The sequence below is a fragment of the Cololabis saira genome, chromosome 14 (assembly GCF_033807715.1).
Source record: "Cololabis saira isolate AMF1-May2022 chromosome 14, fColSai1.1, whole genome shotgun sequence".
NCBI classification, from domain to species: domain Eukaryota; kingdom Metazoa; phylum Chordata; class Actinopteri; order Beloniformes; family Belonidae; genus Cololabis; species Cololabis saira.
The window spans coordinates 40,362,810-40,434,898 of NC_084600.1; the positions used below are offsets into that span (position 1 = coordinate 40,362,810).

The following is a 72,089-nucleotide window of genomic DNA, read 5'->3' on the forward strand; positions in this document are numbered from 1 at the left end:
GTTATTTTCACTTGGTTCTGTCCCATTATAATCAGCAAATTTGCTGCCGTGTTAAAAGACACTGTTAGGAAAGATCTATTTAGGTACAAACATGTACATCATTTACAGTTCAAAATCCTTCTGTACACGTAGTAAATATCTAATCTAACATAAATATCTGCAGCTTTTTTATTCAGCTGCGGCTTATAGTCCAGAAAATACGGTAATAACCCCTTTCTTTTAAAAATACAACCCGTAGGTGTACAGGACTGTCAGAAAATCAGAGTATTGTCATTTTCTGTAATGCAATTACAAAAACGTCATACATACTGGATTCATTACAAATCAACTGAAATATTGCAAGCCTTTTATTATTTTAATATTGCTGATCATGGCTTACAGTTTAAGAAAACTCAAATATCCTATCTCAAAAAATTAGAATATTCTGGGAACCTTAATCTTAAACCATAATCAGCAATATTAAAATAAAAGGCTTGCAATATTTCAGTTGATTTGTAATGAATCCCGAATGTATGACTTTTTTTTTTTTTTTTTAAATTGCATTACAGAAAATGAACTTTATCTCAATATTCTAATTTTCTGAGACAGTCCTGTATTTCTATTTCACCAGAATGAGGTTCAACTCTTCTACCGCCGTTGCTCTTCAATCTACCCCTCATTAAAGGACTGGTCAAACTAAATATCCTTTGCAGAAATCTACGAGAAACTACAGGACGACTGGTATCAAATAAACTCTTGTAATCAGGCTGGATTAGGACCGGGAAGCATCCACGTGGATGAGGTTCGGAGCCGGAGGGGTTGGGAGTAAATGATCTGCTACATCAACCCGGTGTGACCATTAGAACTGAAAGACATTTTTTACTTAACATTACTGCGATTACAAAAACTGTATGCATTTCACAAAGTTGTATTTTCACTTAACACACCACTGGACACTTCTGGGAGGCCTGGGGTGGTCCAAATCTGTTACACACATGTAGCAAATTGAGCCCTGAGTCGACCTATCAGTATGTATGGATTAATTTACCAGAATAATAATAATGAAAAAAAAGGTTGTTTTTTTTTACCAACTTCTGCATAATACTGCTCGTCTTTGTCAAGAAAGTAAGACATTTGAATATGAACCCAATAGATTAAATCAAATATTTCAGCAACATTTACAGGTATTACATTGGATGGCAAAGAAATAAAAAGCGGATTAATTTAAATTTACCAGTTTCAAAGGCTCATTGAGATTTCAAAACACTGACCGATTGCTGATGCAAAAGTTAATTTGCAGCAGAAAGGACCATTAGTTTTCCATCATAATGAGCTTACAATAGTGCACATTAGACTTGTGTGAAAGTGAGCGACGGGTCGTTGGTTGAGATTTGACCCAGTTAGTCTCAAACACATGTAGTTTAACAAGTATAACAAAAGCATGCTAGCATTTTTTTTAATGTTCGGCAGCCCATCCGATTTTCATTTCATCAGTGCTAACTTTTACATCCTTGATACAGGACAAAGTGATGGTATCAGGGGGGATGTGGGGGCTAAACTGTGCGAACTGTCCAGTTTAAGTCACACTCTGGGGACCAAAAAAAAAAAAATTATATATTACTGAAAACTGGTTTTTTTATTTGTCAAAAAAAGCTCCTTTACAGCGCCACAATTTTCAACCTGTAAAGCCAGCAGACATGTAAAATACAACCCTTACAATACATTAGAATCAAAACAGGTACCAAAAAGTACAGTAAAAATTACACTTCCTGTGGAAATGTGGAAGGAAAAAAAAGGGGGGCACGAAACTTAAAACAAAAATCATAGAATTGAAAAAAAAGAAAAAATAAGGGGGCGGCAAGGGAGGGGAAAAAACAAAACAAAAAAACAAAAAGAAGACACGGAAAAGTTACATTTCTGGTGTTTTCTGTACAAATGGTCTGTCATAAAAGAGGTCGAGCGGGGCCCAGTGTGTCCGTCCAGCCATCGATCTCACCGGATCCCTGGTTTCCTGAGAAGGAAAAAAGCAAGTTAAAAGTGAGAAAATGCATAAAAGATGGAATTCAAATTTTTAATAAGATGCAATTCATGTATTATCCGCTAGGGGGCGCAGTGTTTTGATCAGAGTAGAAAACAGCGGTATCAATGCGCCATCTGCTTCTTTATAAAATCTCATTTAATCTAAAGGTGCATTACTATATTTTTCAATACCAATTACTTGTTAAAGTTTTGTGCCTTTGCAATGCATATATGATAAAAGTAAATTGCACATTTGTCTAAGGAAATATGTATGGAGGATCTTTTGTGCCAAAATTAAATAAATACATCATTAATTAATTAAAATGGGAATGAAATATATCATTAATTAAATGTGTCATTAATTAATTACAATTAAATACGTCAGTAATTAATCAAAATACAATTCATTTTAAGTAAATAAAAATGTATCATTTCAGCTTTTAATTTATTAATGACACATTTAATTAATGATTTTGTTTGATGAGTGAAACTGACAGTTTTACATTTCATGATTCACACACACCAACACGAAATCATTAATTAAATGTCATTAAATTAAATGCTGAAATAAATATATATATTTTTTTTTTTACTTAAAATGAATTGTATTTTAATTAATAGTATATTTCATTCTAATTTTAATTAATGATGTATTTAGGCACAAAAAATCCTCCATAAATATGAGGTGTTCCATGAAATGTTTTGTAAAAAGGAATTTCAACATTTTCCTAATGTTCTTGTGCTTTTTTTACACCAAAACAAAGGAAAGACATATTATTTTGAGTGTGACTTCCATACATGCTATAATATAGCTATAATAATATAGCATGTATGGTATAATTTTAATGGTCCGGCCCACTTGACATCTACCGAGGCCGGATGTGGCCCCCGATGTGAAATGAGTTTGACACCCCTGCTTTAAAACAATAACTTCTCAGACAAAGCTTTGAGGTCGTACCGTACCAGGTGATCAGTATGGCTTGTAGTTGGCCTGGTGCGCCCCTCGTCTTGGGGTTTTCCCATAGTTGGCGTTGCCCTGGTCTGTGGAGCAAACAAATCAAAACATTTACATACCATAATTTTTCAGTTTGCTCAGTCTATTAACAGCACGACTCCTCACTCAGGTTGAGTGTCCACATCTAAGGATGCATATTCAACTTCACGCAATGCAAAAAGGTTGAAAATAACATGCCAATTTGAGTGTTACAATTACAAATTGGCCTTTTTTTTTTAAATAAGAGCTCATATACATCATTTACATTTCTTCTATGGAGTTTTAGTTAATTAATAAGTGAGCATGTCTGCACTTACTGTAATCATATCCAGTGCCGTATCCATAGTAACCAGAGGTGTAGTCGTAGTTGCCGTAGCCGCTGTATCCCCCGTATCCACCGTAGCCTTGGTTACCGTAGCCCTGGTTCCAGTAGTTTCCATAACCCTGGTTCCAGTTCTGGCTTTGTCCTGAAAACACAAGGCAGAGGTTCATGCTGATGTCTTCTGGCACAGACATCTAACCTGCATACGTGTTCTCGGAAATTTAACTCAATACAGAAGCATTTCCCAACTATTCTAGACAAAAAAAAAACAAATAAACCACCAAACATGCTCGATTTCTAATTGGCCATCACTCTGGGAAGAGAGCACCGTATTTTCCGGACTATAAGTCGCAACAGCCATAAAATGCATAATAAAGAAGGAAAAAACATGTGGCACTGGAGTATACGTCGCATTTTTGGTGGAAATGTATTTTGTAAAATCCAACACCAAGAACAGACATCTTGAAAGGCAATATTAAATAAAAACACAGGCAACAGGCTGAATAATTGTACGGTTTGCTTACGTTACATGACAACCGAGAACGTGCCTGGTGTGTTAACATATCAAGAGTTACTCAGATAACTATAGCATAAATAACATGTTAAGAAGTTTACCAAACCCTCCGTGTCACTCCAAATAACTAAAATCCAAGGAAATCATCCTCAGTGTCACTTTTAAACAACTCTGCTAACTCTGGAGGTAAAAGATGCGGCGCTTCCTCTTCTACGTCACTTACGTTTTAAAGTTACCGCCAATGTTGAAATTATCAACACAGGCCTACAGCGCCCCCTCATGGTTTAATGTGAAAACATGTGAAATGATATACCGGTAATGTGTAATTTCACACATAAGTCGCCCCAGAGTAAAAAAAACACAACATGTAGCCTGGAAAACACGATAATTTAACCATCAATGTGCAGATTGTTGGTCCTCACCTCCACGGCCCCGGCCTCCACGTCCTCCTCCTCCGTAGCCGCCGCCACGTCCACCGCCGTACTGCTGCTGCTGGTAAACCTCTTTGGGCTGGGCGATCTTCAGCTCACACTGAAACACACAAGAGCAAGACCTTTTAGATACATACACCATGAAGCTCAACATCGCCAGGCTCCCTTTACTCCCGATAACTACAATCTTTTTGGGATTTTGGCTCAGTGCAAAAAATGGAATGATGCACATCAGTCCATCAAAAATTAAAACAGTCTAAATTACATTTACTGCAGTCCAGATAAGTGAATGCTTGGTATAGGAGGGCTAAAATAATATACAATAAATCAGACCATAAGATGCTGCCATCAGACTTAATACAAACGCTTAGTCAATCAGACTGATTTAAACAGGAAATATTTATCTACATATAGATTTGTCTCTTTAATTTGCTTTGTTTATGTTTTTTCGGTATATACATTTTATGTATTCTGATTTTTTTTTTTGTTTTAACCTGTTTGAATAAATAATTAAATGAAAAAAAAAAAAATGAAACGTCAATTTGTTCAACAATAATCTCAATATAGAAGCTTTTCAAAATGTCTCCACGTTAATTTAAACAATTTTGAAAATGGATTTCTCATATTTAGAGTAATACTATAAATCAATACAATACATATTCCAAAAGTATGTAGCTGCTGTGGCTCCACAGTATTTTGTTTATGCATTTAATGCTTTAAAACAAAAATCAGAACGCCACAACCCCCACCAATTTAAATGAAATACAGAGCATGCTCCAGTTGGCAGCATAACCATAACGAAGTATATATATATATTAAAAGAGGAAAAAGAAAAAAGCCAGCCGGCTTTGCGCCACTGGAAAGCCCGACTTTACACTCAGACCTCATTAACTTGCGCCTCCAGGATCAAGACACTCTGGCGTTTTAAACAGTTATGTAATAATGCACTCATCAAACTCAGTACTTTAATATTCAAGACAATAGTCAGTTTTTTTAGAGACACATCATGTACATACTCTGCCTCCCTGGATGGTGTGGTACTTCTTCTCCAGACACTTCTTCACACTGGCTTCGTCTTTGTATGTGATGAAAATGAAACCCCTCCTTTTCTTCGATTTGGGATCAATGGGGAGTTCAATAGTTTCAATCTGAAAAATCAAAAACAAAACCAGAATAAATGTGATATATATATTTTTTAAATAAATACAAAACAATGCGGTTTGATGCGGTTAATTAAAGAGTGGCTAGCCTACTTTGTTCAGTGTCTAAATCATTTTTAAGAGAGAAAAAAGTGTCGTCTTTGAAACTGACCTCGCCAAATTCACCAAAATATTCCCTGATCATGTCCTCGGTCGTCTCGGGATTCAAACCCCCCACAAAGATCTTCTTGACGGCCTCCTTCTTCATGGCCATTGCCCTCTTGGGGTCGATCTGACGACCGTCGAGCCGGTGTTCCTTCTGCTCCAGCACCTGAACACAAACGCGTTTTAAATCAAAAACATGAATTAACCACAGTTGCTGGCTCTGACGGTGGCACAGCCCATTGTTTTATTTCGCTGATGTTCGGGATTAATGCTTCACCTTATCAACGCTGGGCGCTTCTTTAAATAGAACAAAGCCAAAACCTCTGGATCGACCAGTGTTTGAGTCCATCTTGATGGTGCAGTCTGACACCTCCCCAAACTTACTGAAGTAATCCTTCAGGTCTTTTTTACTCGTGTCCCAGCTGAGGCCGCCAACAAACATTTTACTGCCGACACAACAAACACAAAACACCACAAAAACCATTTGAAAACCACGTCCACGGCTCAGAAGCCCAAAGTAAACCCACCTTTTAGGGGTAAAAACGATAAATCGTGTCTATACTAAGCTTTACATTGGTCCTTAAACGTCAGATTTGTTTGTATACTCTCGATGCAACTCACCCGGCATCCTCCTCTTCTTTGCTGGCATCAATCTTGCCTCCATCTGTGTCCTGGCCGTCGTCGCCGACCATCAGCTCGAGCTCCTGCTCTTGCTCCTGTTCTTGTTCCTGCTCCGCTCCATTCTGGTCCTCTTCCCCCTCGTTGCCGTTCTGCTCCGATGTCTCCATTAGCAGAGTCTCAGCGTCCGCCATTCTGACTGTGTGTCTCTTCAAGGGACTGAGATGGGACAAGGATTAAAATTAGACTTGAAATTAACATCACAAGCTCCAAGAAACTATTGCTTTGTGACATCCTGCTACAAGACTGCATGGAGGAGCCACTAATATACACATAAATGAGACAGAATTGTGGAATCACTAAATGTGCAAAACTTTCTACCACACATGTGGAAAGACCACCTTCTTTCCTTTCATCAATGTATTTAAATAAGGCTGTGCAACAGTAAACCAGAAGAGGAAGAGCTTTGGTTCTACAAGATTGAACCAAACCACAAGATTAGTAACTCTTGCAAAAATATCCAAGTTGGGAAGTTATTTGATCGAGGAGTTATGTTAAGGAAATAGTGTTTGTTAGCTGGTTAGGTGCAAAGGCTCAACCAATGGGAAAATCTGTAGCCTAATAGGTAAATTAGCAGTCATTTATTATTAATATGTATGTTTATTTTATAATAGAGGTAACAAAGGGGCAGGGTTAAATACGTTTTACTTCTACCTGCTCCTCTTTGGACAGTTTTTTCTTTCTTTCCCTGTTTGTATTACGTTTTTGTGTTTTTTTTCCTGTATGTTCTTTGAAACAAAGAATTTGTTTTAAAATGTTATAATTTTTCCTTATGTGTTCGAAATAATGTTGCGTAAAGGCTGAAATGTATACACAAACACTAATAAATTGGTATTTAAAGGGTTAAATCTCATTACAATTGTTTGCTGGCTTTGAGTTAACTGGAAGATGGGGGGGGGGGGGGGGGGGGTTACAAAACACGGTATTTATCAGTAATATATTTAAGTTTTCAATAACCTACAACATTTACTGCAAACAGACGTGATACGACGGCTGGGGCAGAAACGGAGCGAAATAACGTGATTATCGTCAACAAGCCAAATATACAGGAATTTAACCGGTTAAATTCCTCTTGGCTCGTTTTTAACTACTAAATTAAAAAAAGAAACTCAGAAAATCAGTACAATTGTACGTCCCAGTGAGTTAAAAGTGAAACAGAAAATCATCAATTACGAAACGCTCTTAAAGCCGCCATGCAGGTAACGCTGCAGCGTGGTGCCGGATAAAACCATTCTTGCGAAATTAATCAAAAAATACACAGTTTACACAATTTAGAACCTTTAAATGAAAGATCTCTCTGTGTGGAGTGTGTGGCCGGGATGGTGGGGTCTGATTTTGGGTTTGATCCCCGGTTTGGGGCTTTTATCCGCAGCAGCAACACAAAGGTCTCCATGTTGTTCCCTCGGACCGCGCTTTGCTGCAGAAACCGAGGCCGGAACGCTCTGTTTCTGCAGCCAAAACCCCCCAACTAAACACCACCTACACCCCAAAATACCTGATTTTTAAAATACTTAGAGCCTTAACTTGATTGCACGAGAAAACGACACAAAACGAGGTAAATTTCGAGGTTTGGCGTTGACGTACTTTAGCTCCCGCGGTGGCTAACAGCAGTTAGCTTTAACCCACATGAGGACGCACTTACAAACAAACACCCCCCGGGCGCAGTAAGGGGTAAAATACTGTATAAATATTCAAAACCCGCCCGTGTTTGTTAAATTACCTTTGTAAAAACGCAGTCTTGACTTACTTGAAGTGAATAATCCGGAGACGCCGACTCGCTGCTCAAAATGGACACTCTCCAAACTCACCGCTAACTCGTGGCAACATATATACGACCGGATGTGCGCAGGCGCCACGGGACGTCGGAGCAAGCGCGTCCCTGATTGGACGACGCGCTCCGATTCAAATATGAAGGCGTGACCTGATTGGTCGGTGCCGCGATCCCGCCGTGACAAAGAGGGCACGTTTTTAGTTAGTCAGTTAGCAGCCGAATGCTCTTCCTTTCCCCTTCTGTTCCTGCAGGAACAATGCTGTTTTTGGATAGTTACCGTGCACTAGGGATGGGCGGTATGGACTAAAACATGTATCACAATGATTTCTGGCATTTATCCCGATAACAATAAAAAATACGATTAAAAACTCCATCTTTTAACTATAAATCTATCACCACATTCAGTTTTGGAGCCCCCAAAACACTGCTCTAAAAGATACTAAATGCTACTAAACGCCTCATCAACGGGATTTCTTTCTTTCTTTCTTTCTTTCTTTCTTTCTTTCTTTCTTTCTTTCTTTCTTTCTTTCTTTCTTTCTTTCTTTCTTTCTTTCTTTCTTTCTTTCTTTCTTTCTTTCTTTCTTTCTTTCTTTCTTTCTTTCTTTCTTTCTTTCTTTCTTTCTTTCTTTCAGGCTCATATATTTCTTTTTTTCTTTCTTTCAGGCTCATATCTTTCTTTCTTTCTGGCTCATATATTTCTTTCAGACTCATATCTTTCTTAATTTCTTTCTTTCTTTTAGGCTCCTTCCTTCCTTCCTTCCTTCCTTCCTTCCTTCCTTCCTTCCTTCCTTCCTTCCTTCACGTACGTTGTGCGTCGATTTTACGCAGAACCATAATTCAGGCTTTACACAAAAACGTCATCAACGGGAATTTATCTTTTTTACCGCGAAATGACAAATTCTTACCGTGGGGACTTTTTTTGACGGTATATCGTGAACGGTAAAAAACATCACCCATTCCTACCGTGCACACTGACCAAAAGACGTACATGGATATGCAATAAACATATTTACAGAAAGAAAGGATGACAGAACGGGTCATGTAAACATAAGAGAAGACTGGATCCAGCATCCCATCTTTTTCTCTGGGAAACAGGAATCAGTTGGCAGTTTGCAGATTATCTAGGTCTTTATAGAAGTACAAAATAAGGCTGTTTGTGTTTTATATTTATCTGTCAATATATTTTTGAAAAAACAGTGATCAACCCAGGGAAGCATTGTTGTTCTGTGTGCAGTTTTCAGTTTTCTTTGGGTACTCAAGCTTCCTTCCACTGTTGAAAAGCATGAATAGTCCAGACCAGATATCAGTACCATTCAAGGTGACAAACTTGCTTATAATTTCTGAAAATATCCATGTCTGTATTTTGTGTCTCTGTTGTTCCTAGATGACACAGGGCTAAAAGACAGTTTATCATTTAGGCGAAAATTGTGTGTGTTGTTTATAGTTTAAAGAGCTGCAGTGACCTCTATGTTGGTCAGAAAGATTCACATCTTAGCTTGAATGAATGCTTAAAAGGTCTCCTTTAAAATGATACCAAAGACAATATTGTGAAACATTGACAGATTTCCTGTACATGAGTCTAAACCAGGATATGCACCAGCATCTAAAATGTAATTTTCTGAACTTCATGAGCTGATAACTATGATCCAGCTGCCACTCAGGAAGGTTATCATACCAGAATATCATCTATAGACATGGATCTTTTCAAAAATCATAATTAAGTTTTGTCACCTTGAGTGGAACTGACAAGTGAAATTTTGGGCTCTGGCCCCTGGACTTGTATGTAAGTAAGTCATTCCTATTGGAGTGCATGCGAGCAATTGCCTTTTACTAAAAGAGAACTGGAAAAGCTCCAGCAGACCTGAAAAGGAAAAGCACGTATCAATAAAATAATGGATGGATGGATAGGCCATTGGATGCTCTGGATAGTTTACATGTCTGTGGAAAACTCCATCCTCTAACATCTTAGTCCCTCTTATGCAATTTATGGTACACCCACACATAACGTGGTGAAAACGCCCTCAGCATTGCCGTCCATTCACTTTGAATTTGGTAACGCCAAGCAGGGGCGTCAATTCAGTATGGCAAGGTACGGCAGCCGCCACACCTTGGCTTCAAGGGAAAATGTAAATGTTTGTTTTTTAAATACATTTATGGAATTACTCTGTGTCTATTTGTATTGATTATTCTATTACTTAATACATATAGAATAACTACAAATGCACTAGTTATTATACACTGCAAAAACTCAAAATCTTAACAAGAATATTTGTCTTATTTCTAGTTAAAATGTCAAATTTTTAGTAAAAAAAAATCTCATTACATTTAAGACAAGACTCAAAAACAACTATTTTCACCTGTTTCAAGTAGATTTTCACTTAAAATAAGTGGAAAAATCTGCCAACAAGATTTTTTTGCTTGTAATGAGAAGATAAATCTTGTCCCACTGGCAGATTTTTCTACTTATTTCAAGTGAAAATTTACTTGAAACAGGTGAAAATGGTCAAATAACAAGTTATTTTTCTGGTGATGACTCTTGTTTTAAGTGTAATGAGATTTTTTGACTAAAAATGAGACATTTTAACTAGAAATAAGACAAATATTCCGGGTAAGATTTTGAGTTTTTGCAGTGAGCGAGACTGCATTTGAAAAAGTTCCAATTTTCTTGACCACACAGATAAGCTACATATCAGACTTCTGTGATGAGTATTTGCTGGACGTGTTGATTGATACTCCAGTTAAGTTCTGTGACTCCTAACCTTGCCATAACTTACTTTCAACTGAATTGACGCCATTGGCGCCAAGTGTTGCAGAACTGAGTTGTTGGGGAATTTAACATTTTTGATGTGAGCGTAATCAAGTTGAGTTGAGTTGAGTTACACTTTAATGTCCACTAGGGAAATTTGTTTTAGGCATCAAATACATGCATAGCGTATAAAAACACATACAATCAACACATACAGACAGCAACAGATATCAGACTCAATACCACAATAAAATTAGTAAGAAACCAAGCAGCAGTGAACGACATTGCACATACTCCTATAGGCAAAAATTGCATCTATCCCGGAACCTCATTTCATTACATTTCATTATTGGTACAGTATGAAAAAAAGCAAAAACAAAGAATAAAAACAAGCTTTTTCCTCATTTCCTCATTAGCAGCATGGTAGTAAAGATATAAAAACAAGGACTGGCTACTACAGATCAGTCAGCAGCTTAGTTACAGCAGATCAAGTCTTTGTTGAGGCTTTGGGACGAGTGCTGGCCAGTAAAATCGTAAAGGGGGTGTTTGAAATATGTGGTTTATTTTTGGATCAAAGAAGATATTTTATCAGTTGTTTATGGTCTGACGAAGGAATGTCCCAAGTGTCACCTGTCAAGTTTAACGCGGCCATCCTCAGACTTCATCCTCATCGGTGCTTAAAAGCATCATTTTTCAAATAACCACACTCTCAGGGGTTTATTTACTCTTCTGTATTTACAGCAGTTCTTTGTTCACTGGTGTAGTCACCGGTCACATAATTTATTTATTCATTTATTTATTTATTGACCTTATTTTAACCAGGGAGAAGAAAAAAAAACAACTCACGAGATTAAAAATCTCCTTTTCAAGAGTGCCCGGCCAAGACAGACAGCGGTTGACAGCATATGAGTTACAAAACACACATAATAACAACAATATATACATTAAATATGTACATAAGCGCTACATAATACCAGCAACGTCATCAAAGTCTGCCAGCGTTAAGGTCCAAAATGATCACTTATTTCAAATCTCTCAAGTTTTGCCTTTAAAGTGTAAACATGACTGACGATGATCAGTCATATCTACAGCCAGAAGTGGATGTATATAGAATATTTAAATTATACTAAAAATCATGTAATGACACCAGATCCTTGCATTTCTATTTGGTTTGGAGCCGATTCCAAGCGTAGGGAGTCGTCTCAGTTCAGAATTTAGGTCCAGTTAAAAGAATCAAGTCTTAGGAGTGAAGACAAAAACTTTCAGGTTTTTTTTTAAAAAGCTGTAAGTCTGTAGGTAGGAAGGGAGAACACCAATGATAACTTTTGTAAATGAAAACATGGCAGTGTGTAAGTCCACGGCAGGACAAAGTGGACCATTCAACCTGAGAGAACTAAGCACACAGACGGGTTACAATAGTAAATCAAAGCTTTGAGATGATGAACCTCAGAGCTCCAAGATAGTGTGTCAAGTGAATGTGGATATTTTCAATTTCAATTTCAATTACAATTTATTTATTTATTCCGTATCCATTCCATGATCGAAAAGGGGCAAGAAGAAGAAAGCCTTATATTACAAGCCCCTTTCTCAAAAAAAATAAAACAATACATATTGTTTATAACAATAACACACCAAAAACAAAAAAACAACAAAAGATATTTTACCCGTTATATTCATATTGTCTGATTATGTTGTCTTTATACAATTTCTTGAACTGGTGAATATTTTTACAATCCTTTATTGTAAATTCAATTCAATTCAATTCAATAAAAACAATTCTAAATTGTTAAGGAGTTCCAAAATTTTACACCACATACTGAAATACACATTTGTTTTAAAGTAGTTCGTGCAAACGGATGTTTAAAATCAAATTTCCTCCTATGGTCCTTATTTTCTGAACTAAACACAAAAAAACGTTTTATATTTTCAGGCAATGTTCTGCCTCTTGCCTTGAACATAACTAATAAAGTCGGTAACTCAACAATATCTTTAAGTTTAGTTAATCCTGCATTGATAAAGAGTCCTTTGGTGTGTTCTCCTGCCTCCTTTTTATGTATGATGTATGATTTTGAGGAGGCATGGATATAAATCACATCCCCATCATCATGCTCAGACATACAAGTAGCAGAGACAAGTCTCGTTTTGGATTCAAAAGAAAAAGGCAAGACTTAATTCTAAAGAAATAGCCCAATTTCAGCTTAATTTTTTTAGTCAAAAAGCTCAACTAACTAGCTCAATCTCAGTACCCTGGAAAGTAAAGGGAGATGGAAGATTCAGGAACTTTGATTTTTGCCTCTGAAAATATCATGAGTTGTGTTTTATTGGTATTTAAGATTAATTTTAATTGGAGTGTGCTTTTAAGTTTACAGTAAGCTGGAGTGAAACCAGGCTGTAGATATTTTATCAGCTATCTCAGAGCAAGAGGCAGGCCATCCATTTAGTCATTTATTTATAAGTTGCTTTGACACAGAGAGACCGTGGTGGCTGAGTGGTCCGGTTAGGGGTTTTACTACCAGGAAGATCAACCTTAAATTAAAAGCTGCGGCTAATGTTTTGGGCACTTTTTTGATTTGTATAAAATTTAGTAAGCATTTTACACAAATATATACACACCACCTCCGTAACTACAGTGTTATTAGGCATGGAAAAACTGTTAAATGCACTTGAAGAGGGGCTCTCTTGAGGGGTTTTCCCAGATTGACCTGAGTCCTGAGTACTGAATTCTGAGTTCAAAAGAAATGCAGCGTCCGTGTTAAAAAAGGAGCAGAAACACAAGGTGGCCAAATGTGGTTACGGCCACCAGATGCTATTAAACTGCACAAAACCAAACCAAAAACACATCTACAAACTCTGCAAGAGACCATTGGAAGTCAGTGAAACCTTTTTACTCCAACCAACCTATAATTTTGTCATAAAACTTTGCTATTTATTGAACGTTTGTGCCCCTAAAGCTTGCTTTGTCAGTCATGGAGAACACCAACTTGGCAAGAGCTGACTGAATTGAAATAATATTTTAGCACATACTAAGTGATGTGACCTTACATTCATTGTGATTTTGTCAATGATTTCATGTTGCTACCAATAGGACACCTGAAACCAGACTGCAAGATCAAGAATAAAGGGCCAATCCCAATACACCCCCTACTTTGTACCACTAGCCGTAAAAATGAGTAGGGCCCTTGTAATGTTCCCTAGGGATTGGGACACCACTTGCTATGTCACTGCGTGGTTTACGTTCGGGTACGTAAGTGACTGCGTAGTTACGTTTGCACATACGTCACACCATATCAGGAAGCCCAGAGCTGAAAGCTGTTTTAATTTCAGCTGTAGCGCTGTTAATATGCCACTTTATTAAGTTTTAATATTTTTTCAGGCTGTAAAAGTAACCGTTAAGATCCCCAAACTGGGCTCAGTTTATCCAAATAACGCCTGTTAAGAAATTGGCTCCGATGTTTTCGGAGATGATAAGAGCCGCCAGCGATTTATGGTTCCGCATTAAATCGACGTAGAGCCTACGGCGTAGGTTACGCGGCGACGCGCACCGTACGCAGCGCGTCGCCGCGTAACCTACGCCGTAGGCTCTGCATTGGTGTAATGCGGAACCATAAATCAGCCTTTATTCTGGCGAGATCTGAAAAAACAAGCAGGCGAGTGATTATGTACATTCACTGAGTGAATATTATGAAAGTAAAATATATATTTCTCGCTAGAAATGTAATCAAAACGCATTTTTATGCAGAAACTAACTCAAAATATTGATTTTATTCACTAAAAGTTAGAAATATCCGCCATGTTTTTTTGTTTGGTTCAGTGTGCAAATGATGACGTAAAGCATTCTGGGAAATTTCTCTATCCCTCGGTCAGTGAGTCAGCATCTGAAATCCCTCGCTGTGAAGAGCTAGATTCATACCCCCTACCCCTCGTTAAGTCCACTAGCCCTAGATGAAAAGAGGAATTGGGACACCACTACCCTCACGGGAACGCGCTAAATTTAGGGGTAGGGCTGAAAAGTAGGGGTAGTTAGTTAGTTAGTTAGTTAATATTTATTTCGGTCAATCACAAGGGGATTGGGACTGGCCCAAAGTCTTCTGAAGCTCCGACTGAGAGCCAGAGCTACTGTGGCCATCAGTTGTTAGCCGGACAGCCAAAGCAAGTCACCGTCTGACTCTGTGGCTCAGCTGTTAGCTGTCCACCAAAGGAGACTACAAGTTTCCCAGAAGAGTAAATCTAGGCATATGTGAGTGGTTTTTTATCCATATGTGGTCCCAGAGGTGGGTAGTAACGAGTTACATTTACTTGAGTAGATTTGTGAAGAAGAAACTGTGACTCTTACTCCGCTACGTTAGGCTACGTTGAGCTGTTACTTTTCTTTTATCCCTTTTATCCACGTACACGTCAATCTCATGACATCAATGAGTGATTCTTTGGGAAAAATGTTTGTTTTTGCATGTTTTGTCACATTTACACAGACTCAAACACACACACTGCACTGATGCTTTTGAGCTTGAGTTTCAAAAATTGATCATATCTTAAAGGAGCCGTCTGTAAGAAATGGCCAAAACTGGTACTGCAGTCACTTTCAAAATATTGTTGAGCGGCGTGTACCCTCCCCCTCCTCCCCCGACCAGAGGTTGCCAGGTAGGCTGCAGAATGCAGCAGGAACGTAGGCTGCCATGGCTGCCATAATTAGAGCCGAGCTGGCAACCCGGATGCCGAAACAATACTGACTTGGTGATTGGGAGATAGGTGGAGGGTGGAGCTTCAGAAACAATACTGACTTGGTGATTGGGAGATAGGTGGAGGGTGGAGCTTCAGAAACAATACTGACTTGGTGATTGGGAGATAGGTGGAGGGTGGAGCTTCAGAAACAATACTGACTTGGTGATTGGGAGATAGGTGGAGGGTGGAGCTTCAGAAACAATACTGACTTGGTGATTGGGAGATAGGTGGAGGGTGGAGCTTCAGGCCAAAACAAAAAATGACAACATAAACATTAGTTGAGGGCTGCAACTCCTCTTTTTAAACTGGAATATCCTGGCTTGAGTGCTGTTGTCAGTGACATAAATATTTGAAATGAACATGATTTTTAAATGTCTGTTGACATATCGGGGTAATTTTATGATTCGTTTTATTATTGCTCTTACATACAGCTCCTTTAACTACTGTTTTTATCTATTGCTAATTTTTTTATGTCTCTGTAAAACACTTTGAATCACCTTGTTGATGAAATGTTCTGTATAAATAAACTTGACATCTGAGCTGTGAATTCAGAGCTAAGTAGCTAAATTAATGGCAGCTAGCCATTAATACAGCTGACTGCAATGTGGCTATCATGCAAAAAAAGACTACACCCCCTTATCGTATAAACATTTATTTATGGCATATAGTTTCACCTGATGGAGGTAAACAAATATCCAACCCCATATAGTTACGGCTGTGAAATAAAGGTACATAAATTATGTTTTTATTTTTACAAAGCTGTAAATCTGTTGACTGCTGTTACTTTACCTGGTTTAACAAAATCTAACCAGAATCAAGATGAAAGTTACGCTTTGACTACAAACATGTTTTTATCACCATCAGAACTGAAATGCTTTTGTGATGTGCACACCCAAAAAGAAAAAAAAAAAGATTTCCATATTAAAAATCATTTATAAATAAAATTATCCTTATCAGCCACTTAATACCATATTGCACCGAAGTTTCAAGATGACTGCACCCTAGCGCAAGACTAATCTGCTGCGCAACTGTTAAAGGTTATCGTACACGAGCATGGCCAGTGTTTTGTAAAGATAAATAGACAGTAATGACGTGTCCAATGATGATGCATGGCATTAAATATTTTAGTGACAACTTAGTAAGGCTGTTGATGCAGAAATGATTTAGATTTGAATATTTCCATTAGGAAAGTCAAACAAAACAAAAAAAAAAGTCAGTTAAGTGATGCAACATCATTGTATACCTGCTTATTTCCTTTTAGGGTCTCAGGGATCTGCTGGAGCTCTTCCCATCTGCCTTCAGAGTAAAGCCAGTTCATCACAGGGCCAAAAATGTAGTAAAATCAAAACAAATATTTTGAATTTAATGAACTCCTCAGCATTCAAAAGTGTTTAAGTTTGAATATTGAACAAAAAGATAAGTTTGCATATTCAATACCTCATCTGGGAAAATCACAAAAATGAAAAGTATCACTTTTAGTCAGTACTGGAGTTGAGGGGGGATGAGGGGCATCCCCCCTTGAAATAAAAACGGTCCAAATCATCCCCCCTGTAAAACTGCCATCCCTCCTTTCCATCCCTTATGTCATTTCATCAATGAATGTGGTTTTACTGCTATTTCAACATTTAGAGTCATCACCAGAAAAATAACTTGACAATTTTCACCTGTTTCAAGTCAATTTTCACTTGAAACAAGTAGGAAAATCTGCCAGTGGGACAAGATTTATCTTCTCATTACAAGCAAAGAAATCTTGTTCCACTGGCAGATTTTTCTACTTATTTCAAGTGATAATTTACTTGAAACAGGTGAAAATAGTTTTTTCCAGTGATGAGTCTTGTTTTAAGTGTAATGAGATTTCTTTACTAAAATGAGACATTTTAACTAGAAATAAGACAAATATTCTTGTTAAGATTTTGAGTTTTTGCAGTGCTCCATTTTACTTATCCTGTGAAGGACAGAGTGATATTGATAAGTTCAGAAAACTGTTTTTTATTGTTGTGTTTTGATGTATTTGATGTAAGCCCAGTGGATATTTAAAGCTTACAGAAGGCTGCATTTAACTGCTGCTATGTCATTCCTGCAGTATTTCTGCAGGTGTTTTGGTCAGTGCTATTATTTGTAATATATATTTTTAATCAGCGCAAATTATCTGTCCCCATATGATAAAATCCACCATCCCCCCTGATTTTTTTTTTTTTTTTTACAACTCGAGTACTGCTTTTAGTGATTAATTGGGTTTGAACCACACATTACCAAGCTGATCAAACCAGGTTACGAGAGCAAAACATACACCAAAGACTATAAATCGACCGCCTGTCTCCTCTGCAGGGACCAGTAATAATTACGGTAACAATTTAATACTTACGTTGCAGAATCAGCCAAGTGCACAGAGCTTTTTCTTCTCGTTTTTCCTCAACCTGATGAACTCGTAACCAGCTGATCATTTCTGGTTTCACGCTTCAACCACGGGTCACAAGTCTGAATCTTAAAACCAAATGAGAGTTCCCCTTTTAGGTGCCGTTTATCCAGGACCCAATCAGAAAACATCTGAAGTGTGCAATTTATTTATTTTTGCACACCAAATCCTGGCAGGCTGGATTTTTTTTTCTCCAAAGTAATTAGTTTGGATGAGGTTGCTACACTGCAAAAACCGCCTCTCTAGAAATAAGTCTATGCCTAAATCCAAGTCCTCTTATACGACGCAAAAATACCTCCGGCAATTCAATTCAATTCAATTCAATTTTATTTATATAGCGTCTAATACAACAGAGTTGTCTCTAGACGCTTTACAGAGACCCACACCCAGAACATGACCCCCGAGCAGTTATTACATAAATAATGGCAGGTAAAAACTCCCCTAGTGGGAGAAAAACCTTAAGCCAAACAGTGGCAAGGAAAAACTCCCCTTTAGGAGGGAAGAAACCTTGAGCAGGACCAGGCTCATCAGGGGGGACCCTCCTGCCGAGGGCCAGACTGGTGGGTCAGGGACGGCAACAGCACAGCAGGCAGGTGGAAGCAGCAACGGGATGACCGGGGGTGGGGACCGCAGGCCAGCACACAGCTCCCGAAGCTCCGGCCCAATCATCAAGTCCCAGGTTGGGGTGCAGGGTCGGGGAAAGGTTGAGAAGGGGCAGGGCCAGGGAGAGGAGTCTTGAGGGACGAACATTCTCCCCCGCCCAAAAGGGGCCGTTACCCTGCCCCCCTCACTCCCACACTGCAGGTTCCGGTGTCCGGCAAAGGATGCTGCAACATGGACAAAAGAGAGAAAAGGGAGGAGAAGGGGGGGCCAGCACAAGAAACCACAGGAGCGACTCTGACACACTAAAGTTTACACTACCTAGAGATTTACCAACACCAGCTAGAGGTTTACTAAACACTAACTATAGGCTTTACTAAACAGAAATGTTTTAAGTTTAGTTTTAAAGGTGGAGGTGGTGTCAGCCCCCTTAACCCAGATTGGAAGTTGGTTCCATAGTAGTGGCGCCTGATAGCAGAACGCCCGCCCTCCAAATCTACATTTAGATACTCTAGGAACTACGAGTAAACCTGCACTCTGAGAACGGAGAGCTCTGACAGGAACATAAGGCACTATCAAGTCTTGCAAATAATGCGGAGCTAAGCCGTTTTGGGCTTTATACGCAAGTAATAAAATTTTAAATTGGATTCTGAATTTTACGGGTAACCAATGGAGCGACGCTAACACTGGAGAGACGTGGTCTCTCCTGCTAATTCCTGTCAGTACTCGTGCTGCTGCATTTTGGATCAGCTGGAGCCTATTCAGCAAATTACTTGGACATCCTGCTAACAACACATTACAGTAATCTAGTCTAGAAGATACAAACGCATGAACTAGTTTTTCTGCATCACTCTGTGAGAGGATTTTCCTAATCTTTGCAATATTACGGAGATGGAAAAAGGCTATTTTACAAACCTGATTGACATATGGTTTAAACGACAAATCCTGATCGAAAATAACACCAAGATTTCTCACAGTTGCACTGGAAGCCATCGCAACACCATCTAATCCCTTCCTAAGATGCTCTGGACCAAGAATGATAACCTCTGTTTTATCTGAATTTAGAAGCAGGAAATTTCTGGACATCCAGTCCTTGATGTCCCTAAGACATGCCTGAAGTTTAGCTAACTGTTCTGTTTCATCCGGCTTCATAGACAAATAGAGCTGCGTATCATCAGCATAACAATGAAATTGTATGCCGTGATTCTGGATTATACTTCCCAACGGCTGCATGTATAAACTGAACAAGATTGGCCCTAGCACTGAACCCTGCGGAACACCATAACAGACCCTTGACTGTTCTGAAGAAACCTCATGTACATGAACAAACTGGAATCTGTCAGATAGGTATGATTTAAACCAACGTAGAGCTGTCCCTTTAATCCCAACAACATGCTCTAACCTGTGCAGTAAAATGCCATGATCTATAGTGTCAAAATAGTGGCAATGAGGCAAGAAAAGCATTTCTTGATAAGAATTCTTCCAAAGTAGCAAAATAGTCTGAACACTAGACAAAAATGTATTCATTTTCTTGAAGCAAGGCATGTTTACTTTCTTATGAGTTTAATTAATGAAAATATCACTTCATATCAATATAAAAAAACAAAAACCCTACCAATTACTACAGGACTGTCTCAGAAAATTTGAATATTGTGATTTTCTGTAATGCAATTACAAAAACGTCATACATTCTGGATTCATTACAAATCAACTGAAATATTGCAAGCCTTTTATTATTTTAATATTGCTGATCATGGCTTACATCTTAAGAAAACTCAAATATCCCATCTCAAAAAATTAGAATATTCTGTGAATCTTAATGTTGTGTGTTTTTTTTTTTTTTTTTTTTTTTTTTTTTTTTTTAAATTGCATTACAGAAAATAAAGAACTTTTATCACAATATTCTAATTTTCTGAGACAGTCCTGTATGAGAAACTCACAAGAAGCATCATTTAAATGATGGGTGCGGTAAAGACGACAACTTGCACAGTTGGTTGAACATTTATTTATTTTTAATAACAGTTCAAGCTTACTTTATTCACACTTGCTTTATTTTTAGTTAAAAATCTGTATGAAGGGGAGATAAAATACTTTAATACATTTAAAAACATACTTAAACAGCATTATTTTAAATCAAAATAAACTTATCCTTTTCAAAAGATATACAAACTGTCCTGAGGGGGGAGAGGGAAAAAAAAAAGACAAAAAAAAGAAAGTCTAGTCTTGAATTCAGCTCCTGGACGTGGCTTACTTTAAGATCTGGATTTGCTGACCCAGTGATATTTGTCAATGCGAGGCCCGGAGAAGGTGAATGTGGCTTGATAGGATTTGAAGCCTTTCTGGGCGGGGAAGTGGGGGGGCGGAGGCCCGGGCGGCGGGACGTGAGGATGGAAAGGTTCCCCGGCAAAGGCCTTCCGCTTTTCCCTCAGCCAGGTCCGAGGAGCGCCTGGAGAAAACTCGCTGAACTGAGGACAGAAGAAACAGAACCATTTACTGAACTACTGCACTCAAACTCAGAACATGGGTGTTCATGCAGAAAGACTTGACAGAATCATCTCCTTTACACAAAAACTAAGAGGAACTTCATTCAAATGTCATAACAAATGTAAGTTTACCAGAGGTGTCAAGTAACTAAGTACAAATACTTCGTTACCTTACTTAAAGGAGCTTGAGGCCGGATTGTGGCAGGATTTATGAAAAAAATCTGTATACATTTTAATTTTTCTAGTAATAATGTCAGATGAAGCATTCCAAGCCCAAAAGAATGAGCCCTCTAGTGTATCTCTCCTTTGCCTTGAACAGGCTGTGTGCTGCAATTCGGTCCCAAATTTCCCGCGCTGTCCTGTGGATGTGACGTCACATGACGCTGCATGTGCGTTCTCCCCGTTCTCCCGTGCCGGCTTCACTGTTGGCTGCAGTACCCCCAACGGCCGTCGTGGTGAAGGGTGGCGCTAGAGAGTCTCATTTCTTAAAAGGAGCCTCAAGCTCCTTTAAGTAGAAATTTTGGTTATCAATACTTCACTGGAGTAATTATTTTTCAGACGACTTTTTACTTTTACTCCTTACATTTTCACACAATTATCTGTACTTTTTACTCCTTACATTTTAAAAACAGCCTCGTTACTCTATTTCATTTCGGCCTTTAAAAAAAAACTATCCAGTTAAATTGCTCCATCCGGATAGAGTGAATTTGGTTGTGGTTGTTTCAGATGTTCTTGTCCAGTTTTGTTCTTACATCCGTTCCCTCAGATTCCTGCTACTAAACTTGGATGTACATTCCAATAAAGGTTATAAATGATAACATGCCTCTGAAGTTTGACTTTTTGCACCATTACAATACTTATAGGCATAGAATACAATACTTAATAGTAATCATATCTTCTGCTCTCTGAAACACATGTTAGTGCTCAATAGTACACATATATGGTTCTTTAATATATTTGCATTATACTAAGATACATTCATTTTCAATGGCTTTTGTCCTTAATGGCTTTTTTCCCCCTTACATTACTTTTACTTTTATACTTTAAGTAGTTTTGAAACCAGTACTTTTATACTTTTACTTGAGTAAAAAACTTGAGTTGATACTTCAACTTCTACAGGAGTATTTTTAAACTCTAGTATCTATACTTCTACCTGAGTAATGAATGTGAATACTTTTGACACCTCTGAAGTTTACGCCACAACAGCATAAGAAAACATATCAGACATGACTTCCTCTCGACTTCCTGCCCTTTAGAAGAAACTTATGGAGATTCAGTAAATCAGTGGTGAGCATTTGCACAGCTCAATTACACGAAAGTGACAAGTGGAGTTGGATCAGGTGGATGTTGAAGACCAGTGCCATTAAATAAAATATGTAGGACCTTGGTGATGACTTTAAACCAAAAAACCCCAAACAACTCAACACCCCAAACAGTTCCAGGCATGTCCCACTGGGAGGACACCCCGGGGAAGACCCAGGACACGCTGGAGAGACTATGGCCCAGTCCCAATCCCCCCCTAGTCCTACTTTTCAGTCCTACCCCTAAATTTTGCGCGTTCCCGTGAGGGTAGTGGTGTCCCAATTCCTCTTTGCATCTAGGGGGAGTGCACATATTGAGGGTTAGGGGGTATTAATCTACCCCTTCAGAGCGAGGGATTTCAGATGCTGACTTTGCGACAGAGGGCCAGAAAAATTTCCCAGAATTCTTTACGTCATCATTTGCAGACTGAATGAAACAAAAAAAAACATGGCGGACATTTCTAATTTTTAGTGAATAAAATCAATATTTTGAGTTAGTTTCTGCATAAAAATGCATTTTGATTACATTTCTAGCGAGAAATATATATTTTACTTTCATAATATTCACTCAGTGAATGTACATAATCACTCGCTTGCCCGTTGTTGCAAAGATCTCGCCAGAATAAAGGCTGATTTATGGTTCCGCGTTACACCAACGCAGAGCCTACGGCGTAGGTTACGCGGCGACGTGCGCCGTACTACGCCGTAGGCTCTGCGTCGATTTAACGCGGAACCATAAATCGCGGGCGGCTCTTCTCATCCCCGAAAACATCTGAGCAAATTTCTTAACAGGCGTTATTTGGATAAACTGAGCCCAGGTTGGGGATCTTAAAATCTATTTTTACGCCTGAAAAAATATTAAAACTTAATAAAGTGACATTAACAGCGCTACAGCTGAAATTAAAACAGCTTTTATCTCTGGGCTTCCTGATATGGTGTGACGTTTGTGCAAACGTAACTACGCAGTCGCTTACGTACCCGAACGTAAACCACGCAGTGACGTAGCACGTGGTGTCCCAATCCCTAGGGAAGATTACAAGGACCCTACGCCTGTGGCTTCATTTTTAGGGTTAGTGGTAGAAACTAGGGGGTGTATTGGGATTGGGCCTATGTCTCTCGGCTGGCCTGAGAACGTCTCGGACTCCCACCGGAAGAGCTGGAGGAAGTGTCTGGAGTAAAGGAAGTCTGTGCATCTCTGCTGAGACTGCTGCCCCCACGACCCTGTTCCTACTAAAAAAAAAATAGGCCTTTTATATAAACCCTGACAAGATTCCAAGTAAAGCTCCAACTCTAAACTGCGCATGTACAGTATATTACAACACCTTTTAACGTTGCAAGTGTGCGTTTCCACGAGCGGGCCTTACCCGGTAGACGCTGTTGGGGTTGCTGACGGTGGGGATGGTCTTGGACTCGTGCTGCGTGGGTGGGGTCGGGGTCGGGGCAGGGCAGGGCATGGATGAACTGCTGTTGCTGCTCGAGCTCTTGTCCGCCACGCCGTCGTCCTCGTCGGAGGAGCAGCCCGACTGGACGTCCAGGCTTGCGCGCTCCACGGCCTCGTGGATGCGGCGGGAAAAGTCCCGGTCCCTCCTGCGGGAGCCGTCCACCGCAGACACGCAGAAGGGACTGCTCTGCTCACCATACCTGCCAGAAAGGAAAAAGAAGTGGAAAGATACGTTTTTTTTTTTGTGTTTTGTTTTTTTTATTTCACAATTCACATCTTCATTCTACCCACATTCCCACCCTCTCCACAATTGCCCCAGGGAAAAAATAAATGAATAAATAAAAATATATAAATAAAAATCATGCATTAAGGGAGAACAAAATTAAATATATATTAAAAAATAGGTAAATAAATTAAAAAAATAAATAAATAATGGCAGCAACAACAATATCAAACTATATATGTATCCATACAAACATATAAGGCACAAGTTTGAAAATAAAGATACTCATTGGTCCCCCTTGGAAAAATTCTCCAGTTTTGAAAATAATGGAAACCAACATTCTTGAAAGATATGACCACGGTTGTATATTTCCAAAGTAAATTTTTCCAATGGTGAAAAAAAACTGAAATTTGATAAAAAAAAAAACTTGAAAATTGGAGGGGAATCATCTTTCCAAAGTAAAAGTATGCATTTCTTAGCGAAGTATGTGATCATAATTAATATCCTGCTTTTTTTTCCCGGTCTAACTGAAGATCCAGTGTATCATTTAATAAATACAAATTGGAGCTTAACTCAAAATTCATTTGTAAAACTGATTGTGTGAAAGTATGAATTGATTTCCAGAAACATATTAAAGAAAGATACGTTTGAGTCAAACCACAAGTGGAATATTTCTCTTTAAAAAAAAAAAAACACCCAAATTACAGTCCTCAACTTCATTCCAATAGTTTGAACAGAGTTTACATTCTCATGAGACACTGCATTTCAAATTGATGTCAGATTTCATTGAACATAGAAAACGTTAATGTATTTAAAGTCATTTGTTAGCATAAGCGTGCTTCCTCTAGCAGCTGTTCAGACTAATATACTCAGTTTTACTATCAAAGTTTGTTCAAATGTACTTTTAAATCTGGGGTTTTGTACTTTTGTCCTCGTCGAATGTTTATTCTTTACATTAAGACCTTCTCAAAGGTGAGGTGGTTCATTTAACACATTTCCTAATGAACAGTTTCCGTGCGTCCCAGATCAATACATCCCAGTCCTATTGATAATCAGCCAATATCCCCAATATTTTTTAGAAGCTTATTGCATCTCATTTGTCTCATCTTCTCTTGCCATGAAACAGATTTTAGCTAAATCCAAAGAGCGGTTTTCAATTCCTGTTAAGGGCGTGTTGCTTTATCCATGTGGAAACCTGTCTGGTAACTGCGGCATCACCACACACTTCTCTCGGGCCAATTTGACGAGAAAAAAAAAAAAAAAAAGTGTATATGGTTTGAGTGTCCACACATTTAAATGGTTTTTAGATTAAGTAACTTCCCTCTGCATAGCCCTATGTGAATTAAACATGAAAACGGAATTGAGGATGTGTAAACTGAAAACAGAGGTTTACTTCATCATTAGGAGACTATTGACAAAGTATTCCCTAACCCATCACCATAAATGACACTGGGGCCAGTGGGAACAGTATCAGTTAATATAATAACAACAACAACAACAATCCCAAAATAAAGCTAAAACCAACTGGTATTTATCTCCCAATTGGTAAAAATTACCAATTAGGGCAGGGGTCAGCAACCCAAGATGTTGAAAGAGCCATATTGGACCAAAAACACAAAAAAACAAATATGTCTGGAGCCGCAAAAAATTAAAAAAAGTTGTATACGCCTTAGAATGAAGGCAAATGGCGAAAGGCGAAATGTCCAGAAAAAAGTCGAAATGCCGAGAAAAAAAAAGTCGAAATGCAGAGAAAAAAAAAAGTCGAAACGCCGAGAAAAAAAAAAGTCGAAATGCTGAGAAAAAAAAGTCGAAGTACAATCTCGAGAAAAAAGTCGAAATGTTGAGAAAAAAGTCGAGATTAATGTTGAAGTACAATGTCGAGAAAAAAGTCGAAATGTCGAGAAAAAAGTCGAAATGTCGAGAAAAAAGTCGAAGTAAAATCTCGAGAAAAAAGTCAAAATGTCGAGAAAAATGTCAAAATGTCGAGATTAAAAAAGGAAAAAAGAAAAAAGGAAAGAAAATAAAAGAGAAAAGAAAAAAAGAAAAAAAAAGGTGAAACATTTTTGAAAAAGCTCCAGGGAGCCAATAGGGCGGCTCTAGAGCCGCGGGTTGCCGACTCCTGAATTATGAGAAAACTATTTTTCCAAATCGTACATTACTGACTAGAGTATATTAGTGTATGATGAACCACCACATGGGGCCGCAGCAGTGAACCAGAACCAACCTGCAGGAAACCTCTCCAGGGTCGACCCACACCGTCAGCTCCTGGGGAAGGCCCAGGTCCTCGTACCGCACCAAGCTCCGGTCACACGCCTGCTGCAGCACCGGGTCCTGCTGCCGAACCCTGTTCATACGCAGACACCTGCAACAAGGCAGGCCAGCACAAAACACAGCTCTGGTTAAGCAACAAGGCAGGCCAGCACAAAACACAGCTCTGGTTAAGCAACAAGGCAGGCCAGCACAAAACACAGCTCTGGTTAAGCAACTTGCACCCGGTTGCTTGAAGGGCACATGTATCCATCCACACAAAAACGCAAACCAGTTCAAATCGACTAATCTGGGAGGGATTACTTGACACAAAAATGTCTGTCCCACACTTTATTAAGCTGGGTCCAGATTTTTAAGTTGTTCACTTTGAAAGCAAACACCTCTGATGAGGTGAAGTTTACTGGAGCTTCTGTCATTATGAAAGCGCCTGTTGGAACTGTGAAATGCTGCCCCCGTGTGGTCAGAAGTGGTGCTACACTAAACCCTCGAAGGCTTGAATCAAATTAGCTGGACTTCAGTTTCTTTCAGTCTTTTAGACATTTGACCTTCCATCAATTTATCAGTAAGCTCTTGAACAAAAAACACGTTACTTTTTAATATCAAAAAAAGAAATGGTCCAGTCCAGAAGATGCAGCTATAGTCCAGGACAGGAAACTTTTAGCTTTTAACTCAGAAACTACAAATCTGTCTGCATAAACCAATAGTGTAAATTATGGTGTCCCTATACAGGACTGTCTCAGAAAATTAGAATATTGTGATAAAGTCCTTTATTTTCTGTAATGCAAAAATGTCATACATTCTGGATTCATTACAAATCAACTGAAATATTGCAAGCCTTTTATTATTTTAATATTGCTGATCATGGCTTACAGTGTAAGAAAACTCAAATATCCTATCTCAAAAAATTAGAATATTCTGGGAATCTTAATCTTAAACTGTAAGCCATAATCAGCAATATTAAAATATTAAAAGGCTTGCAATATTTCAGTTGATTTGTAACGAATCCAGCACGTATGACATTTTTGTTTTTGTAATTGCATTACAGAAAATAAAGAACTTTATCACAATATTCTAGTTTTCTGAGACAGTCCTGTATAGTTAACTAAAAATAAAAAATAAAACTAGGTGTGATAAAATGTTGCTTAACTGAAGTAAAAATAAAAACTAAAGTTTAGAAAAAATGAAAACTAACTGAAATAATATCGTGTCCTTATGAAACTAACTGAAATAAAATAAAAATACAGAATTTTTTTTTTTTTTTAAATTGAAATACAGAAAATAAAGAACTTTATCACAATATTCTAATTTTCTGAGACAGTCCTGTATAGTTAACTAAAACTAAAAAATAAAACTAGGTGTGATAAAAAATGTTGCTTAACTGAAAAATAAAAACTAAAGTTTAGAAAAAATGAAAACTACCGGTAACTGAAATAATATCTTGTCCTTATGAAACTAACTGAAATAAAATAAAAATATACAGAATTTTTTTTTTTTTATATATATATAAATTGCATTACAGAAAATAAAGAACTTTATCACAATATTCTAATTTTCTGAGACAGTCCTGTATGTCATGGAACTGAAATGGGTTTCACTGCCAAAATTAATAAGATACACTGAGCTTGAAGTTATTTTTGAAAGCAGAAGCAGGAGAATCCCAGTGATCCAGAGGGAAGCAAACTGGAAGCAAACTGGGCCCAAACTGACACACCACTGACCTGTAGGCCTGTCCCCTGGTGGGCGCGCTGGGATGCCAGTGGTTCTTGTAGTTCTCGAACAAAACAGAAGTTAGTGCGGTGGCGAAACGCTCCCTGCTGTCATTATTCAGACAGCCGTATCTCTTGACCAGGCGAGCCATGAAGAACACGGCGGCAGCAATCTCCTCTTTCATGTCCTCACACCTTCTCTGACCTCCAACTCAATTCTCAAAAGAAATCTCAGTCCTGTTGCACTAAAAACAAAAGCTTAAAAGACACGTAGGGTGATCCTACTCTCGCTGAAACAAACACTTAACAAGTAAAACCAACTGGAAACCAGAAAGACACCTCAAGCAAAAACATTTGCTACTAAAGTTCCACTCTGAAATCAGCTTTGATTTATTATCCTACTTAGAGAAAAACAGACATAACGTCACAGAGATCCACACATGGAGCTACAAGCTTATTCAGTAGTGGAAGATCGCTCGGATTCCTCCCAACTTTGGTTTAGATCTGCAGCTCAGCTGTGTGACAAGCCTGCACACCTGAACCCGGTTCCCTTAATCACCTCTGAACTCCTGCAGGTCCTGCTGCAGCTGGATTAATGTGAAGCAAAATCACATTTATGATCAGTACTCGAGTTGTAAAAACAATCAGGGGGGATGGTGGATTTTATCATATGGGGACAGATAATTTGTGCTGATTACAAATAATATAATATATTACAAATAATAGCAGTGACCAAAACACCTGCAGAAATACTGCAGGAATGACATAGCAGCAGTTAAATGCAGCTTTCTGTAAGCTTTAAATATCCACTGGGCTTACATCAAATACATCAAAACACAACAATAAAAAACAGTTTTCTGAACTTATCAATATGACTCTGTCCTTCACAGGATAAGTGACATGGATCACTGCAAAAACTCAAAATCTTAACAAGAATATTTGTCTTATTTCTAGTTGAAATGTCTCATTTTAGTAAAAAAAATCTCATTACACTTAAAACAAGACTCATCACTGGAAAAAAAACAACAATTTTCACCTGTTTCAAGTAGATTTTCACTTAAAATAAGTAGAAAAATCTGCCAGTGGAACAAGATTTTTTTGCTTGTAATAAGAAGATAAATCTTGTCCCACTGGCAGATTTTTCTACTTATTTAAAGTGAAAATTTACTTGAAACAGGTGAAAATTGTCAAATAAGTTATTTTTCTGGTGATGACTCTAAATGTTGAAATAGCAGTAAAACCACATTCATTGATGAAATGACATAAGGGATGGAAAGGGGAGATGGCAGTTTTACAGGGGGGATGATTTGGACCGTTTTTATTTCAGGGGGGATGCCATCCCCCCTCATCCCCCCTCAACTCCAGTACTGTTTACAATACATTCCCAAATTAATTATCTGTGGCTGATTTAACTCTGATTTTGGTTGGATTTGATTGTCAACCAACCTGTGTTGCTGAAAAGTGTATTTTTCTGGAAGAGTAGCACAGTGGACCCAACCCAGCACCAATGTTTTATTGTGAAAGAAATCTTAACTTTATGCGACTTTGAGAAAGAATCAAATTTGGTGGAGTTGTAGCACACATACTGGATTACAACCTTTTGCGAAAGTAGCATTTAAAGTTGGACTCTTGTCCACAATCCTCTGGGATCACATTCTGAAATGCAGTTTATTTCTTTTTTTATTAACCTTTATTCATCCCACAAGGTTGTTTGTTGGGTCTGCTTTTAACAAATTACACCAGGCAGTGGACACCAATCATACAGGACTGTCTCAGAAAATTAGAATATTGTGATTTTCTGTAATGCAATTACAAAAACAAAAACTGTCATACATTCTGGATTCATTACAAATCAACTGAAATATTGCAAGCCTTTTATTATTTTAATATTGCTGATCATGGCTTGCAATATTAAAATAATAAAAGGCTTGCAATATTTCAGTGGATTTGTAATGAATCCAGAATGTATGACATTTTTGCATTACAGAAAATAAAGGACTTTATCACAATATTCTAATTTTCTGAGACAGTCCTGTAGACGACTGCAGAAACCTGGCGGTAAATACCAGCTTTAAAGGCAGGCTAAGAGATTTCTCTCTCTATTAGTTCTTGAGAGAACACACTCCATCATGGATTCTCACAAGCTGCTGCTGCTGAGTAGAATTCCTTACCCTGCCTTTAACTGGTGATGTTATCTGAAATCTTCCTGTAGCAGCTAAAAATAACATATTCTTGATTTGCTTAATTATAATGGTACTTAAAGTTTAAGTTATGGATAAATTGAAATTATACTTGTGTTACGTCATCACGTTGGGGCTTATAGGTGTGGCTTTAATTTGTTGGTTGGTGGGTTTGATTGTGTGGTGGCGGGTGGAAGACAAACGAAAGCGTTCATATGGTAGGCTGATATATTTTTTGTTGACCGTCACCATTTTGCTTTGCTTCAGCCACACAAATATTCATTGTTTATTTTATTTTTGTGTTATAATAATTGATTGCTGCCTTTTGATCTTTTTTGTTACAATAAACCTGGATCAGTTTAAGAACCTATTCAACAGACTTTTATTTTCCCTTTTTTGAGTGACGCGTCAGCAAGCGGCCTCAGCAGCCTTCCTTCCTCTCCGTTGTCATTTAATGGACTACTAGTAACCACTTGCACATTGAAGAAACTCAGGCTTGTTGTGCTTTTTTTTTTTTCCTTTTTCAAGCATAAACCTTGAAAATGTCGGTCATGTCATGGAGTTGGTGTGTCAGTCCTGATAAAAACAATTAACGCTGTGGTATGATGACTAATTGAAATACTTGAAAATGACTTTATGACCAGCGCTGCTTTTGATTGATGGTTTAAAAAGTGTCCAAATGTCCAAATGTCCACCTATAGATTTACTGCAGTCATATTAGGTTATCTGCTCCCCATGTCATTTACCTGACATGAAACCTCAACAATATTTTTTATTTTATTTCAGGACAAGATATTATTTCAGTTAGTTTTCATTTTTTCTAAACTTTAGTTTTTATTTTTATTTCAGTTAAGCAACATTTTTTATCACACCTAGTTTTATTTTTTAGTTTAGTTTTAGTTAACTATACAGGACTGTCTCAGAAAATTTTAATATTGTGAGTTTTTTTATTTTCTGTAATGCAATAAAAAAAAAGTCATACATTCTGGATTCATTACAAATCAACTGAAATATTTCAAGCCTTTTATTATTTTAATATTGCTGATTATGGTTTACAGTTTAAGATTAAGATTCCCAGAATATTCAAATTTTTTGAGTTAGGATATTTGAGTTTTCTTAAGCTGTAAACCATGATCAGCAATATTAAAATAATAAAAGGTTTGCAATATTTCAGTTGATTTGTAATGAATCCAGAATGTATGACATTTTTGTTTTTGTAATTGTATTACAGAAAATCACAATATTCAAATTTTCTGAGACAGTCCTGTACTCCAAAATCTCACTTTCATGGAGCATGAACAGATCAGATAATCTCTACTTCCACGTCCCACCTCAACCCACTGGATACAAAGAAAAACAGGAGAAAAAACCCACTCTGTATATTTTATTGGAGTGAACAGTAATTCATTATAAAGCCAAGTCATTATGTGAAAGAAAAAAAAAAACAACATAAAACCTCCACCGTTGACATTCATCAAGTAAAGGAGCAAGAAGGAGAAGGAGAGCGATAATACAAGCCGAGCAGATGCCACACAGGAATATACGAGATATAAGCTCCACTCAAAATATTTTACCATCGGATGGAGGGAAATAAATTTAGGCATCGCAGGAAGTTGGACCTGTTAATTGGAGGAAGGGGAACTTGGCGCTACGATGTTTTAACATTGGTCGCTATGAGACAGGAAGTGAAATCCAGATGTGTGGAACTTGTATCCTGCTACCAGTGCACATGAAAACTAATCAGATAAAACTGATGCAGGTAAACAGACGGATGTGTCTGTGGGTAAATCGGATCCCGGTAAACAGCAGAACTCCTAAAAAGAAAAACAATTACAACACAATCATAAAACCTTTGGCCGTTTCAAAGGCTGGACAGTTCTAACCCTGCTTTCATGTGACAGTTGAGAGTATAAACATGTCCATTTTTAATCATAAATGCCTTAAACATCAGTTAGTCACATCAGGTAAATATTGGCTGAGATGACTTTGCAATAAGAGAATGTTTTCATAAATAGAAACGTGACAGAAGCCGTATAATTCTGTCAGGTATCAAAACAACATTCACATTTACAACACTGTGCAAAGAAACTTAAAATAAAGCAAACAAAAAGAAACATTGTGACTCACAGTTTTAACATTTGTGCACATTAAATCAGCACATCGTTCTGAATCTAGACTGATATGAAAACGCTTTCAAATTCACCACATTCTGCTGTGAAACTTAAATATTTTATCTCTTTAGCTACTCATGAAAAAGGGTTTGAAAACAAAAAAACCCATCAAATAGAAATGTTTATTCTCATGCAGCAAAGACACGACCCACAGTGCTGGTGTTACTAGAAGTAAAATATCATAATCTCTTAAGTCTTTTTGATTTATAGATGTTTTTAAAGCGATTTGAAGTAAACACATTTGAATTTTCAGCAAATCCAAAAAAAAGAAACTTGTAGGAGAAAAACAGAGGAAAAGCTGAAATTCCAGGTTTGAATTTTGGACAAATCTATTTTGAAATCAGAGATAAAAGCCATTTTCATTCATTTTTTTTTCTCCCCTCTGCTTTGATTCTCAGACGTATCCACGGCAACCACAACATCCTGATCCAGCCGTTAGCTGGATCACGTCTAACCTGAATCCCGATCACAGTAGAGTTCTGATTCCAGCACCAGGCACCTGTTGGTGACTAAACTGCAAAGCAAACCGTGAACAAATGTAAAGTTTCATGCTGTAGTTTTAACTGAAAAAGCAGCACTAGCCTGAACACACGTGAGAAAGTTCAACATTTTTAAACGCCTTTATTCAAATGAAAGCAGTTCTCCCGTCGCCTGCACACCTCCACTTCACGCTGGCCTCTTCCCAGGTTTCTACACTCAGATCGCAGCAGATCGTCCATGAGCAGGTAAAACTACAGAGAACTAACCAAAAAGCCTCAACACGTCAGTTCACAAGAAAGCAGCACTTTGCCACAATTCAGTTTTTAAAAATAACCTTTAAATCAAATGCTTAAAAGGCTCAGTAAAGTTTCATTTCAGAGATCCAAGGCTGAACTGAATGTAATGACATTAATAATAATAACAACTGCCAGAACAGTCTGGAACACTCGGTTCGGTAACAACAGACTAGAAAGGGCAGTGGAGAGAAATGTTCACACAGACTGATGTCGAATAAATAAATATATAAATAAATAAAAGAAATGAGGCTGTAATACTCAGATGAGTCCATAAATCTATTCAAACACCTTTTCCAATACAATCAAAAGTAAAATTGGCCTTTTAAACTAGAAAAACTACCCGTAACCTGAAGATTCAGGCTGAACTGGCTCCAAGTGTCCCCCAGTGAAACGCGCTGACGCAGCAGTTTAAAAACAAACCAAATATAGTTGCAAACTTGGATTCAACCAATATCGTATCAAAATACATGTTACGCTGTTCTGGAGACTCAAAAGCATTCTCATAAGATCAGGTTGGAAGACATTATCCTAATTTTATGCCCTCATTTAATCAATTATTTTCATTAAAAGCCTGGGAAGCAGGTCGATTAAAGGCAGGGTAAGCTATATTTCAATGACATGAACATGCAGATCGGGGGCAGACTGTTCTTTTCCCTTTTACGGATTCAGGGTTGTATAAAGATTGTTGTAAAAAAAATTGGGGTTAGAAATAATTCAAAATTGCTTACCCTTTAAATCCAAATTTAAGTTTGTGAGTGAATAAAAATAAGAAGGACGAGGAGTGTGAATGGGAGAGCAGGAAACAGACGTGTGGACATGCAGGTTCGGAGCGGCAGACTTCAAGCGTCATCAAAACTAATAAAACTTAATAAAAATAAAAACGTACAGGCTGTGGAAGCTGCACTCTTTGCAGGAATTACCTTCCAACTCACCATGTTTACAGTGGGGTTTTTTGGACTCATGTTGAGTTCAGAGAATGCAGCTCACAGCTCATTTTCTGATCCACCAGCAGCAGCTTTTTACAGAGAAACGTCTGCTAGAAACACAGTTTGGCACAAAGGAGAGCGTGACAGAAGCAGCATTGTACCGTATGTACATGTGCTTTAAATATAATACACCCACGTCTACGCGTGAGTGCGTCTGTACAGACGTTTACAGAAGTCTTGACCACCGTCTCACCGCGTCCAGAGGGAACAACCTCACAAAAATCTACCGATTCCTGTGAAATTACTCAAGTTTTGTTTAAAAAAAAATAATATAGGCATAAATATTTTAATTCAAAAAAAGCAAGTGTGTCTCTCTTTTTTCCCTCATTTGAGGCTTTGGCTCAGAATTGTGATGTTTAAACATTAAAGGCTTTTAAGATAATTGGTGTTCTAATGTCTTTTCCATCAACGACAATATTAAAAATTATAAAAAATAATAAATAGATGTAATAGATGTGTTGTTGTAAAACTGGGCCCTTTGAAATTACCTTTTATTTGTGGCGTCTAAGCCGGCTGAGCCTAAAGGACCGTCCACACCAAGAACAGAAGAACAAGACAGAGAACTTCCATCAAATCACTTTCTTCTCATTATTCATATTATTTATTTTGAGAATAATTTAATGCTGAGTTTATGGATTCTGGAATTCTCAATTTATATTGTATTTGGTCACAAATTACACAAAAAAAAAGGGACTACATTTACCAACGATACCCTGCCGCGCGATCTTTGGTGCTAATTATGGAGCCAAATCAAGGCCAAAAGTTTTGCTAATTTGAAAATAAAATTGTAATTGAAAAACTAAGATTTGAACCTGAAAATTCAAGTTTTGATCATGAACTTATTTTTTTAGTTTCAATTTTTTTTTTCAGTATCACATCTTTTTTCAGGTTCAGATCTTTTTCAGTTTCAGACTTTTGGCCCTGATCTGGCGTAGGGGGCGTGGAATCATGAAACTGAACTGAAATAAAAAGATATGAAACTAAAAAAAAATAAATTGAAACTGTATAAAAATAAGTTCATGATCAAAACTTGAATTTTCAGGTTCAAATCTTAGTTTTTCAATTACAATTTTATTTTCAAATTAGCTAAACTTTTGGCCTTGATTTGGCTCCATACTAATAGAGTTTATTCTGATATTAACAAAAAACCGACTTCGGCTCGTACAGAAATGTGGATAAAACCTTTCCTCTTGCCGTGGACGGACCTTAACTTTTTCAGAGAGCTGTTATTTCCTCTCTTTTTTACATCAACCACCTGTGGTGGTCAACCTGTCAATTCTTCTGCTCTTTTACATTAATCTGTAACATTCAACAGTTCAATTATCTTTCCAACATCATGATTAAAAAAAAATCTGAACAGATATTTTATCAATAAATACTCGAGACTCCAGTGGGAATCCCGAGCACAGAGTAAGAAATCTGTCAACGTTCTTTCCTCTGCTACAAGCACACACTTAGGTGCCTGAGGAGTGTCAAAGGTGGGACTTCAAACGCAACAGTCGTACAAACGTTGTCAAAACAGAAACGATAAATAAAACCCTACAAAAGAAGATCTGAATCTGGCCACGTGATCCGTACGATGCGTCGTTCCCGTTGATTTGAGGGGGGTGTGAGTGTGGCGGTAACAAACAAAGCTGCTGTGCTCACGCTCCTCTCGTCTCCGATTCAGTCTCAGCGGCGAGTGCGGTCCCGCGCTCGGCTCCCGTTAGAACGGCAGCTTCTTCAGCTGCTCGAAGGTGATGAAGAACTGAGGAGGACGTTGAGAAAAACCTTTTGATTTAGATCACGATAAGATACGATCAGAAGATTTTGAGAAAAGTTTGTCCTTTTGTTCCTCCTTCCTCTCATTTAACTCTCTATTGTAGCTTAATCTTCCCTCATCTTAATTACTGCAACATTGTTTGGGCTTCGACACATTCAACATACAGGACTGTCTCAGAAAATTAGAATATTGTGATAAAGTTCTTTATTTTCTGTAATGCAATTTAAAAAAAAAATGTCATACATTCTGGATTAATTACAAATAAACTGAAATATTGCAAGCCTTTTATTATTTTAATATTGCTGATTATGACTTACAGTTTAAGATTAAGATTCCCAAAATATTTTAATTTTTTGAGATAGGATATTTGAGTTTTCTTAAGCTGTAAGCCATGATCAGCAATATTAAAATAATAAAAGGCTTGCAATCTTTCAGTTGATTTGTAATGAATCCAGAATGTATGACATTTTTGTTTTTGTAATTGCATTACAGAAAATCACAGTATTCTAATTTTCTGAGACAGTCCTGTACATTAATAAATTATTGATAATTCAAAAAAGGTTTCTCAGAATGATATCACATGCAGACAGATATGAGCCATCTGCTCCCCTTTTCATTAAATATTAATTATTATCCGTCAATAAAATTAACATTTTTCAAACATGTTTATTTATGTTCAAATTAAAAAATTTTATACAAGATCTTCCTTCTTTTCATAATTTCTTTTGTGTTAATTTCCGATATTCTTTCTTATGCTACAAGGCAAAGATGATTTTAATTTACCGTTTTGTAGAACATGTAATCATCAATCTTCCCCCACTTGTGGAATTCACTCAATAAATCTCTTGAATCATCACCATCCTTGCCAATATTCAAAAAACATTTAAAGAACTTTCTTATTGTTTCATCTTTGTAGTGTTTATTATTTAATCTGAGTTACATTTTCTTTTGTGTTTCTTGTTTTTTTACTCCCCCTTGTGTAGCTTTAGTTTTTACATTTATTGTTCAATTTGTCTTGTATTGCTAAATAAATAAACTAAACTAAGCTGCTCGGTAGCCTGACGTAAAACTCTCAAACAAGCAGTTTTAATCATATTTTTAAAACTCAGACATTTCACCTTTTAAGTGCAAATAAAGGTTTACTAATCAAAGCAGCGAACTAATTAAACTAAAATAATTATTGACTTTATGCAGATTTTTATACATTCCTGTAAAGAAAATGTGACACCCGGTGACGGTGAACAGTTTTTGTACTAACTGTAGCCACCCGAGTGCAATAACCTTTGCCTGCTAAATACCTCACGTATTTTTGCACATGTAAATATTATCAATTTTTTTGTGTTTACTATTTTTTCTCTTGTACATTGCTAATTTTTCTACATTTTATATTGCTCTTTTCTTTATTATTTAGCTATTTATCGGTTATTTCTATTTAAATTTTTTGTAGCCTATAAACCGTTGAGCGTGTGTGTGTTTGGCTGCTGCACGACTGAATTTCTCCTCTGGGAGATCAATAAAGTCTTCTATTCTATTCTATTGTCCCTCAGAAAACAAGCTTGTACGTATTGAAAGGATACGATGATGTTCCAAGGTCCCAGTCGCAGCCAGTTGGGCCAGAATCCCTTATAGAGGGCGAAGAATCCCTCGTTCTTCCACGTCTTCATCAGTCCATCCAGGGTGCCTTTGTACATGGGGCTCCCGGACAAAACCCGCTGGTTCATCATCCGCGTCCTGACCACGTCCACAGGGTTGGAGGCCAGCGCGCCCGCCAGGCCGCACGTAAAACTGGAGCTGCGTGCAGATAAAAGCTGTGGTCGGTACCGAGAAGCAGACGCCGCTCTCTCCTGGTAAGAAAAGAACCGAACTTACATGAAATGGGTCAGGATGGTGTCTCCCATGACGCCAGAGCGAAGGAGGTGCTTCTTGGTGATGTCATAGACGGGAAGTTCCACCCCGACTACGATGGCTGCCCGTTGTGCCGTCGGGATGACGCCCTGAGGAAGAGGAGGATGACTTTTAGTTAAGAATTAGTGACTCTGAATTTCTCTCTGTGTTTTATCTTTTGCATTTTCCATGCAATGAACTGGTGAGTCCACCCTTCAATAGGGGTGTAACAATATATCGTGCCATGAAATTTTGCGATACAAAAACGTCACGATACGTGTCGTGGAGGTGACAAACTGTATCACGATATTGGGTTATTAATATTAATCTATTGAGTTGACTAGTAACGCGCATCCGACCAAATATTACTCCGCTCAGAAGAAACTAGTACCGTTTTGCGGTCCCGTTTTGAGCTCTGAACTTTTACTTATGTAAGGTTGGTGTAGAGTTAAGCTTTACCTTATCAAATTAAACCTTTTTCTGGTCGTGAGTAGGATAAACACGGGGACAACTTCTGCTGAGTTCCAGTGTACTTTAATGTCCCTCAACAGCGTAGGATTTCAGAACATCAACACAGCACCTAGTGCCGTACTGTGGCGTATCACTCCGCCCAATCTAAAACACACTAATCACTACAGATAAACTGACTAGTGTCATTATAGTCCCTGATTTACATCACAATATAAAGAATAGATTTATAAAATAATGAACCCTGAATTACCAAAATAACCTTAACAAAAATAAATCTCCTCTTACACTTATAAGGTGAGCAAGAATCAATCTTTTTTATGATGTAAAATTGTATGTATTTATTTACTTTTATTTATTTATTTAATTTTAGTTGTTAAATTTCTGGAAAAGAAAAAAGTCAAATCATACATGAGAGAAACTATTCAGTTTGTGGCTAAATATTTGTACTTGTATGAAACTGAAGATGCATAATGCAAACCTGACATTTACTTTTAGTTCAGTTTGTGGAAAATGGTTGGCCTGGCTTTCTCTTTAAAACTTAAACAGTTATAAAGCATTACAAACTGTAACAATAGGGCAAACGCACAGTATTGTTTTGTATTTTGTGTCTTTCAAATAAAGAAAATTTTTTCCAGTCATATGTTCCTCATTCAAGGTTGTTAAAAAAAAATACTGCTATAATATCGTATCGTTATCGTGACCTCAATATCGTGTATCGTGAGATTAGTGTATCGTTACACCCCTAGTGTTTTATCTTTTGCATTTTCCATGCGATGAACTGGTGACTCCACCCTTCATCAACTGGCTGAGCTTGCAGCCCTCCATAACTCTGAACATGATGGACTGGTTATAGAAAATCGATCACAGACACTTTCACGCAGCTAGTCCCAAATCCTGAACTCACTCTCCACAGCCCCTTGGTGCCCTCCGTCTGGTAGATGTTGACGAAGTTGGACAACATGCTTCCCTGCAGCAGGCTGCCCTGCGCCTGCATTCTGATCTGCAACAAACAAAGACATACAAATATAAAAAAACATGACACAATCTGCTGTGAAGCCACGGGACTGTTTCTAAACCTACTCTGTCCTGATGGTTAGCGTCGGTGGAATCGGCATTGACCTTTTCAGAAGCTGTAGTTCCATTTTTAATGAACAATCATTACACCGCTGCCTGAAATCTATGCTACTTCTACTTGACAGACATGTAGGCGTATTGCTTTTCTTCCAAGGGTGAATTTTCACCCTGGAAGCAATGTTTACCTCTTTGTTTTAATATTTTTATTAGGGGGTAAGGCACAGTAGAACAGGAATAAAAAAAAGATATACAGTCTACCTCCTAGGATGTTTTTTTTTTTTTTTTTTTATTCAAGAACAGAACATTAGACAATTCAACGAAAATAATGACAAATAAATTAAATTTTTAGTAATTAAGTAATAAAGCTACACAGTATAAATAAAGAAAATAGAAAAAAAAAATCCAAAGCAAAACAAAACAAAACAAAAAAAAAAAAAACATAGGGAAAGTAAATAAATAGATAAAAAGGAGGAAGAAAGAGAGAAATGAGAGAAGAGAAGGAGGGGGGATCCGTCAATCAGGAGGCAAGGACTGAAGAGAGTGGAAGAATGTAAGAAAGGGAAGCCACTTATTATAAAATTTGTTACAGCTACCCTTCAGTGAATATCTAATCTTTTCCAGCTTCAGAAAAAACCTGGTATCGTTGAGCCACTGGTTACTAGAAGGAGCCTTAGTTGACTTAGCAATGTTTACTTCTGTCGATCAAGTGTGATAAGTCCTGTTATCTGGTAAACCCAAATGAGTTGATGTGTTCTTACATATAAAATCAAGGATTTGGACTGAATAGTTGGCCAGTAAGTAATTAAAACTACTATTCTTGGCAAGTTAGTAGTCAAACAGGGAAAAAAACAGTAAAACAACAATCTGCATAGGAAATGAACATTTTTTGCAAACTATTAGTGTCCAGTCATGTAATCTGGCACAAAAATGCAGATCTGAGAGCGCCATGAGCCTGAGCTCAGCCTTCAGCAGTCACCTTGAGGACGTCCGTGGGGTTGGCAAGAGACGAGGACAGCACTCCAGACACAACTCCACAGAAGACATTGATGACCATGGTCTCATCTGTCAGAGGAAAAAAGGGACACAAAATAGCATTAATACAAAGGCAGCCAGAAACAACCAACGAAACGCAGAAACAAAGATTAGCCAAGAGTCTAACAGTGAAGCTCCAATTAAGAGACAGAAATTGTCTGGTTTATTTTTAACAGACTGGTTGATCTTGTTTGGGACAAAACATTTTTGTAATTATCTGGCATAATGACTCTGTTAAACTATATTCCCCTAAATTAAAAAGAAACAAACATGTCTTCTTAACACTCAAAGCCAGAAATAAAAATAAAAGAGCTTTGAAATGCTCATACATTGTTGAGCATTGTATGCATTATATCATATTCACTGTTTACATAAGGGGTGCAACGATTAATCGATGTTGTCGACAAAAATGTATAATATACAGGACTGTATATAAAATTAGAATATTGTGATAAAGTCCTTTATTTTCTGTAATGCAAAAATGTCATACATTCTGGATTCATTACAAATCAACTGAAATATTGCAAGCCTTTTATTATTTCAATATTGCTGATCATGGCTTACAGTTTAAGAAAACTCAAATATCCTATCTCAAAAAATTAGAATATTCTGGGAATCTTAATCTTAAACTGTAAACCATAATCAGCAATATTAAAATAATAAAAGGCTTGCAATATTTCAGTTGATTTGTAATGAATCCAGAATATGACATTTTCGTTTTTTTTTATTGCATTACAGAAAATAAAGAACTTTATCACAATATTCTAATTTTCTGAGACAGTCCTTTAAGTAGTCGCCAATGGAGTTAATTGTTGACTATTTTCAGCAAAAAAACAACAAAAAGAGAGGGAAACAAAAACAAAAAACAGAGCCAGTCATCACCCTTTAGTCAATGAATAATCAGAATAGTCGTTAGTTGCAGCCCTACATGCATCCGAATAGGGCTGTATTTTGTTAAAATGGTTCTCAAATACTGTAAGATATGAAGTTTATTAATTTAAGATTCAACAAAAGAAGGAACGGAAATAAAATCAATTTTCATTTCTAGATACCTTAATGTTCATGCAGAGGCATTAAAGGGCTTTATGTAGCAATACCATGTCTGACCAGATGGGGGCATAATGATCTGCCACAGTGACAAAAGAGCCACTGATACAAACTTGTTTTAATTTACTTTAACTATATGTTCATAGCGCTCTCATGCAGCAAGCAGAACCAAACCTGGAGGTGTTCAGACTGCAAGCAAATCCTGAACTGGCCTTGTTTTTAAGTCTATGACGCTGGTCCAGCACTATTGAATAATAATGATTTATTCATTTATTTATACTAAAATGTTTTTATATATATATATATATATATATATACACACACTAAAAAGTAATTTTCAAGAGAGACGTGTTTTACATTTCAAATAATAAAAAATAATTAAGAAATATGCAATGAAGTTCCTCAATATCAAGAGTTACATGGACATCATCACTATGATAGTAAATATAAACAGAAATTCATTTAGAACAGGAGATTATTGACATATTATTCTAATTAATCTAATTACTACAGTATAATTATTATTCACTGCTCTGGCCTTTAGTCCACATAAAGGATTAGGGTTGGGGCTTTGAGATTATTATTGTGACATTACAATAAACGCTTTTGTGACAAAAAAAACAAAAATCATGCCAGAGAATTGCAATCTCAATTTTAAGCAAAAAGAATTGTGATTCTCATTTTTTCCATAATAGTGCAGCCCTAACGTTTAGTTTAAGCAGCAAATGTATCACGGTCGGTCTTTGTACCCAAATCTTTTTATCTTAAACTATCAAAGAGATATTTTTATAAAAGTAAGCTCTGACCCAAACAAGACACAGCTGTTTAACTTTGCCAGAACTATGATTTCTGAGCATACGGTTCTGCAAAAAGAGCCAGAGGATAAAATAAAAAAATAAAAAAACGTACAAATAGTCAAATATTCTAAGCAACTGAAATAATTCGATTTTTTTTTTTGCACATGAATGCTCACAACAGCAGTGACCTACATGGGACGCAAACATGGGTGGAGTTAGATTAAAGGACTTTAACAGTCAATAACTCCAGCCCCCTGGCTCACCGAGCAGATCAAAAATGAACATTAGAGTTATTTGAAACTATTGCAGAGCGACTGTAAATTGTCTGTAATTACAGTAATTAGCAACCAATCAGCAGAGTTTAGAAGCAACCAAGAATTGTGTCTAAAATGGAGAAAAAAAAGAAGGGGAAGGAGACAAGATAAGAGTTTAGAAACAATAGTTACAGCAATCCTTGATCAATTTGACCAACAGTTAGTGTGGCGGTCCTCGCGCCGCTCATTTTATCTGCAGGGGAACAGGCGTTCGATCGCACCACAACCACAGGGCAAACCCAAGCCTGTATCAAAACAAGCATTTAAAACACAGCGGCACAATCGTGGCACGAGGCATGTAGACTGGAGAGGCAATCAATCAGAGAAAAAGTGCTTTGTATTTGGAAAATACTATAAAAGGTGAAAAACTAAAATGTAAAAACTCTCTTCAGATTCTGAACTATTAGGTATATAGTAAATTAAAAAAATATATATATTATATTATATTATATCATAAATATATATTATTATTTTTATTGGTTCTGATCAATTTAAAGATGCTTCGTTATTTGGCTGTCAATCTTTAGTGTGATATAATTTGAATTGAAGAAACAGTAAAGTAAAAGTGTTAATTTCTGAAATTAACATGTTTTTCGTGCATAACATACAGGACTGTCTCAGAAAATTAGAATATTGTGATTTTCTGTAATGCAATTACAAAAATGTCATACATTCTGGGTTAATTACAAATCAACTGAAATATTGCAAGCTTTTTATTATTTTAATATTGCTGATTATGGCTTACAGTTTAAGAAAACTCAAATATCCTATCTCAAAAAATTTGAATATTCTGGGAATCTTTATCTTAAATCTGAAAGGAAACGGTCACGGATGAGGAACGGCTGATCCAGTTAGTTGAAATGAGAAGTTATCTCTATGATTCCTCCTCATTTCACTACAAAAACCTCAATAAAGTGGCAGCTGCTGGAGGGAGGTGGACAGAGAGTGTCCGATTTCACGCAGTGCTACGATAGTCGGACGCTCACATGCAGTCACACGGTTTTATAGTTGTGGGCGTGGTTTGCATTTTGGTTACGTAAATGCGCAAATCTGACTGGTTCGTAGATCAACATCACACTGGACGGCTCATCCGGGCGGCTGTACAGACACTGCAGAATTTAGTTGCTTTCCTCCTTCTCTGAGTTGGCAGGCTGAGAGGAGACCACTATATATATGTTAAAGTAAGAAAAAACCTGTTTTTCTTAATAGGTCCCCTTTAAGGATGGCTAAAATGTTGTTGGCAGATAAGGAAGCAATCAGTCAATAGGGAAATGTCACAAAATGAGGCAGATAAAGAGGTAGCCAAGGAAAAGTGGTCATACATTTCCTGAGAAACAGGAACCAGAAACAGCCTGGCACCAGCCATTTAATGATATATGCAGCACCAACCCTTTGACTGCCAACTGAATTGACTTTATGTGCAGACTGAACATGGACCCACCAGCTGAGCCCCTTCATCTCTTTTGACACATTAAGAAAAGGTTACGTTTGCACTTATTTAATATGAAATGTTTTTCTTAGGCCTGAATGATTCAACGTCTCCTGAATCCAGAGTTTCAAATTATGCAAAATCTATTTAATTATATGCCTATGGTTGCACTTCTTGTTCATGAAATATAAAGTTTATACTTTCTCATTTGTGCACTCTCAAGTGTAAAGCAAAGGAGGAATTTCAGTGTACAAGGAAAGTTGCTTATTGATCGTGTCTGCACCATGACTGATCCCTTCTTACCCGATCAAAACACCGGCTGACGTCAGACTTTTTAATGCAAAGCTTCAGCTTTGATCAATACTAACGACGACAAAATACACCAGTTCACAAGATTCACTAAGATTGATGTACTTGTGGCAGCAAAATTAGACGCGGCTCCTTTTTCCTTTTCAGAAACGCGTTTATCGACTAACGTTTCACATGACGGCAACAAAACTGATCATTTCTATCAATCCTGAATTAAAGTGGGTGTGTTTGCGTGGTGTTGATGTGCTGCTGACTCACAAGGTACAATAATAAAAGACTATACAGGACTGTCTCAGAAAATTAATACATTATTAATACAATTACAAAATCAAAAATGTCATACATTCTGGATTCATTACAAATCAACTGAAATATTGCAAGCCTTTTATTATTTTAATATTGCTGATCATGGCTTACAGCTTAAGAAAACTCAAATATCCTATCTCAAAAAATTAGAATATTCTGGGAATCTTAATCTTAAACTGTAAACAATAATCAGCAATATGAAAATAAAAGGTTTGCAATATTTCAGTTGATTTGTAATGAATCCAGAATGTATGACTTTTTTTTTTTTTTAAATTGCATTACAGAAAATAAAGAACTTTATCACAATATTCAAATTTTCTGAGACAGTCCTGTAAACAATCCTAATTATCTTAAAAGTAGTGATTATTATAAACAGTGATCCAACAAGGCCTACAGGATGGTGATTGCAAAAGATTTTAAATCAGCTTGTTCTCTCATTTTCTTTTTTTTTTTTTAAAGAAGTCCTTTGGCCACATACCCGCTGCCGTAAAACTGTAATAACTCATCTTGTACCTCGGTATCCCATCGGTGCAGACTGCAGCTAGAGACTAAATGCTGATTAAAAAAAACCCATCTCACTGCACTCAAAGCCAGATGTCAGCAAGAGTTATCAAGTTTCCCGAGCAGCAGAAAATGAGCATTTTTCCTCCACTTTCCTATTTCTGTCTCTTTTTCTCCAACCCTTTGTTCCCAGAAGCAAAATTATCGCAGGCAGATTAACATGCTGATTGTGCTTCAGGATGCAGTTTAAGATAAAGGGTAAAGATAAATAAAATCCAGCTTTTCTTTGATGGGAAAGTTATTCAACAGAAATAACTATATAACATAAATGTTCCAGCACCGATATCAGCAGGGTTTAACTGCATTCTGCACTATTCTGCAGTGATCCCATTTGGTACGACATGACAACCTGAGCTCTGATGGTTCATAAAGTTAAGTGCAATTAGCTTCTGTGACGCTATTGATTTCTAGACAGAAAGCCTCTGGTGAATAGTCCGAATTCATCTCAGCTGTAGTAAGATATCATTTTTCATGATACAAGAAACTTACACCAATCAGTCAATTTGTATCTGAAATAGCCCAAGAGAAATATAGAAGAGGCCATATGGTATTTGTGCTGTTTGAAATAAGAAAAATATGTTGAAAAAGAATCTCAGAATGAGAATAATGATCGTGAAACTAGTAAACATTTCAATATTTCACCTGACATAAAGCAAAGTGAGAAAAATATAATGGGAAAGATTTACTCAAATACTAAGAGTTTATAGATCATTATAGAGATTACATAACGGTTGACTTTTTCTTTTTAATCATTACTACTATGATAGTTACTATCATTACCAATTAACTTAATTAAAAACTATATATATAAAAAAAAAAAAACTACTGGTATATACAGGACTGTCTCAGAAAATTTGAATATTGTGATTTTCTGTAATGCAATTACAAAAACAAAAATGTCATACATTCTGGATTCATTACAAATCAACTGAAATATTGCAAGCCTTTTATTATTTCAATATTATTATTTAAAAATATCCTATCTCAAAAAATTTGAATATTCTGGGAATCTTATTTAATCTAATCAGCAATATTAAAATAAAAGGCTTGAAATATTTCAGTTGATTTGTAATGAATCCAGAATGTATGACGTTTTTTTTTTTTTTTTTTTTTTTTTTTTTTTTTTAAATTGCATTACAGAAAATAAAAGAACTTTATCACAATATTCAAATTTTCTGAGACAGTCCTGTATATGTCACCATTTTACAGCAGACACTGAAGTGCTGTCGTAAAACTCAACAGTATCCAAATATATTTATTGATTTATCAATAGGCCAAAATGTACAGTTTAGAAAAGATCTTGTAAGTAAGTGTTTAGAAAGTGCTCTGCTCTGAACATTCAGCTCTCTAGAGTTGTTGTTTGTGCGAGACCCAGTACTTTTTAAAGGTTTTTGGTTGCCGTTTCTAAAGAGTTGAACTAGCTGATCCCCCGCTGAAAAACCATTCCCGTTTCCACCGTGGTGCCCCCTCTAACCCACCCATGATGGTGGACAAGAAACACAATTTCTTTAATCAGTAGTTGGAGGATGGGACATCATGAAAGATGATATCATGCAAAGTCACAAACCTCTAATCCTCAAGTTAGTTACACAAGATTTACCAATAACAAAACACAAAATGTAATAGTTAACCTGTAATCCTACAAAGTGAAGTCTCATTGGTGCAGCTGCAGGCGCATGATGATCAGTAATTAATTCACTAAACGCACTAAAATAGCCTACATTTGAACATATGAACACCCAACAGTGAGGTGACAATCAGCGGCTTAGACTGCCTGAACCAAGCTCAACAAGTCAAGAGCAGTGCCCAACTGTAGACCAGTTAAAAATACTTAAAAACAATTAAAAACCAGCACCCGTCTCAAACCGTCAGCAAGGAAACTTCTAAAATGTGCAGATTTTTTTATCAGGGATCTGCTGCGTTTGTCAAAGCAACGGCACTGGTGGATGCTGAGAATCACGAGCCCAGTCAGCTGCCAAGTTGTGTTTAAGTTGAAGGAGGTCAGTTGGAGAAGGAAGGGAAGGTTCACCAAGACCCTGGGAGAAAACTACTGAAAACACAATGAATAAGAGCCACGAACTACAGACAAGCATGATGAGACAGGGCTATAAAAGCAGAAGCAGCACGATGGAAGCGAGCAAGAAAGTGGTGAGACGATGTACAGGACTGTCTCAGAAAATTAGAATATTGTGATAAAGTTCTTTATTTTCTGTAATGCAATTAAAAAAAAAACTAAAATGTCATACGTTCAGGATTAATTACAAATCAACTGAAATATTGCAAGCCTTCTATTATTTTAATATTGCTGATTATGGCTTACAGTTTAAGATTAAGATTCCCAGAATATTCTATTTTTTTGAGATAGGATATTTGAGTTTTCTTAAACTGTAAGCCATGATCAGTAATATAATAATAAAATAATAAAAGGCTTGCAATATTTCAGTTGATTTGTAATGAATCCAGAATGTATGACATTTTTGTTTTTGTAATTGCATTACAGAAAATCACAATATTCTAATTAGGGCTGGGCGATTTTGGACAAAAATAAACTCCCGATTTTTTTCTCTGAAAACCCGATTTTCGATTTCGATTTTTTTGGTAAAACTACAAAAGACAATGGAATAAATTGTTTCAAATATTTTATCTTAGGGGCACGGTGGCGCAGCTGGTAGTGCAGCGGTCTCACAGCAAGAAGGTCCTGGGTTCGATTCCCGCCGGGGGACGCTGTGGGTGCTGAAGTGCGTGTTAGTTCCCCCATGACTTCAGTGCCCACACCCTGGGTGGGGTTGGCGAAAGGATCTTTCTGTGTGGAGTTTGCATGTTCTCCCCGTGTTCCCTTGGGTAGCTAATGGGAGCTGCCTTCACAAAAACATGCACACAGTCCTGGGCTATACATGCCCCCTCTGGCCAACCGGGGCCCCAGATGGGGTGGGGAGGATCCGGCCGGAATAACGTGATCCTTCCACGCGCTACGTCCGGCCGGAGAAACCCAACCCTGTCTGGTGAAAAGATGCGGCCTGCTCACTCCTCAGGTTAAGAAGGAGACCTGAGCTCAGTACAGGGCCCTCCCGGGGTTGGTAGAGGATGGCAATGCCCAGGACTGTCACTTAGGTAGGAGCACGGGGTGGTAAAAATGGGAAAAAACCGGGATAAAAGGAAAAACAAATATTTTATCTTTATTTTTAAAGAAAAATAGCAAACAAATTTCCCTATTGGGAATTACGTGCAATTGAAAGATACTGTAAATCCTCCTTGAGTTTAGTAAAGTGACAACATTTACAATTTTCTTGACCAAACAAAGATGACTAGACGAGCTCTGTCTGTAATGCAGCCAGCTGCAAAAAAGGAAAATCGATTTTCTGATTTTCGTTTTTTTAACATCGTCTTGATTAATAAATCCGATTTAGATTTAAAAATCGATTAATCGCACAGCCCTAATTCTAATTTTCTGAGACAGTCCTGTACAAGGAAACTGAATCCACCCTATCCTGGACAAAGATAGAGCCCTGATGCTGAACTGTAAAATCCTCCCTCTACCTTGGAACGGCCTCATTCAGTCCTACTTGGCTGCACAGAAAGGTCAGGCCAGATATTTGCAGCTGGGCTACAATGGATCGACTCTGTTAGGAACTGGAATTGACAATGGTAAAGGAAATGAGCTGACTCGGCCTAAACACGCTCAGATTTGGCTCAACAGTGGGAAAGCGGCTCCGGTAGGTTAACAAGGACTTTGGTTGGTTTTAAGCTTCTCATAATTTACATCTCAACTGCACGTTGCAGGTGACTGAATCAGATAAAACCAATCAGAGCCAAAAATTACACAGCTGGTTCTCTGGGAACACTGTGTTTTTTCCAGACTTACTTGTTTTAGTAGAAAATGTTTTCAAGATGTCGGCTTTCTGTTGTCAACCATTACCTTCTTGAATTTTAGTTTTCACCAGAGGTGGGTAGAGTAGCCAAAATTTGTACTCAGGTAAAAGTACTGTTACTTCAGAATAATATGACTCAAGTAGAAGTAAAAAGTAGTCATCCAAATAATTACTTGAGTAAAAGTAAAAAAGTACTTGGTGAAAAAACTACTCAAGTACTGAGTAACTGTTGAGTAACATCTGATTATTTTTTTTTAACACAACCATTCAAAACAGACAAAAGTTCAAAAAATCATCTTCAGGCAAATTAAATCAATAAAATAATAAAATTAATAAAACATAGCTTAAATTAAAACAATCTTAAAGTAAATTCAAGTACTTTCAAAAATAAAATAACAGAATAAAAAAAGAAATTAAGCACAAGTAGCAAAAAATTTCAAGCCTTTGTACTTTTCTTTTTTAACCAGGCAGAACTAGAACAAGACCATGAACTCATAGAAACTCTGTGTGTGTTTGAGTCTGTGTAAATGTGACAAAACATGCAAAAACAAAATTTTTTCCCAAAGAATCACCCAGTGATGTCATGAGATTGACGCATACAAGGAGGGGATAAAGAAAAGTAACAGCTCAACGTAGCCTAATGTAGCGGAGTAAGAGTAACAGTTTCTTCTTCACAAATCTACTCAAGTAAAAGTAAAAAGTATAGTGATTCAAAACTACTCCTAAAAGTACAACATTTCCCAAAACCTACTCAAGTAAATGTAACAGAGTAAATGTAACTCGCTACTACACACCTCTGGTTTTCACACAGTACCTATTTGAAACCTGTGAATCTAAAACGGCTCGTCTCCTGTACAGAATAGGAACAACTTTGATAAAAGACTTAAGGAGAGAAGCAGAGGGCAGAATATCAGGTTAACAGTGATACTCACCTTCTGGGTGAGTGACAAAGAACCTCTTCAGAGAATTGTACGTTCCTATCTTGATTGTCCCATAAGATGCTTGTCTCAGTAAAGCGGGGGAAATCCTGTTCAGAAAAGTCAAATAAAGAAAATTACTGAAAAGAGAACATTTTAACATATTTAATACATTACTTCAAATAAAGGCTGGGCCTGTTTTAATGGCTGGGTGCAATGTGGATACAAAGAAATGAAGGTCACCTCCCATTATTGAGAAGAGGAGGCAAGGAATGCGATTCTATTTGCTGTGCTTGCCAAGTAAGAACATGTTTTATTTTAAACGATGTTTTATTCAAATATGTTAATGACTTAATCATTCAGTTTTTTCTTTTTGGAAGCATTTGTCAGAGTAACATTATAATCCTACAATGGTGGAATGATAAATCAGTTACGTTTGCTGTAAAATATGCACAAAATGTGCATTTTCACAATAAAAGCTCTGCAGACAAGTTTCCATTCACATAAATTCAGTCCGGATTTTAATTTGATGCAGTGCAGAAAGCGCTGGTTGTATTGACTGGATGATCCGTATTTAGTATCAGGGATGGATAGTCCAACTTGAAACTAAACATACACAGTAACAACATTCACGAAATGTCATTAAAATCAGCCAGCTCATGGATATGTTTAATTTTCAAACAAACAATCAATGCATTTTGTCGATATTGGGACTGGTGTCAATCTGTGTATTCCTTTTTTACATAGATCATATCACAAAAGTGTGGTACCATGTAATCAAAGGATATGACAGAATAAATGCAAATTTTTCGAGCCCAAAAGAGGCGCGGACAGCTTGGACTGTTTTGAACTAAATTAAAAGGCCTATAGCACTCAAATTTCAGATAAATTATTTTCCCAACTTAAGAGGTCAACCCAATTTTAAACAAGAAAAACTAATGAGCAACACAAACTTTGTCTGATTTGACAAAAAAAACAAACGAACAAGAAAAAACAAGAATGAATGTGAGCAAATCTCTGTTATAGATACAGAATGTGATAAAGACATTTTCATACCCAGAATAAAGCGCCTTAATACCCTCCTCTTTGCCGATCTTAAAGAGGGCGTGGAACATGCCTCTGTAGCGTACCTCTGTGTACTGGGACTGACCCTGGACCTGCAGCCGGGTCTTTGTCAGGTCTATAGGAAATGTGCCTGGAGATGAAAAATAATCGGTTTACAGTCCAGAGGTGACACATTTTCCAGGCGTACTAAATCTTGCGACACTCACAAAAAAGGCCATTCAAATAAAGATGAGATTTATAAAACAAAAATGAAATTTTGTAAGAAATACCAACATCAATACAGAAAAACAAATAAAACACCTTCACTTTGAAGTTTGAACAACTGAACTTAGCCAATGAGAGGATATGTTTCAGATACATTGTTGAAATCTGAAACCTTCCACTGTGACTCAGAAACACACTGATAACATCGGAGAGATGCAAACTGGGGCCAACTGCCACACGACATTATCTACCAAAAAAAAGCTGATTCAATTCTGACTTAGTGAGGTGTGCTCACCTAAATTTGCAGAATAATTCATGAAATTTAGCATCAAATACCTTAGATTTCTTTTTCTCATGTTTCTTTATTGGGTAGTCGATGTAATGCATATTACACAATAAACATTTTTAAGTATACTTAACATAGCAAACCCCCCAAAACACACACACTATAAAATACATAGTTATAAACAAGGCCCAAAGTAAGTACCAATTACCAATCAAACTCTGACTGAAAACAATAGGAAAAATAAAGTAATAAAATAAAATACAGGACACACAAAACACAACAAAAATAATAAAATAAAATATGAAAAGAAATAAATAGAAAATAATAAAAAATAAAATAAAACAGACATAAGAGGAACCCTAAATAAAATATAAAATAGAAATGGTTAGCAATATCATACTTCCCTATACAGGACAAACACATGGGAAAAACACCTAATCTTTTAAGTGATGTGTGTTATCAGGTGTAATGGCATTTTTAGGTTAGAAATAAGAACATTTCTTGGTAAGATCCTTAGTTTTTTGAGTGAAGGCAGTGAATTTGGTCGACTGGTGTAAGTTCAGGGTTTTTAAATGCACAGCCATGAACCTACTGTATTATATAATTTAGTCTTAGTAATGTCAATTAATATCTAACATCTTATGTATATTTATAATTGCTATTTAACTAAACAAAAATATGTTTTATCCGATTACTCGATTAGTCGATGGAATTTTCGGTAGAATACTCGATAACTAAAATATTCGATAGCTGCAGCCCTACAGGACTGTCTCAGAAAATTAGAATATTGTGATAAAGTTCTTTATTTTCTGTAATGCAATTAAAAAAAACAAAAATGTCATACATTCTGGATTCATTACAAATCAACTGAAATATTGCAAGCCTTTTATTATTTTAATATTGCTGATTATGGCAGTTGATTTGTAACGAATCCAGAATGTATGACATTTTTGCATTACAGAAAATAAAGGACTTAATCACAATATTCTAATTTTCTGAGACAGTCCTGTATGTTATGCACGAAAAACATGTTAATTTCAGAAATTAACACTTTTACTTTACTGTTTCTTCAATTCAAATTCTGTGACACTAAAGATTGACAGCCAAATAACAAAGTATCTTTGTAATGAATCCAGAATGTATGACATTTTTGTTTTTGTAATTGCATTACAGAAAATCACAATATTCTAATTTTCTGAGACAGTCCTGTAATTAAATTAAATTAATGTACCTTAGATTTCTAATTAGATGCATGGATCAGTACCTCCAGAGTGGCCACCACCAGACAATAATGCTGCATTTTTTCATATGGCTGCACATTTCTGGCATTTCTGACATTACAGTTTTTGCATAAAGCACTTGCTACTACACAGAAATATCAGCACACAACATGCTTCAGTAATACGCATGCCAGTCAGTGCAATCTGGTGCATCACGTACCGAATTCTGCGACAATCGAGGCCATCCCTCCGTAGATGAACGGTTTCCAGTTCAGGCTGGCCATCTCCTCCTCTGCAGCCGCAGCCTCTACCTGCTGCAGCCCCGCTAGAAACAGGATCAGACCAAGACACAGGTCAACGCAGTTCTGCAGCCTCTGACAATACCGCATGTCGACAGCCATTGAGATTCTAATGATGCTACAGATCGGCCAGGCGCCCTCAGCATCAGCATCCCAGCAGTACTGCGCCGGAAAGAGACGCCGTCTCCAGCTGAACACTGAGAGGCGAGGCGTCAAATGCGTTGACGGGTTTCTATTGGCCGCCGGGTGTGTCAATCAAACGTCTGAGCGCGCTCATTCGCTGAGAGGGCAGACAGTGGGCGGGCGCTCGGTGTGTCAATCAAACGTCGGAGCGCGCTCATTGGCTGAGAGGGAAAACGGGGGGCGGGCGATCGGTTTGTCAATCAAACGTCTGAGCGCGTTGATTGGCTAAGAGGGCAGACGGTGGGCGGGCGCTCGGTGTGTCAATCAAACGTCTGAGCGCGTTCATTGGCTAAGAGGGCAGACGGTGGGCGGGGCCTCGGTAATAGCAACAGTATCACGGGATAAGTTATTTATCAGTAATGCCGGCGATTTAAACAAGAAAAAAAAGTCAGCTTTATAAACAAAATGAGTATCAATGCACTTTTCAATTATAGTTTAATTAAACGAAAAGCATGCGTGTTGAATTGCTTTTATCATAGAAATATCCGTCCTTCAAGAGGAAGCAGATGGCGCCGCATGGCTAACTACTCAACTATCAGCCTCGGCAATTATTTAATTATTGTCACATTTAGCAGGAAAGTAGACCTACCTGGGGTGTAAAAGAAAAGCTGGGACCGGCTATTTTATCTTGCGTTGACTCGGTGCATTATCATGCATTTGCTTTGATAAACTTTGAGCCGGAAACTTCTGGTCGGTGTTAGCTTCCCATTTCAGCTCTCATTAACTTCCGTCAAGAGGAACTACAACTACACGACTTCCGGTTACGCCTTCAAAATAAAACACCCCCTTTTCATTAACTGTCGGTAAACAAGGTCATATCGGTCATTATTGTTGAATAAATAAATGATTTAATGTGGAAAAATATCTAACACTGTGTTTTTTCCACGGGAAGAAGCATATACAGTGGAAATAATTCATACTAGATTGATGGAGGGATGGATGAATGATAGATGATGGATGATGGATGGATGGATGGATGATGGATGGATGGATGGATGATGGATGGATGGATGGATGGATGGATGGATGAATGATGGATGATGGATGGATGGATGGATGGATGGATGGATGATGGATGATGGATGGATAGATGGATGCATGGATGGATGGATGGATGGATAGATGGATGCATGGATGGATGGATGGATGAATGATGGATGATGGATGGATGGATGGATGGATGGATGGATGATGGATGATGGATGGATGGATGATGGATGATGGATGGATGGATGGATGCATGGATGGATGGATGGATGAATGATGGATGATGGATGGATGGATGGATGGATGGATGGATGATGGGTGATGGATGGATGGATGGATGATGGATGAATGATGGATGGATGGATGATGGATGGATGGATGGATGATGGATGGATGGATAGATGGATGCATGGATGGATGGATGGATGGATGGATGGATGATGGATGAATGATGGATGGATGGATGATGGATGGATGGATGGATGGATGGATGGATGATGGATGGATGGATGGATGATGGATGGATGATAGATGATGGATGGATGGATGGATGATGGATGGATGGATGATGGATGGATGGATGGATAGATGGATGCATGGGTGGATGGATGGATGGATGAATGAATGAATGAATGAATGAATGAATGATGGATGGATGGATGGATGGATGGATGGATGGATGGATGGATGGATGGATGGATGGATGGATGGATGGATGGATGGATGGATGATGGATGGATGGATGGATGGATGGATGGATGGATGGATGAATGAATGAATGAATGAATGATGGATGGATGGATGGATGGATGGATGGATGGATGGATGGATGGATGGATGGATGAATGAATGAATGAATGAATGAATGAATGAATGAATGAATGATGGATGGATGGATGGATGGATGGATGGATGGATGGATGGATGGATGGATGGATGGATGGATGGATGGATGGATGGATGGATGATGGATGGATGGATGGATGGATGGATGGATGGATGGATGGATGGATGGATGGATGGATGGATGATGGATGGATGATGGATGGATGGATGGATGGATGGATGGATGGATGGATGGATGATAGATGGTAGATAGACAGATATAATAAACACAATAAACTTGAGCTCCAGTTGTCTTGTCTTTATTTAAATTATCTGTTTATAAGTATATATATACTTTATTTTGAAAGTACACCTGTTTACAGCTGCTTTTAAAGCCACTCTTGGGGGAAGAATCTTGCAAGAAAGTGAATGTGACATTCCCAGGCAGACAAGACACAACAAAGTGCATACAGTTAGACAAAGTAAGATGACAAGATGTGCCGTGACATCTCCCTCCCTCATTGGAATAGTAGTAGTTTGTGGTTATTTCATCAACACGGCAGATCTCTTTGCCCCCGTGTAGTCAGACGTTGCACTGCTACACACAGGGGCTTTAAAGTAGGTTGCATGCTGCAACCTTTTGCCATCCTCAAGCTTGCGTTCTCTACCAGAGACCTTGGAGCTTGAAGGTTGTGGGAAAGTTCAATGTTTTTGCTGCTCCCAAGGCTGCGCACTTCTGGTCTGAGATCTCTGTTGTTGTTCCTGCTGGAATCACTGGCCCAGGTTGGATGTCACAGCTAAGTTCCCCACTACCATTGCAGTTACTGTCGCCTTTACTGCCCAGATAAAAACCCTGGCTAGAAAAATTGTCACTGTAATAACTAGAGCAGGGGTTGGCAACCCAAAATGTTTTAGAGCCGTATTGGACCAAAAACAAAAAAAACAAATATGTCTGGAGCCGCAAAAAATGAAAAGTCTTGTATAAGCCTTAGAATGAAGGCAACACATGCTGCATGTTTCTATATTAGTTATAACTGGGGGAAGATTTTTTTTTCGTTATGCACTTCGAGAAAAAAGTCAAAATGTTGAGAAAAAAGTCGAAATTTCGAGAAAAAGTCGAAATGTCAAGATTAATGTTGAAGTACAATCTTGAGACAAAAGTTAAAATGTCGAGAAAAAAGTTGAAATGTTGAGAAAAAAGTCAAAATGTCGAGAAAAAAGTCGAAATGTCGAGAAAAAAGTCAAAATATTGAGAAAAAAGTCAAAATTTCGAGAAAAAAGTAGAATGTCAAGATTAATGTTGAAGTACAATCTTGAGACAAAAGTTGAAATGTTGAGAAAAAAGTCAAAATGTTGAGAAAAAAAGTCAAAATGTTGAGAAAAAAATCTAAATATTGAGAAAAAAGTCGAAATTGACTCGAAATTTTGAGAAAAAAAGTCGAAATATCAAGATTAAAAAGGAAAGGAAAAAGTAAGAAAAAAGAGAAAAAAGGAAAAAAGGAAAAAAAAAAAGAAGAAAAAAGGGAAAAAAAAGGGAAAAAAGGTCAAACATTTTTTAAATAGCTCCAGAAGCCACTAGGGCGGCGCTGAAGAGCCGCATGCGGCTCTGGAGCCGCGGGTTGCCGACCCCTGAGCTAGAGCATTCACATTTTTCATGTCTTGAATAAGTAGAAACAAAACAACCCGTTAAAAAACAAACAAAACAAAAAAAGCACAATTCTATTGAAACTTAATTTTGGAGCATCTAATACTCTGTTTCATACAAAAGTTTTAAAAATTAAAGTGGAGATTGTACTAAAACCTTTCAGGCAGCACAGACAATTGAGGCTGAATTATTTAATATTACGAAGAAAAGCATATTTGTGGTCACTACTTTCACTCAAAATCTTCAACAGAGCATATTACATAAATTCCAGCTTCTAACAGGATCAGTTGTAATGGGTTCATATCTGCACCAAAAGAAAACTTACCTTATACATGTCATATATGTGATATTTAATCAATCGACTTCTACTCATTCACCTACCTCCCTCACTTTTACAACACACATTCAGAGTTAGATTTTAAGCATTTTAACAACCTCATATGACCCAACATTTTTATTGCACCTGTCATCCTTTAAACAGCTTCACAAAAAAATGAGATAATTTTTTATTTTATTTATTTATTTTTTCAATCACATGGCACTGCTCGCCTGATATATCAGACCCACATCCTGAAAGATGTACCTGCAGAGCAAAATGGAAATTTGCTAGCGGTGCATCTAGATTTCTAGGCTGTGCCACTGCAGCACTTTCAGTGTGTGACATATTACACTTTTTGCAAATGACTTGATTTCAATATTCCCCTCAATCTTCCTGTGAGCCTGCATTAGAGTCCTCCACCAACCACAACATTTCTGACCAACCACCAGCATTCTTACTTCTGAGTCGAGGCCAAACACAAAGTAGGAAAAATGGCACTTCCTCATCTGACCATTAGGGGATGGCTCCAAAAGTGAGTCAGTCCACACTGATCTCTATTTTACTGGCAGCTGGTACAGACTAGGGCTAGCTGTACTGTATTGAATTCTGAGCATAGCTTTGAGTAGTGAATAAAGACTTAACCTGTAAGGTATGAACCTGCGGTCAATCAACCCTCAATGCCGGTAGCAGTACGTTGTGAACCAGGGGTCTCAGCATCTCTTTTAGATGCTGTTTCGGTAGCAGCACTTGAAATTAGGATGTTTAGAAATATTTGATAAGAATGAGTGTGTAATTATATTAATTGGCATCATAGACTATAGACTAAAGCTGGGCATACACTGTGCGATATTTGAAATCGTTTGATTCAGCCCCATCTCACACTGCTAGATTGCGGAGTTCAAAAGTTCACAGCCCACGATTTATGGTCTCACACTGTACGACCCGATGCTCTGATGCGACCCGTCTGCTCACACTATACGTTCATAATCTTCACTTCTGTCGGACTTCTGTGTACTGGAACTGCGAGGCTGGTTTTGGGGCAGGGGTGGGCTGTGCCCACCCAAACGTGCGTCCTGCCCACCCGATCAAAGGTTATGGGGATCCTTTATTTTTTTATATATATTAAAAAAATCCCCAAATATCTGTACTGTTTTTGATTGGGTGGGCACTGCGCATCATTTTTAGACACAACAATGAACGCATACAGCAAAAGTTGTGTCTCGGCGGAGGGAAGTGTTCAGAACAGCACAGAGCGCACACTAAAGGCTGATTTATGGTTCCGCGTTACACCAACGCAGAGCTACGGCGTAGGGTACGCGGCGACCCGCACCGTAAGTGGAAATGCGGTCTTTTTTTTCTGCTATTAAAACATGATTTGTAATGTGAATTTGCAACACTTAAACTAAAAATAATAGTTTTTGACGTGACATCAGAGATTGCGCATGCTCTCTGTGAAAGGATGAGGCAAATCGGGTCGTAGCACGACCAGGATTTCAAACACGTTTGATTTTCTTGCGAGCACACGATTTGTGATCGGGAGCTCGTCGTGAGGTGTTTATCTCTCGTCGTGAGGTGTTAATCTCTCGTCGTTACCCCACGTATACTGCACGAGGCACGACCAACGATTGGGTCGAAATTCGGCCCCATCCAAAAAATAGTCGCACGACTGGAAAATCGGCTCAAAACCGATAATCACACAGTGTATGCCCGGCTTAAGTCATCCAAAGCTAAAATAACTAACTGTGATGGACATTAGGTGGGTGTGGCCTCCCAGGCCGGTATGTTCCACCCATTTGCGCCAGGGTGCCGTAACGAGCAAAAGAGGCTACACAATCACTCTTCAGAAAACATCACATGGGGTTTGCTCAGTTCCTCTTAAACAGCTACTGTTTCTGACAGACTGTCGTACATCTTTCCTTTGATTTTTAGCACGTCCTTCCTTTCTCTTTAGCATATTTTTTTCTTCCTGACACATTTTCTTTTTTCTTACATTCCTACTTTCTGTCCTAGACCTTTTACTATTGTCTTTTTGTTTTATAACTTCATCAACCAACCTGTCATGGTTTCCTCTTAGCAACATTCAGATTCAGTTTTTCCAGTCACTCAAAGCTAACTTGGAACCTCGTAGTTATTACTGGAGTGACCCCTGCATCTTCATACATTACAGACTAGAAGCCATACCTTTCTGGTTTCATTGCTTTTTGCAGAGGAGTAATGTACCTAAAAGAGGATTGTTGGGGTCTTTTCCAGCTACTTGAATGTTACACGGCACACATTCACAATATTAAGGTTGTCAGTAGAAAAATAGATTTTCTTTATGAGCCAGGGATCAGCAGCAGCAGAGAGAAAGAACGGGTCGTTAAGGAATGATTTAGAGCAAACTGAGCAGTCCAAGATTGTTTGTTACACATAGTTTCTCTCTCATTGTTTCTATTTCCTTCTTTTTACTTTCTTTCTCAGAGGCTTTGCAGTTGACACCCATACTTGCATGTTTGATCCAGGGTTACTGGCTCAAACACAGGAAGCAGTCTGGAATCAGAGTGTTGTTCTCAGCAACCGAATGACACGCTGGTAAAGTTGTTGGAAAACAGACACCAGATTCCTGGAAGAAGGGGCGGGGAAGTGAGAGGGAGAGAGAAATGTTAATCAGAAACCATTTTCTTTCCATTCCAGATATTACTGTATTGGCCCGAATATAAGACGACCCTGATTGTAAGACGACCCCCTTTTTCAAGACTCAAATTTGAAAAAAGACTTTTTAAACACCAAATTAAATTTTTATACAGAAAATAATACTGTACATCTTAAACAAATAATATATTTGAGAGAAAAAGCATGTTATTTTGCCTCATTCAAATCATGATCTTGAAGTTTGCATCATAACTTCTTCGACCCACTTTTCTCCAGATTGTCGCTACATTTCTCCTTTTCTGTTATCTCTTCTGTTATTTTCTTCTCTTTTCTTTCTTACCGCTATTTTTTATTTTTCTTATTCATGCTGCTATTTCTTATTTTTCTTCTTGGTGACAGGGGTTTGCTTTGGCCTGGGGAGTAAATTTCAGCATTCGCTTTAAAGATATCTGGCGCCATCTAGCGGTGTCAATGGGTATAACGTCTAGACCCCGAATGTAAGACGACCCCCACTTTTTCAGTCTTATTTCAATGCAAAAAACACCGTCTTATATTCGGGACAATACGGTAATGAAATTGTAATGCTCTGTTTGGTAGACATGATATTTCAGGAAGTTTAACATTTCTCCACCACAGCCAGTTTATGTATGAGCCTTGGCATTTTCTGTTGCATTAAAGCAATGTTAAAACATCCATGTCAGTGTTATTTGAAAATTCATTTGAGTCAGAGCTTCCTGTTCTTACTTTTGGGACAAATAATCACTTATAAAAACTCAACTCTCATTCGTCTCTTACAGCAACTGCATATTGCTTCATGGCACGTTGTCACACATCAGCAGTGATAGAAAACCAACACCTATAAGGGAACCCTCTGAGCCACAAATTGCAAACTTTCCTTTGTGCTGCTTTAATGTGCTTGCTAGGTAAGCATCTAGTCAACAACGAGCCAAAATGTTAATAGATCTTTCTTTACTGAAATTTAGACTGTGCTGCAAGAGTAATTGACCACTGCTTTTTTCTAGTTAGTACCTTAAATACAGGACTGTCTCAGAAAATTTGAATATTGTGATTTTCTGTAATGCAATTACAAAAACAAAAATGTCATACATTGTGGATTCATTACAAATCAACTGAAATATTGCAAGCCTTTTATTATTTTAATATTGCTGATCATGGCTTACAGCTTAAGAAAACTCAAATATCCTATCTAAAAAAAATTAGAATATTCTGGGAATCTTAATCTTAAACTGTAAGCCACAATCAGCAATATTAAAATAATAAAAGGCCTTCAATATTTAAGTTGATTTGTAATTAATCCAGAATATATGACATTTTTGTTTTTTTAATTGCATTACAGAAAATAAAGAACTTTATCACAATATTCTAATTTTCAGAGACAGTCCTGTATATTGTCACTGCACGTAGTAATGTCTATTGCAATCAAAGTAATTTTCTTTTCAGAAAGCGCAGCTGACACTTTTGTCCTCTGTATGTGCTGTTATGAAGTCAAAGTTTGTTTCAAAATGCCTTTTTTAAAATGAAAATAGACGACTGGATTTGTTTTCAGCCCTGGATCAGATCATTCCAAAAGTAATGGTTAACTTTGATAAAGAATAAGGCTCTTGGACCCTGCTGTGTGAGGCATGCATAAAGCTTGGGTCGGTACGTCTGTACCAGTGGAAATGGCTGTGCATGGGAGGGGTATCAGACGCATTTCACCACAGACAATTTTCACACAGTGAATGTGCACGACAGACCAGACTAGTTCCCTAATCCCAACCCCAGCTCATCTCTGCATGACAGTTTAAATCAGAAATAACTCTCACTTTGCATGTTATTGCTGAGAGAATCTGAAAATATTGTCTATTCTTTTTAGACTTTACAAAGATATATGATAAAATGTTGTTCCACTTGTACTAGCGACTATCTTTTACTGACAAATTCAAATGTATTTTATCTGCCAGAGAGTTGCATAAATATAATAATATAGATTCTTCTTAAATGGTCTGTTAACATATCTGCAAAGTGTGACAGTGCAAACGATTACATGCAGTACTGGAGTTGAGGGGGGATGAGGGGGATGGCATCCCCCCCTGAAATAAAAACGGTCAAAATCATCCCCCCTGCAAAACTTCCATCCTGCCTTTCCATCCCTTATGTCATTTCATCAATGAATGTGGTTTTACTGCTATTTCAACATTTAGAGTCATCACCAGAAAAATAACTTATTTGACAATTTTCACCTGTTTCAAGTAAATTTTCACTTGAAATAAGTAGAAAAATCTGCCAGCGGGACAAGATTTATCTTCTCATTACAAGCAAAAAAATCTTGTTCCACTGGCAGATTTTTCTACTTATTTTAAGTGAAAATTTACTTGAAACAGGTGAAAATTGTTGTTTTTTCCAGTGATGAGTCTTGTTTTAAGTGTAATGAGATTTTTTTACTAAAATGAGACATTTTAACTAGAAATAAGACAAATATTCTTGTTAAGATTTTGCGTTTTTGCAGTGATCCATGTTACTTATCCTGTGAAGGACAGAGTCATATTGATAAGTTCAGAAAACTGTTTTTTATTGTTGTGTTTTGATGTATTTGATGTAAGCCCAGTGGATATTTAAAGCTTACAGAAGGCTGCATTTAACTGCTGCTATGTCATTCCTGCAGTATTTCTGCAGGTGTTTTGGTCACTGCTATTATTTGTAATATATTATATTATTTGTAATCAGCACAAATTATCTGTCCCCATATGATAAAGTCCACCACCCCCCCTGATTTTTTTTTTTACAACTCGAGTACTGATTACATGTATAAACTCACCGAGTTCCCGCTGAGAAGCAGTTGTTCCGGTCTGGATGTAAGCAGAAGAGCGAGGCCACGCAGTAAACGCAGCACAACAACATAGACACCAGCCGTCGCTTTAACGACATCTTCGCTCTGACAGAGACAAATCAAATCAGATTTCACTTTAGCCTCATTTTAACCTCAAATCACGACAGAAACCATTTCAATGTTCCGAAGTATTGAGAGAGAGATTGCAAAAAGCTCCTCGTCACAAAGACACCAAACATAATTCTAATGGCTGCTGAGGGCTTCACTGATCTCATCATCAGCACCTTTGTAGTTCTGTCCAGAAGAACGTTTCCCTGACCGGCTGATCTTCAGACGTGGACAAATGACTGTGTTTGGTTTAAACCAGCTTCAGAAGCTCCTTCAGATCAAATCCCAAGGCCGGGGAGGCTCATAAGAATCCCTTACAGGCGGTGGAGGATGGCATCGGCGGAGGTGAAAACAGAGTTCGGGCGCCCTGGGCACCGCTGGGCATCAGCCACAATAACTGCTGACCCATGCTTTGTTTTGAAAGGTCCTGAAAGGTCTAGTAGCGGTGAATAATGCTCCTACATTGTGTCTGTGTCGGAGCTATTTTGGTTTGTGGGGCTGGTGAGTGGGAGGGGCGGCAGGGGGGGAAACATGTTCATGTTTGAACATGAACATGATAAAAATAATGGGCTAAGATGTTCAGATTGCTCCTCCACAAATGTTTTATCAATTGATGTGTTTTATTTTTTTTTAATCATCAATCAAGTTTCAAGGTGAATCACTTAGGTCTGCTTGACGGACCACAGACGGTTTAAAAAGAACTGGACGAACCCTCCGTGATGTCACACACAGGTTTCTGTAGAGCTGTTTTGAAGCCCATTTTACATGTCCACCTAAAAAAATCTGTCAGTCGGCTGGAACACGCCCACCTCACCTAGATTACCACAAACTAGTTATTTATGCTCAGGCTAACCTACTGAAGCTACCTTACAATCATTCAGGATTAATCTGTCCATCAGTTTTCTTTCCAGATGTCATTCTTATACAGGACTGTCTCAGAAAATTAGAATATTGTGATGAAGTTCTTTATTTTCTGTAATGCAATTAAAAAAAAAAAAATGTCATACATTCTGGATTCATTACAAATCAACTGAAATATTGCATAATTACATAATTATAAACAAGTCCCAAAGTAAGTACCAATTACCAATCAAACTTTGACTGAAGACAATAATAGGAAAAAAAATAAAGTAATAAAATAAAATACAGGACACACAAAACAACAACAAAAATAATAATAAAATAAAATGAAATGAAATAAATAGAAAATAATAAAAAATAAAACAAACAACATAAGAGGAACCCTAAATAAAAATTGAAATAGAAATGGTTAGCAATATCATACTTCCCTATACAGGACTGTCTCAGAAAATTAGAATATTGTGATAAAGTTCTTTATTTTCTGTAATGCAATTAAAAAAACAAAAATGTCATACATTCTGGATTCATTACAAATCAACTGAAATATTGCAAGCCTTTTGTTATTTTAATATTGCTGATCATGGTTTACAGTTTAAGATTAAGATTCCCAGAATATTCAATTTTTTTGAGATAGGATATTTGAGTTTTCTTAAGCTGTAATCCATGATCAGCAATATTAAAATAATAAAAGGCTTGCAATATTTCAGTTTATTTGTAATGAATCCAGAATGTATGACATTTTTGCATTACAGAAAATAAAGGACTTTATCACAATATTCTAATTTTCTGAGACAGTCCTGTAGCAACACGTGAAACAGAGATGGACGGAACCAAAATAAGAGTTACTGGAGCTCCGCCGGAGCGAGCACAGTCCTGCACGGTTATCTGGAGCGAGCCGTGGTGCTCTGAACTCTGATCACAGATCAGTGCTTCTCAAAAGACGTTCAGTCCTGAACTCGGTTTAATCTCAAAGTAAAAGATGCTGCTTGCTAATTCTCTAAGCCTAACATAACTGACAAAAAAAAAAAAGCGCTGTTGAATCTTTTTATAATAAATACTCTTATTACAAAATGTTTCATGTGTTTGACTATCGTTTTTATTAAGAAAGTGCAAATATTACCCCATCACAACATGAGAAACCGGTCTGATGCCAAACCTTATAATGCATGTGAGCAGAGAAATCACTATTTAATCTATTTGTGTGAGAATGCAAGTGGAAAATGGTCCCATTATGCCACATGTCTCTCCTGGGCCAAAACAGGCCGGCAGCCAGCAGGGCTGGAGTTTAACTGAGCCCATTCAACATGCACACTGCTCTTTATCTGAGCCTTTTATGTTATTGAACTCCGTTCAGCTGAGTTTGAGTTTTACCTTTGAAGAAAATCAAGGAGATCCTTTCATTATTGATGCCATCCTTTATTATCCTTGAAAATCTCTTTATAGTGCATAGTCCCGGGTGTTATTTTGCTGCCCAGCATTAATCTGCAACCTCAAATAGCACTTGAATACACATAATGAGAGGATTCTTGAATTTAAAAGGTGGTTTGAAGGAACAAACCTGACTTTAGGGAGTTAAGGCTAGAAATTCCTAAATCAGTGAATCACTGGTTTCAGGTTTTATATATCATAATTATGCTAACATGGTTATTTAGATCTATCTGAAGATTATTATTGTTAGTTTCTTTTTGCATCATTTCTCCAATTTGTTAACAGAAATGGTGGGTTTATATCTCAAATTTTAGTCAAGGTTGGTACCAAAATGTGGATTTCTGCTGCTTCTGTGTGAGCATGTAAGGGACCGAGCAGGCCGGAAAAAAGGAATAACAGGAAATTTCATATATAAACAAATTAGAATAAATGGGCCCATAAAAGAGGTCAACTAAATCAAACTGAACTTAGGCTTTTTATCATATAACAAATAAGCACAACTGACCACACCAACAACAAAAATAAACAGACCTGACTCCCTACACACAAGAGGGCTACACACAATGGATGATCAGACCATCAACACACACACTGTAGGCAGTACTCGAGTTGTAAAAAAAAATCAGGGGGGATGGTGGATTTTATCATATGGGGACAGATCATTTGTGCTGATTACAAATAATATAATATATTACAAATAATAGCACTGACCAAAACACCTGCAGAAATACTGCAGGAATGACATAGCAGCAGTTAAATGCAGCCTTCTGTAAGCTTTAAATATCCACTGGGCTTACATCAAATACATCAAAACACAACAATAAAAAACACTTTTCTGAACTTATCAATATGACTCTGTCCTTCACAGGATAAGTAAAATGGATCACTGCAAAAACTCAAAATCTTAACAAGAATATTTGTCTTATTTCTAGTTAAAATGTCTCATTTTAGTAAAAAAAATCTCATTACACTTAAAACAAGACTCATCACTGGAAAAAACAACAATTTTCACCTGTTTCAAGTAGATTTTCACTTAAAATAAGTAGAAAATCTGCCAGTGGAGCAAGATTTTTTTTGCTTGTAATGAGAAGACCCCTGGTCTAGTGCAGGGGTCGGCAACCCAAAATGTTGAAACAGCCATATTGGACCAAAAAGACAAAAAAACAAAAATATGTCTGGAGCCGCAGAAAATGAAAATTCTTGTATCAGCCTTAGAATGAAGGCAAAACATGCTGCATGTTTCTATATTAGTTAGAACTGGGGGGAAATTTTCTTTTTCATTATGCACTTCGAGAAAAAAGTGGAAATGTCGAGAAAAAAGTCAAAATGTCGAGAAAAAAGTCGAAATTTCGAGATAAAGTCAAAATGTTGAGAAAAAAGTCGAAATTTCGAGAAAAAATTTGAAATGTCGAGATTAATGTTGACGTACAATCTTGAGAAAAAAGTCGAAATGTTGAGAAAAAAGTTGAAATGTCGAGAAAAAAGTCAAAATTTTGAAAAAAAAGTCAAAATTTTGAAAAAAAAGTCTAAATGTGGAGAAAAAAGTTGAAATGTTGAGAAAAAAGTTGAAATGTCGAGATTAAAAAGGAAAAAGGAAGAAAAAAAGAAGAAAAATAAAAAGAGAAAAAAATAAAAAGAAAAAAAAAGAGAAAAAAAGGAAAACAAAAAAAGAAGAAAAAAAGGAAAAAAAGAAAAAAAAAGAAAAAAAGAAAAAGAGAAAAAAAAAGAAGAAAAAAGGGAAAAAAAAAGGAAAAAAAAGGTCAAACATTTTTGAAAAAACCCTAGGAACCAATAGGACGCCCCTAAAGAGCCGCATGTAGGGGTTGCCGACCCCCGGTCTAGGACCAAAATACACCAGTGACCTCTTGACTAAGGTCATCCGGATCTGTTTTTTATCACTTCTCAGGGTCAGAACCAGACATGGAGAAGCTGCTTCTATGCTCCACATGTCTGGAACAAACTCCCAGAAAGCCTCAGATCAGCTGAAACAGTCAGTGTATTTAAGTCCAGGTTGAACACACACCTACTTTATATCTAATATCTAATTACATTTTAACAACTGATTTTATGTATTGTTCACATTTCTTTCTTTTTTGTTAAAATTTTAAATCATGCTTTTTTATTTCTACTTTGTGATGTTTTAATGCCTCTGTAAAGCACTTTGTGCTATAGAAATAAACCTACCTTGCCTTTACCAGCCATTGGTATTATATTATTATGTGCTGGATTGTTTCTGGGGCATCTTTGCAGAGTCTGCAGCTGGGGTCTTGTCTGGTGTGAGAGACTCGGTCCTCTATCGCTCTCGTGCTCAAGGCCTGTTCTTGCTACAATGATCAATGCCTCTGTGCTGTCTTTGAGCACAGGCTTTTCCAGCCACTGGTAGGATTTCTAAATGCCACTTTCTGCTGTCTGAGACATCCACATAGCAGCTTGTTCATAGAGGCCATTTTCTTGGTGTTTCATCCTGGACGGTGGCTTTGACGCTCACTAATCAACGACCTCCCTCTTTTCATCTCGTGTAGAGTCTCACGTTGTTGGACTTGGGATGAAATTCTCTAGCCATTCTGAGGAGCTTCATTGTCTTGATATCAGTGGCTTCTATCTCTAACTGGGAGGGCATATGTGTTGATGTTGGTTGAATTATCTACATGGATGTAAAAGTGAGGGAAACACAAGACAATTTCTTCTAAATTTTAGGCAGAATGAAACTTTTGAAAATTTCATTTTAATGAAATTTTACTAACAAGGAGATTAATATAATAGCTTTTTCCTCTCTTGTAGCTCGTAGACGTATTCTACTTCAATGGAAGGACCAAAAACCTCCATCTCCCAATTCTTGGTTGAAAAACCTGATGTCATTTTTATATTTAGAGAAAATTAAATACGGTATTAGGGATTGCTCTGATAAGTTTTCTCATATTTGGGAACCTATTATTTCTTTTGTCAATTCTTTGGCATCCTTGGAAGATTAATTTAATCTGATTTAATTTCATTACAGGGAAGTATGATATTGCTAACCATGTTTAATTTTTTTTAGGGTTCCTCTTATGTCTGTTTATTTTACATTTTTATTTATTTATCTTATTTCTTTTTTTTAATTTATTTTTATTTTTTGTTGTTGTTGTTTTGAGTGTCCTGTATTTCATTTTATTACTTTATTTTTCCTATTATTATTGTCTTCAGTCAGAGTTTGATTGGTAATTGGTACTTACTTTGGGACCTGTTTATAATTACGTATTTTGCAGTGTGTGTGTTTTGGGGTGTTTGTTATGTTAAGTTTTGTGTCCTGTTTATTGTGTAATATAATCTACATGGACTACCCAATAAAGAACCATGTTAAAAAAAAAAAAATTTTAGGCAGAATGAAACGCTCTATACTGGCCTTTATATTCAGCTCTGGTTTGTTGCGGTTGGGATTCATGATTTTACATGTGAGGGACATCTGAAGGATGCAGAGTTTTACTGCAGTCAGTGAGGAGAAGAAATACCTGCAAGAGTGTGACAGTTTTGGGCCACAAGATGGGGCCATTCATGTACATGTAAAACAGAATAGTGGTGGCAGTAACAATACTGTTTTTTATCTACATATTCTATTTTGAAAGTCATAGCCACATTCCTCAAACTAAAAAGCATTTCAGAGCTTCCTCCCTCACAACAATGCTGCACAGACAACCGGTGTGTGAATGTGTGTGTGTGTGTGTGTGTGTGTGTGTGTGTGTGTGTGTGTGTGTGTGTGTGTGTGTGTGTGTGTGTGTGTGTGTGTGTGTGTGTGTGTGTGTGTGTGTGTGGGTGAACATCTACAGTGTAAAGCATAGACATATATATACGTATATTTGTCTATGGTGTAAAGCGCTTTGGGGCTGTAGGAGTACACCTGGAAAGCGCTATATAAGTGTTAGCCATTTACCATTTAGTTGATGATAAATATGTGTCTGTAGTTTTCTAGCTGAACTGTTTCCTGATTGCTGTTCACACCACAGCCACACAGAGCTCGTACACCAGCACAACTGTCAGAGGAAAATTCACCAGCCATGCACTCTGACTGAAGAGCTCCTGTTAGAGGTGAGTGTGTTCAACATTATTAAAAAAAAACATGCATAATTCAGTTTTCTCTTTAAAAACACAACACAACAACAAAATACTGTGACCATAAATTACACATACAGCAAAATAATTTAGACTTAAAAGTTGACGTTATTCTCTGCAGTACGCTGGTGATTCCTTACTTTACAAATTCACGAGTGAATCTAAAAAATAATTTTTTATTATAACTGGAATTTATACAATGGAGTTTTAAGGTAAGGAATATACATTTTTCACCTTCATGATAATTTGATTACAGACAATGATCCTGATCATCATCACAATTCTGGGAACAACAGCTCTCACAAAAGGTACTGTTTTAAATGTTATATGATTAAAGTTTTAAGTCATTCATAGTTGTATATATATATACATACACACGTCACGAGATGTTACATCAGAAACTACACTTGTCATTTTATCTTCTTGTTGAATTTCCATTGATAGATGTAATTTAATTTTATCATTGTAATAGTTTTTTAGAAAATTGTAATTAAAAAGAAAAGGAATAAATATGAACCGACATGTTCCTGTTTGAGCATGAGACGTTACTGTACATCAGAAACTACACTTAAGTAAACGGTAACGGTAAACGGTAACGGCGTAGGTGAAAAACAAACCTCGACTAAATATAATTTACTTTAATGCTTAAAAATGAATAATATACAGAAAATCTATTTTATATTTTGATGTTAAAAGGAATCCCAATTTGTAACAGTTTGTAAATAATAAATGTATTTTTATCATTACAATAACATCAGTTATTTTTATGTATTTTTTTATATTGTTGGTTTGTTGTTTTTGTTTAAATTTTTTACTTTATACATCAACTGTATTTTTTTTGTAAGCTTGAGGATCGGTCAGAGGTCTTAGAATTTAATGTATCAAATATGATGAATATCCATTGTAGGGCTGTAAGTTTTGCATACCTGTTACAAAAATAAATATTTTAATAATTTTTCATTTACTTTTTCTTCTTTCTCCAATCAGGAGCAATGGAATGTGACTTAACTGGACCTGTTGCATTTCACCAGTGTTTTGGAGCAGTCGGGAAGCCACTTATTTTTAACCTGCCAACGAATACAACTTTACAGATGACTCTGTTGAAGAATAAAACCTCAATTTTAACGCTCAATGATAACAAACGTGAAGTGACTGACTACAGAAATATCTCCACGCTCCTGAAGAATGGAACATTTAAAATTAACTGTGTGACAAGGGACGACGCTGGAGATTACGAGCTGGAAATATTTTCAACTGTCAGTGGTGAACATAAACAGAGAGTCAACGTACATCTAAAGATAATAGGTAGGAACTAAAAATGTTAATGGTGCACATCAATTTGTGTTGTAATAGACACTATAAACAACGTTGAATTGAATCAAGCATACAAATTAAGATCAAAATAATTTCAAAGATTGACAATTGAACAGATGCAATTTTGCAAACATGTTGGTAAACTATCTTTAGCTGCTTTGAAAAAAATTTGAAATCCCAGGTTTCTTAAAAATAATGTTTTTTTTTTAATCATACTTATCAAAAAGTAAACACAATTTAAAATTATTCTCCTCACATATAAAGTTCTTAGTTACGACGGAGTATTAGGGCCAAACTAAGACAAAAAAAAATGGAAATTACGAGAATAAAGTCATAAAATTACGAGAATAAAGTCGTAATATTTTGAGAATAAAGTCGTAATATTACGAGAATAAAGTCGCAATATTAAATATATTATAAATATATAAATATAACTTCACAAGATGCTCAATATTCCTCATTTTAACACAGGGAGAAGATGCTTTTCCTGTTAGAGTTCTAATAAATTATATTCTCATAGTATTACGACTTTATTCTCGTAATGTTACGACTTTATTCTCGTAATGTTGCGACTTTATTCTCATAAATTACGACTTTATTCTCATAAATTACGACTTTATTCTCAAATTATAACGACTTTATTCTCGTAATATTACGACTTTATTCTCGTAATGTTACGACTTTATTCTCGTAATGTTACGACTTTATTCTCGTAATATTACGATTTTATTCTCGTAATATTACGACTTTATTCTAGTAATATTACGACTTTATTCTCATAATATTACGACTTTATTCTCATATTACGACTTTATTCTATTACAACTTTATTCTCGCAACATTATGACTTTATTCTCGTAATTTCCACATTTTTTTTGTCTTAGTTTGGCCTTAATACTCCGTCGTACTCAGTGACCAAGCTCGTTGATATCTTAAAGAGCTTATGAATACATACTGTCAGAGGTTTCCTGATTCTGGTTCTGTCAGAGGTTTGTTCCTGTTAAAGGGGAGTTTTTTCTCTCCACAGTCGTCTGGTACTTGCTCAGGACGGGAGAAAAGTTTTGATGCATCTGTTGGTTTCCTTAGGGAAGCATAATAGTTGTTATTTTACTGTATTCCTTGGATTAATTTAGAAAGGAGCTGAGGTGTCAAGTAACAAAGTACAAATACTTCGTTACCTTACTTAAGTAGAAATTTTGGTTATCTATACTTCACTGGAGTAATTATTTTTCAGACGACTTTTTACTTTTACTCCTTATATTTTCACGCAATTATCTGTACTTTTTACTCCTTACATTTAAAAAAAGCCTCGTTACTGTATTTCATTTCAGCCTTTAAAAACAAACTATCCAGTTAAATTGCTCCATCCGGATAGAGTGAATTTGGTTGTGGTTGTTTCAGATGTTCTTGTCCAGTTTTGTTCTTACATCCGTTCCCTCAGATTCCTGCAACTAAACTTGGATGTACATTCCAATAAAGGTTAGGATAAATGATAACATGCCTCTGAAGTTTGACTTTTTGCACCATTACAATACTTATAGGCAACTAGTCATCATATCTCCTGCTCTCTGAAACACATGTTAATGCTCAATAGTACACATATATGCTTCTTTAATATATTTGCATTATACTAAGATGCATTCATTTTCAATGGCTTTTTTCCCCCTTACATTACTTTTACTTTTACACTTTAAGTAGTTTTGAAACCAGTACTTTCATACTTTTACTTGAGTAAAAAACTTGAGTTGATACTTCAACTTCTACAGGAGTATTTTTAAACTCTAGTATCTATACTTTTACCTGAGTAATGAATGTGAATACTTTTGACACCTCTGGAAAGGAGTTGAACTGTATTGCTGAAGTGCATTGAGATGATATTTGTCATGATTTGTTAAAAAGGCTGAATTGAATTGAAATTTTCTTCCAGAACCAGTTTCAGATCCAAATGTGTCTCAGACGTGTTTGTCACCAGAACAGATGAACATCAGCTGTTCAGCT

The 72,089-nt window shown here is 37.1% G+C and overlaps 4 protein-coding genes and 1 long non-coding RNA gene across 8 annotated transcripts in view; 1 reads left to right on the forward strand and 4 right to left on the reverse strand.

Moving 5' to 3' along the window:
* Positions 1-1,596: 1,596 nt before the first annotated feature.
* On the reverse strand, positions 1,597-8,101 carry LOC133460093 (heterogeneous nuclear ribonucleoprotein A/B-like). Of its 3 annotated transcripts, none has more exons than XM_061740619.1 (9): positions 7,989-8,101; positions 6,185-6,400; positions 5,841-6,009; positions 5,571-5,729; positions 5,276-5,407; positions 4,251-4,359; positions 3,310-3,459; positions 2,957-3,039; positions 1,597-1,990 (listed from the first exon to the last, which is right to left on the reverse strand). In XM_061740619.1, exons 2-8 carry the CDS (start codon positions 6,373-6,375, stop codon positions 2,969-2,971), a joined length of 981 nt encoding a protein of 326 aa, XP_061596603.1. In that variant the 5' UTR covers positions 6,376-6,400; positions 7,989-8,101; the 3' UTR covers positions 1,597-1,990; positions 2,957-2,968. The 3 variants fall into 3 exon arrangements, with proteins under 3 accessions (XP_061596603.1, XP_061596601.1, XP_061596602.1); XM_061740617.1 differs by having other exon boundaries at positions 2,962-3,039; positions 7,989-8,100; XM_061740618.1 differs by having other exon boundaries at positions 2,962-3,039; positions 7,962-8,087.
* Positions 8,102-20,673: 12,572 nt separating this feature from the next.
* LOC133459314 (maternal B9.10 protein-like) lies at positions 20,674-28,100 on the reverse strand. Its single transcript, XM_061739197.1, has 4 exons — positions 27,928-28,100; positions 26,166-26,303; positions 23,642-23,918; positions 20,674-20,958 (listed from the first exon to the last, which is right to left on the reverse strand). The coding sequence occupies exons 1-4, from the start codon at positions 28,098-28,100 to the stop codon at positions 20,746-20,748; spliced, it is 801 nt and encodes a 266-aa protein (XP_061595181.1). The 3' UTR covers positions 20,674-20,745.
* A 7,028-nt stretch (positions 28,101-35,128) lies between these two features.
* Positions 35,129-53,787, reverse strand: LOC133459315 (brain mitochondrial carrier protein 1-like). Of its 2 annotated transcripts, XM_061739199.1 has the most exons (9): positions 53,647-53,787; positions 52,796-52,900; positions 50,857-50,995; positions 49,816-49,910; positions 40,196-40,281; positions 39,050-39,145; positions 37,660-37,784; positions 37,368-37,581; positions 35,129-35,775 (listed from the first exon to the last, which is right to left on the reverse strand). In XM_061739199.1, exons 2-9 carry the CDS (start codon positions 52,857-52,859, stop codon positions 35,734-35,736), a joined length of 861 nt encoding a protein of 286 aa, XP_061595183.1. In that variant the 5' UTR covers positions 52,860-52,900; positions 53,647-53,787; the 3' UTR covers positions 35,129-35,733. The 2 variants fall into 2 exon arrangements, with proteins under 2 accessions (XP_061595183.1, XP_061595182.1); XM_061739198.1 differs by lacking the exon at positions 53,647-53,787 and having other exon boundaries at positions 52,796-52,917.
* A 4,747-nt stretch (positions 53,788-58,534) lies between these two features.
* Positions 58,535-62,841, reverse strand: LOC133459316 (uncharacterized). Its single transcript, XR_009784046.1, has 3 exons — positions 62,579-62,841; positions 62,283-62,399; positions 58,535-59,435 (listed from the first exon to the last, which is right to left on the reverse strand). It is a non-coding gene; the product is annotated as an uncharacterized LOC133459316 (long non-coding RNA).
* Positions 62,842-67,020: 4,179 nt separating this feature from the next.
* LOC133459382 (uncharacterized) overlaps positions 67,021-72,089 on the forward strand; it is a 6,079-nt gene continuing 1,010 nt past the window's right edge. Inside the window, exons 1-5 of the mRNA XM_061739274.1 lie at positions 67,021-67,070; positions 68,672-68,753; positions 69,034-69,085; positions 69,765-70,082; positions 72,019-72,089. The exon at positions 72,019-72,089 is cut by the window's right edge and continues 196 nt beyond it. Of these exons, the coding sequence (XP_061595258.1) occupies positions 67,021-67,070; positions 68,672-68,753; positions 69,034-69,085; positions 69,765-70,082; positions 72,019-72,089 (573 nt within the window). The remainder of the gene's footprint in view (positions 67,071-68,671; positions 68,754-69,033; positions 69,086-69,764; positions 70,083-72,018) is intronic.

Bases quoted from the DNA above. Each gene is read 5' to 3' on its own strand.
- LOC133460093 (XM_061740619.1), bottom strand. From the start codon at position 6,375: ATGGCGGACGCTGAGACTCTGCTAATGGAGACATCGGAGCAGAACGGC. The intron at 6,010-6,184 runs GTGAGTTGCATC...TTGTGTCGGCAG, and splicing joins AAAGAAGAGGAGGATGCCGG to TAAAATGTTTGTTGGCGGCC. The intron at 5,408-5,570 runs GTCAGTTTCAAA...TTGATTTTTCAG, and splicing joins ATTTTGGTGAATTTGGCGAG to ATTGAAACTATTGAACTCCC.
- LOC133459314 (XM_061739197.1), bottom strand. From the start codon at position 28,100: ATGAAAGAGGAGATTGCTGCCGCCGTGTTCTTCATGGCTCGCCTGGTC. The intron at 26,304-27,927 runs GTCAGTGGTGTG...GCCTTGTTGCAG, and splicing joins ACCAGGGGACAGGCCTACAG to GTGTCTGCGTATGAACAGGG. The intron at 23,919-26,165 runs GTTGGTTCTGGT...CCTTTCTGGCAG, and splicing joins CCTGGAGAGGTTTCCTGCAG to GTATGGTGAGCAGAGCAGTC.
- LOC133459315 (XM_061739199.1), bottom strand. From the start codon at position 52,859: ATGGCCAGCCTGAACTGGAAACCGTTCATCTACGGAGGGATGGCCTCG. The intron at 49,911-50,856 runs GTATGAAAATGT...TTTTCTGAACAG, and splicing joins ATTAAGGCGCTTTATTCTGG to GATTTCCCCCGCTTTACTGA. The intron at 37,582-37,659 runs GTAAGTTCGGTT...ATCTGCACGCAG, and splicing joins ACCATCCTGACCCATTTCAT to CTCCAGTTTTACGTGCGGCC.